Consider the following 71,487-nt stretch of genomic DNA (forward strand, 5'->3'; position numbering starts at 1 on the left):
TCAGAGCTAGGTCTATGCGTAGATTCTATGCACGAGTAGAACACAAAGTAGTTGTGGGCGATGATTTGTTCAATTTGCTTGCCGTTACTAGTCTTATCTTGATTCGGTGGCATTGTGGGATGAAGCGGCACGGACCGACCTTACAGGTACACTTATGTGAGACTGGTTCCACCGACTGACATGCACTTGATGCATAAGGTGGCTGGCGGGTGTCTGTCTCTCCCACTTTAGTCGGATCGGATTCGATGAAAACGGTCCTTATGAAGGGTAAATAGCAATTGGCATATCACCGTTGTGGTTTTGCGTAGGTAAGAAACGTTCTTGCTAGAAACCCATAGCAACCATGTAAAACATGCAACAACAATTAGAGGACGTCTAACTTGTTTTTGCAGGGTATGCTATGTGATGTGATATGGCCAAAAGGATGTGATGAATGATATATGTGATGTATGAGATTGATCATGTTCTTGTAATAGGAATCACGACTTGCATGTCGATGAGTATGACAATCGGCAGGAGCCATAGGAGTTGTCTTAATTTATTTATGACCTACATGTCAATGAAAACGCCATGTAATTACTTTACTTTATTGCTAACTGTTAGCCATAGTAGTAGAAGTAATAGTTGGCGAGGCAACTTCATGAAGACACGATGATGGAGATCATGGTGTCATGCCGGTGACAACGATGATCATGGAGCCCCGAAGATGGAGATCAAAGGTGCAAGATGATATTGGCCATATCATGTCACTTTATGATTTGCATGTGATGTTTGTCATGTTTACATCTTATTTGCTTAGAATGACGGTAGCATAAATAAGATGATCCCTCGCAATAATTTCAAGAAAGTGTTCCCCCTAACTGTGCACCGTTGCTAAAGTCCGTTGTTCCGAAGCACCACGTGATGATCGGGTGTGATAGGTTCTAACGTTCGCAAACAACGGGTGTAAGCCAGATTTACACACGCAATACACTTAGGTTAACTTGACGAGCCTAGCATGTACAGACTGTTGGAAATATGCCCTAGAGGCAATAATAAAATGGTTATTATTATATTTCCTTGTTCATGATAATTGTCTATTGTTCATGCTATAATTGTGTTATCCGGAAATCGTAATACATGTGTGAATACATAGACCACAACACGTCCCTAGTGAGCCTCTAGTTGACTAGCTCGTTGATCAAAAGATAGTCATGGTTTCTTGACTATGGACATTAGATGTCATTGATAACGGGATCACATCATTAGGAGAATGATGTGATGGACAAGACCCAATCCTAAGCATAGCACAAGATCGTGTAGTTTGTTTGTTAGAGCTTTTCCGAATGTCAAGTATCATTTCCTTAGACCATGAGATTGTGCAACTCCCGGATACCGTAGGAGTGCTTTGGGTGTGCCAAACGTCACAACGTAACTGGGTGACTATAAAGGTGCTCTACGGGTATCTCCGAAAGTGTCTGTTGGGTTGGCACGAATCGAGACTGGGATTTGTCACTCCGTATGACGGAGAGGTATCTCTGGGCCCACTTGGTAATGCATCATCATAATGAGCTCAATGTGACCAAGTGGTTGATCACGGGATCATGCATTACGGTATGAGTAAAGTGACTTGCCGGTAATGACACTGAACGAGGTATTGGGATACCGACGATCGAGTCTCGGGCGAGTAACGTACCGATTGACAAAGGGAATTGTATACGGGATTGATTGAATCCTCGACATCGTGGTTCATCCGATGAGATCATCATGGAACATGTGGGAGCCAACATGGGTATCCAGATCCCGCTGTTGGTTATTGATCGGAGAGTCGTCTTGGTCATGTCTGCATGTCTCCCGAACCCGTAGGGTCTACACACTTAAGGTTCGGTGACGCTAGGGTTGTAGAGATATTAGTATGCGGTAACCCGAAAGTTGTTCAGAGTCCCGGATGAGATCCCGGACGTCACGAGGAGTTCCGGAATGGTCCGGAGGTGAAGATTTATATATAGGAAGTCAAGTTTCGGCCATCGGGAAGGTTTCGAGGGTAATCGGTATTGTATCGGGACCACCGGAAGGGTCCCGGGGGTCCACCGGGTGGGGCCACCTATCCCGGAGGGCCCCATGTGCTGAAGTGGGAGGGGGAACCAGCCCCTGGTGGGCTGGTGCGCCCCCCATGGGCCTCCCCCTACGCCTATGGTTGGAAACCCTAGGGGTGGGGGCGCCCCACTTGGCTTGGGGGCAAGCCCCCCTTTGGCCGCCGCCCCCCCTTGGAGATCCCATCTCCTAGGGCCGGCACCCCCCTAGGGGCCCTATATATAGTGGGGGGAGGGAGGGCAGACGCACCAAGTCCCTGGCCCCTCCCTCTCCCCTCGTAACACCTCTCTCTCTCTCTCTCTCGTTGGAGCTTGGCAAAGCCCTGCCGAGATCACCGCTGCTTCCACCACCACGCCGTCGTGCTACTGGATCTCCATCAACCTCTCCTTCCCCTTGCTGGATCAAGAAGGAGGAGACGTCTTCCCAACCGTACGTGTGTTGAACGTGGAGGTGCCGTCCGTTCAGCGCTAGGTCATCGGTGATTTGGATCACGACGAGTACGACTCCATCAACCCCGTTCTCTTGAACGCTTCCGCTCGCGATCTACAAGGCTGTGTAGATGCACTCCCCTCTCCCTCATTTCTAGATGACTCCATAGATTGATCTTGGTGATGCATAGAAAATTTTAAAATTCTGCTACGTTCCCCAACACAGACATGGCCTCGGAACACGGAAGACTGAAAGGTCGAACATGAGTCATATAGAAGATACGATCAACATGAAGATGTTCACCGATGATGACTAGTCCGTCTCACGTGATGATCGGACACGGCCTAGTTGACTCGGATCATGGATCACTTAGATGACTAGAGGGATGTCTATCTAAGTGGGAGTTCATTGAATAATTTGATTACATGAACTTAATTATCATGAACATAGTCAAAAGGTCTTTGCAAATTATGTCATAGCTCACGCTTTGGTTCTACTGTTTTAGATATGTTCCTAGAGAAAATTTAGTTGAGAGTTGACAGTAGCAATTATGCGGACTAGGTCCATGAACTGAGGATTGTCCTCGTTGCTGCACAGAAGGGCTATGTCCTTAATGCACCGCTCAGTGCGATTGAACCTTGAGCGTCGTCTGTAGATGTTGGGAAACATCTGACATACACGTTTTGATGACTACGTGATAGTTCAGTGTGTAATACTAACGGTTTAGAATTGTGGCACCAAAGATGTTTTTTGAAACATCGCAGAACATATGAGATGTTCCAAAGACTGAAATTGGGATTTCAGACTAGTGCCCACGTCAAGAGGTATGAGACCTCTGACAAGTTTCTTAAGCCTGCAAACTAAGGGAGAAAAGCTCAATCGTTGAGCATATGCTCAGATTGTCTGAGTACTACAATTGCTTGAATCGAGTGGGAGTTAATCTTCCAAATGAGATAGTGATAGTTCTCCATAGTCACTGCCACCAAGCTATTAGAGCTTAGTGATGAACTATAACATATCAGGGATAGACATGATGATCTTTGAGCAATTCGTGATGTTTGACACCGTGAAAGTAGAAATCAAGTAGGAGCATCAATTTTTGATGGTTAGTAAAACCACTAGTTTCAAGAAGGGCAAGGGAAAGAAGGGATACTTCATGAGACGGCAAATCAGTTGCTGCTCTAGTGAAGAAACCCAAGGTTGAACCCAAACCCGAGACTAAGTGCTTCTGTAATGAGGGGAACGGTCACTGAAGCAGAACTACCCTAGATACTTGGTAAATGAGAAGGCTGGCAAGGTCGATAGAAGTATTTTGAATATACATTATATTATTGTGTACTTTACTAGTACTCCTACTAGCACCAGGGTAATAAATACCGGTTCGGTTACTAAGTGTTAGTAACTCGAAATAAAAGGCTACGGAGACTAGCTAAAGGTGAGATGACGATATGTTGGAAGTGTTTACAAGGTTGATGTGATCAAACATCGCACGCTCCCTCTACCATCGGGATTGGTGTTAAACCGAAATAATTGTTATTTGGTGTTTGCGTGGAGCATAGACATGGTTGGATTACGTTTATCGCCACACGGTTATTCATTTAAGGAGAATAATGGTTATTTTGTTTATTTGAATAATACCTTCAATGGTCTTGCACCTAAAATGAATGGTTTATTGAATCTCGGTCGTAGTGATACACATGTTCATGCCAAAAGATATTAATGATAGTACCACGTACTTGTGGCACTGCCATTTGAGTCATGTTGGTGTAAAACGCATGAAGAAGCTCCATGTTGATGGATCTTTGGACTCACTCATTTTTGAAAAGATTGAGACATGTGAACCATGTCTATTGGTAGATATGCACGAAGAAACTCCATACAGATGGATCGTTTGGACTCACTTGATTTTGAATCACTTGAGACATGCAAATCATACCACATGGGCAAGATGACTGAAAGACCTCGTTTTCAATAAGATGGAACAAGAAAGCAACTTGTTGGAAGTAATACATTTTGATGTGTGCAGTCCAATGAGTGCTGAGGCACGAAGTGGATATCGTTATGTTCTTACTTCATAGATGATTTGAGTAGATGCTGAGTATATTTACTTGATGAAACACAAGTCTGAATTATTGAAAGGTTCAAGTAATTTCATAGTGAAGTTGAAGATCGTCGTGACAAGATGATAAAATGTCTATGATATGATCATAGAGATGAATATCTGAGTTACGAGTTTGGCACACAATTAAGACATTGTGGAAATTGTTTCACAACTAATACCGCCTGGAACACCATAGTGTGATGGTGTGTCCGAACATCATAACTGCACCCTATTGGATATGGTGCATACCATGATGTCTCTTATCGAATTACCACTATCGTTTATGGGTTAGGCATTAGAGACAACCGCATTCACTTTAAATAGGGCACCACACAATTCCGTTGAGACGACACCGTATGAACTATGGTTTAGAGAAACCTGAGCTATCGTTTCTTAAAAGTTTGGGGCTGCGATGCTTATGTGAAAAGTTTCAGGCTGATAAGCTCGAACCCAAAGCGGATAAATGCATCTTCCCAAAAATAGTTGGGTATACCTCCTATTTCAGATCCGGAAGCAAAAGTGATTGTTTCTAGAAACGGTTCCTTTCTCGAGGAAAAGTTTCTCTCGAAAGAATTGAGTGGGAGGATGGTGGAGACTTGATGAGGTTATTGAACCGTCACTTCAACTAGTGTGTAGCAGGGCACAGGAAGTTGTTCCTGTGGCACCTACACCAATTGAAGTGGAAGCTTATGATAGTGATCATGAAACTTCGGATCAAGTCACTACCAAACCTCATAGGTCGACAAAGATGCGTACTACTTCAGAGAGGTACGTAATCCTATCTTGGAAGTCATGTTTCTAGACAACAATGAACCTATGAGCTATGGAGAAGCGATGGTGGGCCCGGATTCCGACGAATGGCTCGTGGCCATAAAATCCAAGAGAGGATCCATGTATAAAACAAAGTATAGACTTTGAAAGAACTACTTGATGGTCGTAAAGCTATTAGGTGCAGATGGATTTTAAAAGGAAGACAGACAATGATGGTAAGTGTCACCATTAAGAAAGCTCGACTTGTCATTAAGATGTTTCCCGACAAGTTCAAGGAGTTGACTACGATGAGACTTTCTCACTCGTAGCGATGCTAAGAGTCTGTTGGAATTACGTTAGCAGTTACTGCATTATTTATGAAATCTTGCACATAGGATGTTAAAACATTGTTTCCTCGACGTTTTTCTTGAGGAAAGCTTGTATGTGATACAACCAGAAGGTTTTGTCAATCCTGAAAGATTCTAACAAGTATGCAAAGCTCCAGCAATCCTTCTAAGGACTGGAGTAAGCATCTAGGAATTGGAATGTACGCTTTGATGAGATGATCAAAGATTTTGGGTTTATACAAAGTTTATGAGAAACTTGTATTTCCAAAGGAGTGGGTGGGAGCACTATAGGATTTTTGATGAGTATATGTTGTTAACATATTGTTGATCAAAAATGATGTAGAATTTCTGGAAAGCATGCAGGGTTATTTGAAAAGTGTTTTTCGATGGAAAACCTGAATTAAGCTACTTGAACATTGAGCATCAAGATCTATAAGGATAGATCAAAAATGCTTAATAGTACTTTCAAATGAATACATACCGTGACAAGATTTTGAAGGAGTTTAAAATAGGTCGGCAAAGAAGGAGTTCTTGGCTGTGTTACAAGGTGTGAGCATTGAGTAAGACTCAAGACCTGACCACGGCAAAAGAGAGAGAAAGGACGAAGGTCGTCCCCTATGCTTTAGACGTAGGCTCTATAGTATGCTATGCTGTGTACCGCACCTGAAGTGTGCCTTGCCATGAGTCAGTCAAGGGGTACAAGAGTGATCCAGGAATGGATCGCATGACAGCGGTCAAACTTATCCTTAGTAACTAGTGGACTAAGGAATTTTCTCGATTATGGAGGTGGTAAAAGAGTTCGTCGTAAAGGGTTACGCCGATGCAATCTTTGACACTAATCTGGATGATTCTGAGTAGTAAACCAGATTCGTATAGTAGAACAGTTATTTGGAATAGCTCCAAGTAGCGCGTGGAAGCTGCATCTACAAGATGACATAGAGATTTGTAAAGCACACATGGATCTGAAAGGTTCAGACCCTTTGATTAATAAACCTCTTTCGCAAGCGAGATATGAACAAACCCCATGGGTGTTGGATTCATTACAATCACATAGTGATGTGAACTAGATTATTGACTCTAGTGCAAGTGGGAGACTGTTGGAAATATGCCCTAGAGGCAATAATAAATTAGTTATTATTATATTTCCTTGTTCATGATAATTGTTTATTATCCATGCTAGAATTGTATTGATAGGAAACTCAGATACATGTATGGATACATAGACAACACCATGTCCCTAGTAAGCCTCTAGTTGACTAGCTCGTTGATCAATAGATGGTTATGGTTTCCTGACCATGGACATTGTATGTCGTTGATAACGGGATCACATCATTAGGAGAATGATGTGATGGAAAAGACCCAATCCTAAGCCTAGCACAAGATCGTGTAGTTCGTATGCTAAAACTTTTCTAATGTCAAGTATCATTTCCTTAGACCATGCGAAAGAAGGGCATCAACCGCCTTACGAGGTGGCCACGAGGGTCAGGGGCGCGCCTGCCCCTCTAGGGCACGCCCCCCTGCCTCGTGGCCCCCTCGGGCATCGTCTCGCGTGGATTTTTCTTCCCAAAAATCATATATATTCCAAAAAAAATCCCCATCAGTTTTTATCCCGTTTGGACTCCGTTTGATATGGATATTCTGCGAAACAAAAAACATGCAACAAACAGGAACTGGCACTGGGCACTGGATCAATATGTTAGTCCCAAAAATAGTATAAAAAGTTGCCAAAAGCATATGAAAATTGTAGAATATTGGCATGGAACAATCAAAAATTATAGATACGACGGAGACGTATCAATCATATGCATTCTATTGAAACCATCGAATGTCTTCTGTGCGGCCTTGTCAGCAGAAGATACAGAGACAAACATTAAATCTGTTGTAAATGCTCAATCCTTATTGCCTGAAACCCGGAGAAGCCGGAACGACCACCTGACAATCCAGGTGTGCGTGGGAACATGGAACAACTTCCAATGTGTTGCATGTTCGCCACGTGTCCCTCAGATGTGAGCCGCTAGGGGCACCTGCGTAATAACGATGTGCCGTCCCTGTCCTTATAAATACACACCACACCCCATGTTGGAAATGTGCCCTAGAGGCAATAATAAATTAGTTATTATTATATTTCCTTGTTCATGATAATCGTTTATTATCCATGCTAGAATTGTGTTGATAGGAAACTCGGATACATGTATGGATACATAGACAACACCATGTCCCTAGTAAGCCTCTAGTTGACTAGCTCGTTGATCAATAGATGGTTATGGTTTCCTGACCATGGACATTGTATGTCGTTGATAACGGGATCACATCATTAGGAGAATGATGTGATGGAAAAGACCCAATCCTAAGCCTAGCACAATATCGTGTAGTTCGTATGCTAAAGCTTTTCTAATGTCAAGTATCATTTCCTTAGACCATGAGATTGTGCAACTCCCGGATACCGTAGGAATGCTTTGGGTGTACCAAACTTCACAACGTAACTGGGTGGCTATAAAGGTGCACTGCGGGTATCTCCGAAAGTGTCTGTTGGGTTGGCACGAATCGAGACTGGGATTTGTCACTCCGTGTAACGGAGAGGTATCTCTGGGCCCACTCGGTAGGACATCATCATAATGTGCACAATGTGACCAAGGAGTTGATCATGGGATGATGTGTTACAGAACGAGTAAAGAGACTTGCCGGTAACGAGATTGAACGAGGTATCGGGATACCGACGATCGAATCTCGGGCAAGTATCGTACCGATGGACAAAGGGAATTGTATACGGGATTGATTGAATCCTTGATATCGTGGTTCATCCGATAAGATCATCGTGGAGCATGTGGGAGCCAACATGGGTATCCAGATCCCGTTGTTGGTTATTGACCAGAGAGTTGTCTCGGCCATGTCTGCATGACTCCCGAGCCCGTAGGGTCTACACACTTAAGGTTCAATGACGCTAGGGTTATCGGGAAAGTATGTACGCGGTTATCGAATGTTGTTCGGAGTCCCGGATGAGATCCCGGATGTCACGAGGAGTTCCGGAATGGTCCGGAGGTAAAGATTTATATATGGGAAGTCCCGTTTTGTGTTGGGGAACGTAGCAATTTCAAGAGTTTCCTACGCACACGCAAGATCATGGTGATGCACAGCAACGAGAGGGGAGAGTGTTGTCCACGTACCCTTGTAGACCGAAAGCGGAAGCGTTATAACAACGCGGTTGATGTAGTCGTGCGTCTTCACGATCCGACCGATCAAGTACCGAACGTACGGCACCTTCGAGTTCAGCACACGTTCAGCCCGATGACGTCCCTCGAACTCCGATCCAGCCGAGTGTTGAGGGAGAGTTTCGTCAGCACGACGGTGTGGTGACGATGTTGATGTTCTACCGACGCAGGGCTTCGCCTAAGCACCGCTACAGTATTATCGAGTTGGACTATGGTGGAGGGGGGCACCGCACACGGCTAAGAGACGATCAACTTGATCAACTTGTGTGTCTAGAGGTGCCCCCCTACCCCTGTATATAAAGGAGCAAGGGGAGAGGTGGCCGGCCTAGGAGGAGGTCGCGCCAAGGGGGGAGTCCTACTCCCACCGGGAGTAGGACTCCTCCTTTCCTTGTTGGAGTAGGAGAGAAGGAAAGAGGAGGAGAGGAAGAAGGAAAAGGGGGCTGCACCCCTTGTCCAATTCGGACCAGAGGGGGGCCGCGCGCCTCCTTCCTTTTGGCCTCTCTCCTCTATTCCCGTATGGCCCAATAAGGCCCATATACTCCCCGGCGAATTCTCGTAACTCTCCGGTACTCCGATAAATACCCGAATCACTCGAAACCTTTCCGATGTCCGAATATAGTCGTCCAATATATTGATCTTTACGTCTCGACCATTTAGAGACTCCTCGTCATGTCCCCGATCTCATCCGGGACTCCGAACTCCTTCGGTACATCAAAACTCATAAACTCATAATATAACTGTCATCGAAACTTTAAGCATGCGGACCCTACGGGTTCGAGAACAATGTAGACATGACCGAGACACGTCTCCGGTCAATAACCAATAGCGGAACCTGGATGCTCATATTGGCTCCCACATATTCTACGAAGATTTTTATCGGTCAAACCGCATAACAACATACATTGTTCCCTTTTTCATTGGTATGTTACTTGCCCGAGATTCGATCGTCGGTATCTCAATACCTAGTTCAATCTCGTTACCGGCAAGTCTCTTTACTCGTTCTGTAATACATCATCCCGCAACTAACTCATTAGTTGCAATGCTTGCAAGGCTTATAGTGATGTGCATTACCGAGTGGGCCCAGAGATACCTCTCCGACAATCGGAGTGACAAATCCTAATCTCGAAATACGCCAACCCAACAAGTACCTTCGGAGACACCTGTAGAGCACCTTTATAATCACCCAGTTACCTTGTGATGTTTGGTAGCATACAAAGTGTTCCTCCGGTAAACGGGAGTTGCATAATCTCATAGTCATAGGAACATGTATAAGTCATGAAGAAAGCAATAGCAATAAACTAAACGATCAAGTGCTATGCTAACGAAATGGGTCAAGTCAATCACATCATTCTCCTAATGATGTGATCCCGTTAGTCAAATGACAACTCATGTCTATGGTTAGGAAACATAACCATATTTGATCAACGAGCTAGTCAAGTAGAGGCATACTAGTGACACTCTGTTTGTCTATGTATTCACACATGTATTACGTTTCCGGTTAATACAATTCTAGCATGAATAATAAACATTTATCATGATATAAGGAAATAAATAATAACTTTATTATTGTCTCTAGGGCATATTTCCTTCAGTCTCCCACTTGCACTAGAGTCAATAATCTAGTTCACATCGCCATGTGATTTAACACCAATAGTTCACATCACCATGTGATTAACACCCATAGTTCACATCGTCATGTGACCAACACCCAAAGGGTTTACTAGTCAACAATCTAGTTCACATCACTATGTGATTAACACCCAAAGAGTACTAAGGTGTGATCATGTTTTGCTTGTGAGAGAAGTTTAGTCTACGGGTCTGCCACATTCAAATCCGTATGTCTTTTGCAAATTTCTATGTCAACAATGCTCTGCACGGAGCTACTCTAGCTAATTGCTCCCACTTTCAAAATGTATCCAGATTAAGACTTAGAGTCATCTGGATTAGTGTCAAAATTTTGCATCGACGTAACCCTTTACAACGAACATTTTTGTCACCTCCATAATCGAGAAACATATCCTTATTCCACTAAGGATAATTTGACCGCTGTCCAGTGATCTACTCCTAGATCACTATTGTACTCCCTTGTCAAAAACAGTGTAGGGTATACAATAGATCTGGTACACAGCATGGCATATTTTATAGAACCTATGGCCAAGGCATAGGGAATGACTTTCATTCTCTCTCTATCTTCTGCCGTGGTCGGGTTTTGAGTCTTACTCAACTTCACACCTTGTAACACAGACAAGAACTCTTTCCTTGACTGTTCCATTTTGAACTACTTCAAAATCTTGTCAAGGTATGTACTCATTGAAAAACTTATCAAGCGTCTTGATCTATCTCTATAGATCTTGATGCTCAATATGTAAGCAGCTTTACCGAGGTCTTTCTTTGAAAAACTCCTTTCAAACACTCCTTTATGCTTTGCAGAATAATTCTACATTATCTCCGATCAACAATATGTCATTCACATATACTTATTAGAAATGATGTAGTGCTCCCACTCACTTTCTTGTAAATACAGGCTTCACTCCAAGTCTGTATAAAACTATATGCTTTGATCAACTTATCAAAGCGTATATTCCAACTCCGAGATGCTTGCACCAGTCCATAGATGGATCGCTGGAGCTTGCATATTTTGTTAGCACCTTTAGGATTGACAAAACTTTCTTGTTGCATCATATACAACTCTTCTTTAATAAATCCATTAAGGAATGTAGTTTTGTTATTCATTTGCCAGATTTCATAAAATGTGGCAATTGCTAACATGATTCGGACAGACTTAAGCATAGATACAAGTGAGAAACTCTCATCGTAGTCAACACCTTGAACTTGTCGAAAACCTTTTGCGACAATTCTAGCTTTGTAGATAGTAACACTACTATCAGCATCCGTCTTCCTCTTGAAGATCCATTTAATCTTAATGGCTCGCCGATCAATGGGCAAGTCAATCAAAGTCCATACTTTGTTCTCATACATGGATCTCATCTCAGATTTCATGGCCTCAAGCCATTTCGCGGAATCTGGGCTCATCATCGCTTCCTCATAGTTCGCAAGTTCGTCATGGTCTAGTAACATGACTTCCAGAACAGGATTACCGTACCACTCTGGTGCAGATCTCACTCTGGTTTACCTACGAGGTTCGGTAGTAACTTGATCTGGAGTTACATGATCATCATCATTAGCTTCCTCACTAATTGGTGTAGTAGTCACAGGAACAGATTTCTGTGATGAACTACTTTCCAATAAGGGAGTAGGTACAGTTACCTCATCAAGTTCTACTTTCCTCCCACTCACTTCTTTCGAGAGAAACTCCTTCTCTAGAAAGGATCCATTCTCAGCAATGAATATCTTGCCTTCGGATCTGTGATAGAAGGTGTGCCCAACATTTTATTTTGGGTATCCTATGAAGATTTACTTCTCCGATTTGGGTTCGAGCTTATCAAGTTGAAACTTTTTCACATAAGCATCGCAGTCCCAAACTTTAAGAAACGACAGCTTAGGTTTCTCGCCAAACCACAGTTCATACGGCGTCGTCTCAACGGATTTAGATGGTGCCCTATTTAACATGAATGTAGCTGTTTCTAATGCATAACCCCAAAACGATAGTGGTAATCGGTAAGAGACATCATAGATCGCATCATATCTAATAAAGCACGGTTACGACGTTTGGACACACCATTATACTGTGGTGTTCCAGGTGGCGTGAGTAGTGAAACTATTTCACATTGTTTTAACTGAAGGCCAAACTCGTAACTCAAATATTTTACTTCTGCGATCATATCGTAGAAATTTTTATTTTTGTTACGATGATTCTCCACTTCACTCTGAAATTCTTTGAACTTTTCAAATATTTCAGACTTGTGTTTCATCAAGTAGATATACTCATATCTGCTCAAATCATCTGTGAAGATCAAAAAATAATGATACCTGTCGCGAGCCTCAATATTCATTGGACCACATACATCAGTATGTATGATTTCCAACAAATCTGTTGCTCGCTCCATTGTTCCGGAGAACGGAGTCTTAGTCATCTTGCCCATGAGGCATGGTTCGCAAGCATCAACTGATTCATAATCAAGTGATTCCAAAAGCCCATCAGCATGGATTTTCTTCATGCGCTTTACACCAATATGACCTAAACGGCAGTGCCACAAATAAGTTGCACTATCATTATTAACTTTGCATCTTTTGGCTTCAATATTATGAAAATGTGTATTACCACGATCGAGATCCAACAAACCATTTTCATTGGGTGTATGACCATAGAAGGTTTTATTCATGTAAACAGAACAACAATTATTCTCTAACTTACATGAATAACTGTATTGCAATAAACATGATCCAATCATATTTATGCTTAACGCAAACACCAAATAACATTTATTTAGGTTCAACACTAATCCCGAACGTATAGGGAGTGTGCGATGATGATCATATCAATCTTGGAACCACTTCCAACACACATCATCACTTCACCCTTAACTAGTCTCTGTTTATTTTGCAACTCCCATTCCGAGTTACTACTCTTAGCAACTGAACCAGTATCAAATACCGAGGGGTTGCTATAAACACTAGTAAAGTACACATCAATAACATGTATATCAAATATACCTATGTTCACTTTGCCATCCTTCTTATCCGCCAATTACTTGGGGCAGTTCCGCTTCCAATGACCAGTCCCTTTGCAGTAGAAGCACTCAGTTTCAGGCTTAGGTCCAGACTTGGGTTTTTTCACTTGAGCAGCAACTTGTTTGTCGTTCTTCTTGAAGTTCCCCTTTCTTCCCTTTGTCCTTTTCTTGAAACTAGTGGTCTTGTCAACCATCAACACTTGATGCTTTTCTTGATTTCTACCTTCGTCGATTTCAGCATCACGAAGAGCTTGGGAATTGTTTTCGTCATCCCTTGCATACTATAGTTCATCACGAAGTTCTACTAACTTGGTGATGGTGACTAGAGAATTCTGTCAATCACTATTTTATCTGGAAGATTAACTTCCACTTGATTCAAGCGATTGTAGTACCCAGACAATCTGAGCACATGCTCACTGCTTGAGCTATTCTCCTCCATCTTTTAGCTATAGAACTTGTTGGACACTTCATATCTCTCAACTCGGGTATTTGCTTGAAATATTAACTTCAACTCCTGGAACATCTCATATGGTCCATGATGTTCAAAACGTCTTTGAAGTCCCGATTCTAAGCCGTTTAAGCATGGTGCACTAAACTATCAAGTAGTCATCATATTGAGCTAGCCAAACATTCATAACATCTGCATCTGCTCCTGCAATAGATTTTTCACCTAGCGGTGCATCAAGGACATAATTCTTCTGTCCAGCAATGAGGATAAACCTCAGATCACGGATCCAATCCGCGTCATTGCTACTAACACCTTTCAACTTAGTTTTCGCTAGGAACATATCAAAAATAAAACAGGGGAGCTAAACGCGAGCTATTGTTCTACAACATAGATATGCTAATAATACCAGGACTAAGTTCATGATAAATGTAAGTTCAATTAATCATATTACTTAAGAACTCCCACTTAGATAGACATCCCTCTAATCCTCTAAGTGATCACGTGATCCAAATCAACTAAACCATAACCGATCATCACGTGAAATGGAGTAGCTTTCAATGGTGAATGAAAGTGCGTTATATCGACTAGAGGGAGGGTGAATAGGCGATTTTTATGAAAGTCTTCAAAACGTGTAAGTTATGAAGACAAACAATAGAAATAAACCTATTACCCTGCAGCAGAAGGTAGACTACACTAGGCAAGCCATAGTCAAGTATTCAATAGAGTGAAAGCACAATGACTAATAGCAGCAATGTAGTAAGGATCGGGTAGGAAGATATTGTGAAGCCACACAGAACACGCAGTCACTCAGTGAAGACAAAAGATAGTGCGAACATACAATGACTTCACAAGGAGTAACAGTAAGTAAAGGGAAGGGAAGATGAAACCAGTGACTCACTGAAGACAATGATTTGTTGGACCAGTTCCAGTTGCTGTGACAACTGTACGTCTGGTTAGGGCGGCTAGGTATTTAAACCTTAGGACACACAGTCCCGGACACCCAGTCCTGAACACGCAGCTCAGGACACCCAGTCCTCACCGTATTCCCCTTGAGCTAAGGTCACACAGACCTCGCCCAATCACTCTGGTAAGTCTTCAAGGTAGACTCCCAAACCTTCACAGACTTCGTTCACCGGCAATCCACAATGTCTCTTGGATGCTCAGAACGCGACGCCTAACCGGCTGGAGGATGCACAGTCCTCAAGTGTAATAAGTCTTCAGATCACACAGACAAGAAGACTTAAGTGATGCCTAATTCTCTTTGGCTCTGGGTGGTTAGGGCTTTATCCTCGCAAGGAATTCTCTCTCAAAGGCTTCGAGGTGGGTTGCTCTCAAACGACAAAAGCCGTACTCTGAATCTGAGCAGCCAACCGTTTATGGTTGTAGGGGGTGGGCTATTTATAGCCACTTGGCAACCCGACCTGATTTGTCCGAAATGACCCTGGGTCACTAAGGAACTGACACGTGTTCCAACGGTCAGATTTCAAACTCACACGGCAACTTTACTTGGGCTTCAAGCAAAGCTGACTTGCCCGACTCTGGACAAGATTCGCTCTCAAAGTCTTCACTCGAAGACATAGGTTTTGTTTAAGCATCACTTCAGTCATTCTGACTGGTTCTCTTGGACCCCACTTAACAGTACAGTGGTTCCTATGACTCAACACAGAAGAAAGAGAACTACGAAAGATCTAAGTCTTCGAGCTCCATAGGCTTCATGTGGTGTCTTCTCTTGTCATAGTCTTCAATGTGAATATCTTCATATACCACCTTTGACTTCAATGTCTTCATACATTTTTAGGGGTCATCTCTGGTAGGAAAACCGAATCAATGAGGGACTTCTACCTGTGTTATCCTGCAATTCTCACAAACACATTAGTCCCTCAACTAGGTTTGTCGTCAATACTCCAAAACCAACTAGGGGTGGCACTAGATGCACTTACAGTGAACATCACTTATGTTGATCATATCTACGATATGATTCATGCTCGACCTTTCGGTCTCAGTGTTCCGAGGCCATATCTGCATATGCTAGGCTTGTCAAGTTTAACCTGAGTATTCTGAGTGTGCAAAACTGGCTTGCACCCGTTGTAGATGGACGTAGAGCTTATCACACCCGATCATCACGTGGTGTCTGGGCACGACGAACTTTGGCAACGATGCATACTCAGGGAGAACACTTTTATCTTGAAATTTAGTGAGAGATCATCTTATAATGCTACCGTCAATCAAAGCAAGATAAGATGCATAAAAGATAAACATCACATGCAATCAATATAAGTGATATGATATGGCCATCATCATCTTGTACTTGTGATCTCCATCTCTGAAGTACCGTCATGATCACCATCGTCACCGCACGACACCTTGATCTCCATCGTAGCATCGTTGTCGTCTCACCAATCTTATGCTTCCACGACTATCGCTACCACTTAGTGATAAAGTAAAGCATTACAGCGCGATTGCATTGCATACAATAAAGCGACAACCATATGGCTCCTGCCAGTTGCCGATAACTCGGTTACAAAACATGATCATCTCATACAATAAAATTTAGCATCATGTCTTGACCATATCACATCACAACATGCCCTGCAAAAACAAGTTAGACGTCCTCTACTTTGTTGTTGCAAGTTTTACGTGGCTGCTACGGGCTTAGCAAGAACCGTTCTTACCTACGCATCAAAACCACAACGATAGTTTGTCAAGTTGGTGTTGTTTTAACCTTCGCAAGGACCGGGCGTAGCCACACTCGATTCAACTAAAGTTGGAGAAACTGACACCCGCCAGCCACCTGTGTGCAAAGCACGTTGGTAGAACCAGTCTCGCGTAAGCGTACGCGTAATGTCGGTCCGGGCCGCTTCATCCAACAATACCTCCGAACCAAAGTATGACATGCTAGTAAGCAGTATGACTTATATCTCCCACAACTCACTTGTGTTCTACTCGTGCATATAACATCAACGCATAAAACCTGGCTCGGATGCCACTGTTGGGGGACGTAGCAATTTCAAAAATTTCCTACGCACATGCAAGATCATGGTGATGCACAGCAACGAGAGGGGAGAGTGTTGTCCACGTACCCTCGTAGACCGAAAGCGAAAGCGTTATAGCAACGCGGTTGATGTAGTCGTACGTCTTCACGATCCGACCGATCAAGTACCGAACGTACGGCACTTCTGAGTTCAGCACACGTTCAGCCCGATGACATCCCTCGAACTCCGATCCAGCCGAGTGTTGAGGGAGAGTTTCGTCAACACGACGGCGTGGTGACGATGTTGATGTTCTACCGACGCAGGGCTTCGCCTAAGCACCGCTACAGTATTATCAAGTTGGACTATGGTGGAGGGGGGCACTGCACACGGCTAAGAGACGATCAACTTGATCAACTTGTGTGTCTAGAGGTGCCCCCCTGCCCCTGTATATAAAGGAGCAAGGGGAGAGGTGGTCGGCCTAGGAGGAGGGCGCGCCAAGGGGGAGTCCTACTCCCACCGGGAGTAGGACTCCTCCTTTCCTTGTTGGAGTAGGCGAGAAGGAAAGAGGAGAGGAAGAAGGAAAAGGGGGCTGCACCCCTTGTCCAATTCGGACCAGAGGGGGGTCGCGCGCCTCCTTCCTTTTGGCCTCTCTCCTCTATTCCCGTATGGCCCAATAAGGCCCATATACTCCCCGGCGAATTCCCGTAACTCTCCGGTACTCTGATAAATACCCGTATCACTCGGAACCTTTCCGATGTCTGAATATAGTCGTCCAATATATCGATCTTTACGTCTCGACCATTTCGAGACTCCTCGTCATGTCCCCGATCTCATCCGGGACTCCGAACTCCTTCGGTACATCAAAACTCATAATATAACTGTCATCGAAACTTTAAGCATGCGGACCCTACGGGTTCGAGAACAATGTAGACATGACCGAGACACGTCTCCGGTCAATAACCAATAGCGGAACCTGGATGCTCATATTGGCTCCCACATATTCTACGAAGATTTTTATCTGTCAAACCGCATAACAACATACGTTGTTCCCTTTGTCATCGGTATGTTACTTGCCCGAGATTCGATCGTCGGTATCTCAATACCTAGTTCAATCTAGTTACCGGCAAGTCTCTTTACTCGTTCTGTAATACATCATCCTGCAACTAACTCATTAGTTGCAATGCTTGCAAGGCTTATAGTGATGTGCATTACCGAGTGGGCCCAAAGATACCTCTCCGACAATCGGAGTGACAAATCCTAATCTCGAAATACGCCAACCCAACAAGTACCTTCGGAGACACCTGTAGAGCACCTTTATAATCACCCAGTTACGTTGTGACATTTGGTAGCACATAAAGTGTTCCTCCGGTAAACGGGAGTTGCATAATCTCATAGTCATAGGAACATGTATAAGTCATGAAGAAAGCAATAGCAATAAACTAAACAATCAAGTGCTATGCTAACGGAATGGGTCAAGTCAATCACATCATTCTCCTAATGATGTGATCCCGTTAATCAAATGACAACTCATGTCTATGGTTAGGAAACATAATCATATTTGATCAACGAGCTAGTCAAGTAGAGGCATACTAGTGACACTATGTTTGTCTATGTATTCACACATGTATTATGTTTCCGGTTAATACAATTCTAGCATGAATAATAAACATTTATCATGATATAAGGAAATAAATAATAACTTTATTATTGCCTCTAGGGCATATTTCCTTCATTTTGGTCACCGGAAAAGTTTCGGGTGCTATCGGTAACGTATCGGGACCACCGGGAGGGTCCCGGGGTCCACCAGGTGGGGCCACCAGCCCCAGAAGGCTGCGTGGGCCAAGTGTGGGAGGGGACCAGCCCCAGGTAGGCTGGTGCGCCCCCCCCCCCACCAAGGCCCAAGGCGCAGGGAGAGTGGGAGGGGGCAAGCCCTAGGTCCAGATGGGCCTTAAGGCCCACCCTAGGGCGCCCCCCTCTCTTCCTCTCCCCTCTGGCCGCCACCCTAGATGGGATCTAGGGCTGCCGCCCCCCTTGGGGAGGGAACCCTAGAGGGGGCGCAGCCCCTCCCCTTCCCCTATATATACTTGAGGTATGGCGCTACCCAACACATGTGATTTGATCTCTCTCTTGGCGCAGCCCTACCCCTCTCCCTCCTCGTCTCTCGTAGTGCTTGGCGAAGCCCTACTGGAGTACCGCGCTCCTCCACCATCACCACGCCGCTGTGCTGCTGCTGGACGGAGTCTTCCCCAACCTCTCCCTCTCTCCTTGCTGGATCAAGGCGTGAGAGACGTCATCGGGCTGTACGTGTGTTGAACGCGGAGGCGCCATTGTTCGGCGCTTAGATCGGAATCGACCGCGATCTGAATCGCTGCATGTACGACTCCACCAACCGCGTTCTTGTAACGCTTCCGCATTGCGATCTTCAAGGGTATGAAGATGCACTCCTCTCTCTCGTTGCTAGTCTCTCCATAGATTGATCTTGGTGACACGTAGGAAATTTTTTGAATTTCTGCTACGATCCCCAACACCCCAGTCATTATCTTTTCTTCCACCTCTCCACAAACCCTAGCGCCACCGCTAGCTCTCGACGACGCCGGCGACGAAGCACTTAGCTGCCGCGACCTCACCAACGCCGTCCTCACGCCGGTCGCGGACCTCATCTATCCGCCGTCACCGTAGGTGTCCTCCGTCGCCAAGTTAGGGCACAGAAGATCGAACTGCTCGGCTTCCTCTCTACTCCGTCTAGCAGTTCTTCGTGTGGTAAATAAAACCTCCTTTTTACTATCTTTTTGATTCGATAGATCCATCCTTTTCAATCACAAGTGGTTTCTGTCCCTACAAATTTGGATATATCCTGTTCTGCATCTCATAACATGCCTAGTATATTCACTTATGCTTCACACACAGTTAGATTCCTCACTTGTACTTATTCTTGGATTCCTACAAATCTGGAACCAACTCTCATCATATAAGTGAATGTCTTCGTGCTATGAGGTCAATGTCTTCTAAACTGATTTATCTTCAAAATCTTCTGAGAATGCATATGACCTCTTCCCCTTCCCTCGCATCTCTAATTCTGTCACAGGTACATGTCCGTGGGAGAATCCCTTGGTTCTCATAGTCTGCATTCATTTGCAGAGTTCTTACAACGTCACATCAACTCTCCCGAAGCCAGTTCCTGCCTAACCAGCAGACGGAAGCCTTTGCAAGTTCTGAAGCCATTCAGTCTGAACTTCATGGCGACAGAGAAATCAGTCAGGAAGGGCGGCAGACAGCGTCGTGGGAACACAACCAAGGACCTGCCACCAGATCTGTATGAACTATACAAGTCAGATCCCGAAGAGACCTATGGGGAACGCAAGAACCGAGTCCAATGGATTCGAAGACATTGGGCAGAGGAATGGTTCAAGTACAAATTTGTCACTGACGAATATGTTGAAAAGAATGCCATCAAGGGCCCCTAGGGAGATATTGTATACAAAGGTCTTCAGCCCAAGTCTAAGTCCGAAGCCATTGCTCAAGGCTTCTACCCTTGCATGGTCCATGGACCTCAGCCTGCTAATGCCGACCCATCCAGTATGCTATGGTGTCGTGAAGACAATCTCTTCAAGCGCAACTTTCAGTTTGCAAAGGAGTCTTCCAAGAAAAACAAGAATGACCTTGGACACGACTTCAACCCTGGTCCATCTGCTCCTCGGGCTGATGGCACTCGTGATGCCGAACCCAATATCATCGGGCCTTTCTACAACCTCGATGGTCTCCTCACTCACATTGCTGTTCAGGGGGCCGTCGTGGAGCACTCAGCAGATAACGCTGAATCTGATGAAGCGCATGCTCCTCCCAAGCCTCAGAAGCAGAAGAAACCAAAGGCTTCAAAACCCTCCACTGCACCAAAAGCTTCGCGTGCGAAGCCTCTATCCACTACACCTCCTGAAGCCAGTGTGCAGTCTAAAGATCTCTCTCGCATCTCCAAGACTGAGAAGAAGAAGAAGCCCATCCAGATTTCTGGTCAAGCACTGACCCCAGCTGTCGTTCTGAGGAACGAACATGAAGCCATTGATCTGTCAAGTGACAACGATCTTGGCGATGATGCTCCTGAGATGTTGATAAAGATCAAGGAAGAGGCGGAGATCTTTAATGATCTACCCCTGTTTGATGTGGATATCTTGAACAACTTCATTGATGAGTGGTTTGAAAACCCCAGCATCAACCTCGATGACCTTGAGCTTCCAATTGGCATCAGTGTCTCTTTCCACAGTGCCATTGCTACTGAGCTGGCTCTGGCTCAAAAGATTGTTGAACTAAAGAACAATATTGATTATGAGAAGGCTCAGTTCAAGAACAATATGGCTAACCTCAGTGTGGCTGATGTTCAAAGCTTCAAGCAGACGCCGCATGAGCTCAAGGAGAAGTTCCACCAGAAACGCCGGGAAGCAAAAGGTTCAAGAGAGAGAATGAAGTACTTTGCTGAGAAAAGTGTTCAAGCTCACAATGAAGCAGAAAAGCGCAAGGCTCTGGGGCGCCCTGGCATCGACCCCAGAATGGCTGCCAAGAAGAAGAAGAAGTCTGTTATGGCCCAAGCTGAAGCATCAAGGCAGGAAGAACCTCGCATTGTCTTCCCTGCTAGTATGACAGGCTCGAAGCTTAAGGTCCCCACAGCTGCTTCAGAACTCAAGAAAACAAGGGCAGCTGAAGCCGAAGCCCGAAAGCGCAAGACCAAGAACACCACTAACGATGCTCCACTGACCAAGAAGAGGAAGACAAAGAAGAAAGATCGGGCTGCTCCCACAGAGCCCCTTGTCGTCGAGCCAATCTTAGTTGCTCGTCCTGCGTCCGAACACCAAGAGTGTTAGTTAATAGTTCATGAGCCTGCTTCCACAGAGGCTCTTGAAGCTGAAGACATTCCGGCTCCTGAAGCTGAAGACATTGGTCATCACGACAATGTAGAAGATGATGAAGTCCTTCCTCAGATTGAGCACCAAATGGCATCATCGCCTGTTCTGACGAACAGCAAGCTCATCAGCATTGGTCGTCCTTTGACGCCAATCGCTCAGGATGATTCCTGGGCTGATCACCCTCAAGTCTCCCCCCGTCAAGAAGAATCACCACGTACTCCCCCAACTCAAGTCACCACTCCGGTGCTAGATGATGAAGACTTTGTGGCCCAAACAACTCCCTCTCCAAATGTGTCGCCCGCACTCCGCAGGCTTCGCAAAGGACCAAGGCCACAAGTCACTCTATCGAGCGTTCCATAAGGAGAAGAGCAACATAACTCAGTGGCACGACAAGTGTTCCCTGACGCCACTCCGACTGTGGATGTCTCTGAGTCCGAAGCAAAAGCTGCTGAAGACATTCCGGCTGCATCAGCCGATGATCAACAAGAACAACCAGAACCCTGTCAAGCAGAAGAGCGAGTTGCCACACCCCCTCCCAACCAAGAAACTGTTCTCGAGGAGAACGAGTTTGTGCTAGACCCTCCAGCTACTCAAGTGGAGGTTGAAAATAATGAAGCGGCCACAAACAACAACACTGAAGCCAATGACATTGTCATGACTGAAGCAAATGTGGCGCTTGAAGTTAATGTGGCGCCTGAAGTTAATGTGGCGCCAGAAATGAATGTGAATCCTGAAGCCAATATTGCACCTGAAGCCATTGTGTAGCTCGAAGCCGATGTCAATGCCTCTGCTCCTGTACCACCTCCAAGGCCTCACACCATTGAGCAAGCATTCTATCAAGGTCAACTTACCACCGTCCGTTGGCCCATTCTGGTTCCTCCGCCCGCTCCTGGACCATAGTTTGACTATCATGTGGAGCGCCGGCCTCAGGTCCAGAAGCCAAAGCCAAGGCTGCCAAGGTTTCCAGGTACTACAACTTCACCAGGATCGTTTAATGTGAATGGCTTCGTAGCACACAACACCTTCTTTGATAGCGCCAAGAACCCATATTCCAAGCCAAGAATATCATCTGATAGGTTCTGGAGTTATCAGCATCGCAGTTACTACTCCTACATACTATACAATCAGGGGCGCATTTTTCCTCATATGCGTCTAGACTGCGAAGCCATTGCTGGACTGCCTTGTTTGGAAGAAGCTCTTGACTGCTTCAGAGATGCTGACCTCCTACAGTTTGTGACCGATAAAGAGCATTGGAATGAAGAGTTTCTACTGCAATTCTATGCAACTCTCCACTTTCACAGCTACTACAGGGATCCGAAGACTTGGGTCCTTGAGTGGATGACAGGCGATGTACACCATGAAGCCCAAGCCCAAGACATCATTGAGCTTACTGCCCTGCCCACTCCTGGTGAAAACTATGAACCAGGTTGTCAGCTGCACCAAAATGCTTTGGAGAGCATCTTTCAGAAGCCAGAGCCAAACATGAGCCAAATGCTGAGCATGATGAAGCCACTGCCACAAGACGCTGACTATCCTAAGGAGTTCTTTGTTGAAGACCTAGAGTATCTGCCCCGCACTATTTATCATATTATCAGGCGAACTCTCTGGCCTGTCAAAGGACATTCTCCTGCAGCGAAGTTTGAAGGAGCAATGGAGACATTGGTTTTCTATATCTTCAATGGAATCAGCTTCAATGCTCAAGACTTCTTCATCAAGCAATTGGCTGCATCTGGCTCCGATATATTTGGTCTGAAGTTCTATGCTCCATGGGTAATGCGCCTCATCAAGCTTCACTCTGCTATCAACTATCAACCTTCTGCATGCAATCATCTCATCTTCTTGCCAAAGGTTGATCTATCTGTCGAAGCCATATACCCAGAGCCTGCCAAGGAGCCAATTTATCTTCACAACATCGATCGTCAAAGTTTCACTCAACCCATTGAAGGAGTTCTTGTTGCAACTCGTGTTTATCCTTTGGCTGGAAATACACGTACCCCTCGTGCCCATACTGAAGCCATTGAAAGCACAATTGCTCAAAGGCCTCGGAAGCGATCTCGTGTTCTTAATGACGAGAGCTTCTCGTCGCCCTGCATCAAAAACAGGATAAGCATCATGACTGGCTCAAGCGTCAGATGCATAGTCTCTTGGTGGATGTCAATCGCATTCGCAACCTTGCCACCAAGAATGCATTTGTCACTCATGAAACCTGTCACCGATCGTGGAAGAGTCTGACATTGCTGAGCTCTGAAGATGGTCTCCAACAAGATGGCTTCGCCGAGAGATTCAAGTTTGATTCCGCTCCTCCCAGGAATGCTCACCTGCATTGGACTCCCTCACTTGAAGACTCTGACTACTCATCCTCAGCTGCAACTGTCAATGCCAGAGTTATTGATGACGAAGATGATGCTACTTCCCCAACCTCAACTTCGCCTCAAATCGACACTGCACCAAGTTCTTCTGCACCACCAGACCTCAACATCGACCCTGCTGCTTCGCCTACTCCTCATGGGAACGAGTAGAAAGCTCTATGTCTTCAAACCTTTTTGGTCCTCACTGACAAAAAGGGGAGAAGCATATGGGTTGATAGTCTTCAAGTGGGTCCATAAGGGTGGTTTCTATACTTTTGCCAAGTGCTTACAACTCTCGCTTTCGATACATTTGGTTCTTTTGAGTTGTAACACTTAAACTTGATGGTCGTCTGCTACCTTTTCTGTCAACTATGTGATGCGATGATAAATTCCGCATGTGCGACGATAAATCCCGCATGAAGTCATATTGTAGACGTCCATTTTTCATTATGCATGTCATTATCTTTGTTATATCTTATCATGCATGATGAATTGCCTTCATAAGTTGAAGAGGATCTCCACAAGTACAACCTGCCATGTGCATTTGCATTCCAAAGGCAAAATACATATATGCACATCTTCAGGGGGAGCCTTTTGCTACTTATGAAGACAATACCTTAATCCTTTACAATTTCACATACTCTTATCCCCGTTGAAAACTTCAACCAGTTTGTCATCAATCACAAAAAAGGGGGAGATTGTAAGTGCATCTAGTGCCACCCCTAGTTGGTTTTGGAGTATTGACGACAAACCTGGTTGAGGGACTAATGTGTTTGTGAGAATTGCAGGATAACACAGGTAGTAGTCCCTCATTGATTTGGTTTACCTACCGGAGATGACCCCTAAAAATGTGTGAAGACATTGAAGACAATGGTGGTCTGTGAAGAGTTTCACATTGAAGAGTATGACATGAGAAGACATCGTATGAAGACCATGGATTGCGAAGACATAGTTGTTTCGTAGTTTCCTTTTCTTCTTTGTTGAGTCATAGGAACCACCGTACTGTTAAGTGGGGTCCAAGTGAACAAAGTCAGAGTGACTGAAGTGATGCTCAACCAAATCATAAGTCTTTGAGCGAAGACAATGAGAGAAAATCTTATCCAGAGTTGGATGAGTCAGTTTTACTTGTAGCCCAAGTCAAGCTGCCGTGTGTGTTTGAAATCGGACCGTTGGAACACGTGTCAGTTCCTTAGTGACTCAGGGTCATTTCGGACAAATCAGGTCGGGTTGCCTAGTGGCTATAAATAGCCCACCCCCTACACCATAAATTGGTGGCTGCTCAGAGTTAGTGCACGACTTTTGTCGTTTGAGAGCAACCCACCTCGAAGCCTTTGAGAGAGAAATCCTTGCGAGGACAAAGCCCTAAACACCCAGAGCCAAAGAGTGTTAGGCATCACTGAAATCTTTCTGTCTGCGTGATCTGAAGACTTGTTACACTTGAGGACTGTGAATCCTCCAGCCGGTTAGGCGTCACGTTCTGAGCATCCAAGAGTCATTGTGGATCGCCGGTGAACGAAGTCTGTGAAGGTTTGGAAGTCTACCTTGAAGACTTACCAGAGTGATTGGGCGAGGACTGTATGTCCTTAGCTCAAGGGGAATAAGGTGAAGACGCGGTCTTCTGAGTTGAATCTCAGCCTCCCTAACCAGACGTACAATTGTCACAACAACTGGAACTGGTCCAACAAATACATGTCTTCACCAAGCAACTGGTTCTATCCTTACCTTCTCTTTACTTACAGTTGTCTTCGTGAAGTCATTGCCTGCTTGCATTATCTGTTTGACTTCACTGTGTGACTACTTGTTCTGATTAGCTTCATACTATCTTCCATCCTAATCCATACTGCCTAGCCGCTAATAGTCTTCATGCTTTCACTTCATTGAATACTTGACTATGGCTTGCCTAGTGTAGTCTACCTTCCGTTGTATGTTAATAGGTTCATTTCGATCGTTTTTCTTCGAAACTTCCATGTTTTGATGACTTTCATAAAAGTCGCCTATTCACCCCCCCCCCCTCTAGTCGATAACTAGCACTTTCAGCTTCAACGGTACCACTTGGAGGTGCATTCTGGACTTGTTGCAAGCATGCAGCCCAACGGCTACAAATCGGCTTGATCATGTCCCAACGACCTTGAAGAGACCGAAAGGTGTGTGGCGCCCGGTTGGGATACTTTGCCATCATGCGGAGGTATTGATCCTCGATCCTTTGCCCATACCACTTGGCAGTTTGGTCGGTGCCAGTGCACGGATCAAGAGACGTCGATTCCCAAGCCTTGATCAAGACTTTATCTTTCAATGGCGTGCAGTTCTTCAATCTTGTGTGTGACTTTGCTTGCGCTTCATCGAACACCCCCCTCGTCAACCTCCTCCACATCATCTTCTTCCCCGTCGTGCCCATGCACACCACCATCCATCTCATTGTAATCGTAATCACGGATTGGGGCTTGATCGATGTCGACGGTGTTGTCGTCCAACATTTGCACAAAGTCGGTCGTCGCATCATGCAAACCGGCGCTGCAATTTCGATCGACAAGTCACGAACACGCGCAATGGGAAAAAGTGAAAGAATTGCAAGCAATCGAAGCATCATACCTCGAGGCCATTCCGTCGAACACCTCGGGGGCGGCGGAAGCAGCGCCATCGGCGGTCATCCTCGGGGCAGCTCTTGCCGGAGCTATCAGGGGAGGTGTTGGCAGGGTCGCTCTTGTGGTGGTCTTCTTACGCTTCACACCGGCAGCCTTCCCTTTCTTCGCCGGCGCAGAACACACTGATTCGCAGCGGCAGGGACAGCGGGCGCGCATGCCTTCCAGGCGGGGCCTGCGGGAGCACCGTCTTGAACGACTACGTTGCCGTGACGTTTGCAGGGCGACGCGAGGAGCCTTGAACGACGAAGGGTGCTACATCGTCGGTGACGAGATCTGTCGACGGGAATGGCTCGTGGATGGCATCCACGGTGACGGCCGACGGCTGTGAGGCTTTCATGGTGGCGGAGGGAAGCCGGGGAACGTGCCTCGAAGCGGGCGGAGGGAGGTGGTTGGCGACGGAAGGGGGGAGGCGGGAACTGCCGCGCGGAAATGTCTCTCCCGCCAAATCTCGCAGCCGATAGGGGTCAAGCTCGGATCGGCCTCCCACCCCGTGAATCTGAAGGTTGAGGACGAAGTTTTTTCGTGCCCTGCAAAAAAAATTACATGTCGCAGACCGATATGGTGTCTGATCGGATCATTTTTTTCGCATAGAGTACACCAGATATAAGCTCATAGGCTCATAGCTGAGGCGACCAATGTTTTTTTCTAAATCACACATTTCACACTGCCCCCAGCCCCCACAGCCCGTCTCCACTCTCCAAGATCCCAACCCAATCCGTAGACGGCGAACATGGGCCGCCGCCGCCGCCAGCCCTCCTCGCCGTCGCCGGCGGCAGAGCATCCGCTGGAAGACGACGACCTACTGCGCGAGATCCTCCTCCGCCTACCCCCACAGCCGCCCTACCTCCTGCGCGCCTCCCTCGTCGCCAAGCGCTGGCGACACATCGCCATCGACCCCAAGTTCCTCCACCGCTTCCGCACCGACCACGGGAAGCCTCCCCTCCTTGGGGACTTCTCCCTACAAATCAACGGAAAACTCTCGTTCAGATCCACCCTGGACCTGCCCTACCGCATCCCTCCCGACCACTTCTCCCTACAAGTCAACGGCCGCGAGCCATGGAGGTTGGTCGACTGCCGCCACGGACGCGTGCTCCTCATCAACAGCGAGATGCGTCAGGTCATTGTGTGGGACCCCTTGACTGGCGACCGCTCCCTCTTGTCCGCTCCGCCGGCGTTTGACGACATGCACACTGCGGCGGTGCTCTGCGCTGCCGGCGAGCAGGCCACGCTCATGGTGCCTGCCACTCGAGCCCATTTAAAGTGGTCGTGGTAGACAGCTGCGAGCACGGGGATGAAACCGTCGTCTTCGTGAGTGTTTACTCATCAGAGACTGGCGTATGGAGTGATCTCCTCTCAACACCGCTTGCATCTATGGGTATTGCTGTTGGTAATCGCAGCACACTTGTTGGTAACACCTTTCACTGGTTGCTTCTGATGAGTAACAACATACTTGAGTTTGATTTGGATAGACAGACGCTAGCTGTGATCAATAGGCCACCTGGTGTTCGTTCGGATGACAGTGCTTGGATCATCCAGGCAGATGATGGCGGTGTTGGCTTCTCTGCTTTGTCGTGCGCCCACTGCCAGTATGTCTACTGCTACCACCAACCCTGTTTCCAAATGTGGGATAGGAAGGCCAATTACTATGGTGTTGCCGTATGGGTGTTGAGGAAATCCATTGGACTGCAGAAGCTACTTGGGTTGGGGTTTAAGATTGAGAGGAACTGGTCACATATAGTGCGTTATGCTGAGCATGTTCATGCTTTATTTTTATGGGTGCACTCATCTCTCTTCATCGTTCAGCTTGAGTCAATGCAGCCCAAGGAGCTTTTTAAAAGTGATCCTATGTACACCTATTATCCTTTCACAAGTTTCTATGATGAAGGTAACTGTTGGGATTCAATTTATTTTCCATATATGTTTGATGAAATAACTTTACTGACTCTACTTCTGAAGTGTTCGAAATCTCCCAGTGAACTTATAGCCATGTTCTTTTCTATGTTAGCGACTTGAGCATTAGCTCTCTGCGAAACTACCATGGTAGTGTACTGTTGTTCTTTTATACCGCTACATGTGAATTGCCGAGTCAGGAAACAAGGCATCTTATAGGAGATGGAATGATACTTCTGTCGTTAGTTTCTTGTACAACATTTTTGTTATTAGCTGGACCCTGCAATTTTATATGTCTGATTTCCTTGATGCTTTGGTTTTCTTTTCCTGTACTTGTGTACAGTACAATCACGTCATATCTGGCTATAAAAGAGAGAAATTAGTTAGATAATATAGGACCAATTGATTTCTGCACCGGCTTGAGGCCTTTCTCACTTGCTAAAGTAGCATTTACATTTGAACTCTATTAACTCTATAGTTTCCTTGTTTGACAGATCAATTCACTTTGACATTACCAATGTTATTTTTGTGTGGCCATGAATTCTGTGGTTGCCTCCAGATTTAATAAACTACTCAATGCCTAATAGATGTAAAATGGTGATGATCATACTGGGGAGTTTCAGTCAGCAATAATACAAGAAAAGTTGCTTTTGTCCTCCACGTAATTATTCTATGGTAGATTGGTAGTTTCTATGTGTATACAACTACATTACTGATCTTATAGCATTCTTAGGTTGAAGCATGATATGTCCAATTTGTAATGGGCAACATGATACACTGAATACTTAGGTTGAAGCATGATATGGCCAATTTGTAACCTGACTAGTCCATTCAAGCTTAAAACGAGTCACACGGTTGCATCTAAAGAATCTACGTTGTTTTCAAGATAGTTTTGTATTTCAGGTAGATCATGTGTTGGTACTCACCTTCCTCTTTCATGCTTGTTTTCCATTTTCTAGTTGTAATTTACCTTGCAATGGTGAAATGATCTGGTTTGAAATATTTGCAAGTTACACAAGTCTGAAGTTAATACTGTTGATTTAACTAATGAGCTGGATTTGTCCTCTATGCACAGGTATCAGTGGTTTGAAGCAGAAGTAGTTTACTGGTGTACTGCAACATGGAATGCCGACTCTTGCGGAGTGACTATGACCATCTATGGTACTCCCTCGTGTAAAAAACACTCTTATATTATGGGATGGAGGGAGTAGTTGTCAGCTTGCTTAACTTGTAGTAGAAACTATCTAGTGCTGGTGTGTTATTTTCAGCTATCCTATATGCAGTCGTCAAATGAACTCTGAAATGCCTAGATCTATTCGGCAGTGTTGAGTATTGATTTTTTCAGTAGATTGGAATCTCTTCCAGTTTGATATGCAAATATTTTGGTTTGAGCCTCATTCATGTAGAGAGAGAATTGCCTTGTTCTGAAACCGTCCTAATGATCGCTTGCTCACCTGTGACGGCCCGCCGGTTGGAGCACGGAGGCTCGAAAGACGGGTGTGCAGGGGCGCATCAGCCTGCCCTTATATCTCGGTTTAACTTATTTTTGCCAGAATGACAATGCTTCTTTCTGCAATATACTAGTACTATACACCTGTGTTTGTGACTTATATCTCGTGCTGTTTAACCAAGTTGGTTATTTCTATTAATCTCCAATATCTTTGACAAAAGTTATTCCATGAAACAACTTTTCTTTAGAAGATAATAATGGGAAACCACGTCTTTACAATACCAGTTGCTAAAGGAGCCTCTACATCTGTATTACGTACAATTTACAAGACAAACTTGCAGTAGATGTAGACTACAAATTGCTAAAACAAACCATCGAGGTCTTGCATTGCACGATCGACAATGTCCAGGCCGGCTTCGAGGTGTGCGAGCACGCGTTTGTCGGCGAGCAGCTCCGGCGTGAACAGCTTCTTCCAGCCGGTGCACCACGCGGTGGCCTCCCCAAACGAGGGCTTCGCCGCCCCTGCCCGCAACCAGTGTTGCAGCGCGCCTTCCCATTTATCAAAAAACTTCTCGGCTTCCAAGATCGACACCACGTCTTGAGCGTGCACGAGAGGCGCCCACAGCATCACGGCCCGGAACGAGGAGTCGGTCTGCTTGGGTGGCGTGATCCTCATCCCCCGGACTAACCGTGTCAGCTCCGGCAGGATGTGACGCTCGCTGAAGGTGTCCCATTGCGCCGGGCTAAGGTACTCCTTCCATGGCGAGACGACCTCGTAGTCGCCGCCGCCGATCTTGCTCTCCACGGCGTCGTAGAGGCTCTCCGGCAGGTGGCCGATGAGGGGGATCAGCGGGCGTAGCCAGTCGTGGCAGTCCGGGTCCCATGATGGGATCCACTCTCGCACATCGACGGCCATCCTCGGCGTGATCACCCGCTCAATTATGTAGCGCGTGGCGGAGGAAGGCAGCCGGGATTTCAGCGTCCCTGGCATGCGCTTCCCATGGCGCCCCTTCTTCCTGGACCCGACGACGGCCGCCAGCGCGTCCGCCGTCTCCGCGTTGCTGTCGGCCTCTTGAAGCCTCGTGTCACGTAGCAGCACGAGGATCTTCTCGCGGCACTCCGCTTCAAGTCGGAGAGCCCGTAGAGCATCCTCCAACTCACGACACTCTTCCACGGGGGGCGGCGGCGGCACGTCGAGGCCATTGTCGTAGGGCTTCTCGCGGTAGCCGAGCCCGGCCTTTGGACGGCGGCGCACCCGCCCGCCGCCGGCTTGTATGGGCACGACGATCCCTTGCCCGTGCGCACCGAGACCTGAGCCTTCCCGGTAGTTCCACCGCCGCATCATGTTCGCCACCGCCCGGCTGGGGAACACGAAGCCGCCGGACAGATCGGATGGCCTGTTTTCGCCGGAGTCGCTCCCGTCGAGCAGCAGCGTAGGGAGGTGGATGGTGGACTCTAGCATCGCCATGCACACTGCCGAGCAAGCGGAAGGAAAGCGCATGGTGCAGCCACCGAAGAACATGGTGCGTGCGGGTCAATATATGGCCTGGACGCGCGCCTGGTGGAGCCCAGAATCCGAGTCGGACAGGGACAGAAGGCGAACCTAAGCTAGTCCTGTTTTGTTTCGAAAGCGGTTCGAGCCGAACTCCTAATGAAATCCGAAGTTGCTCTACGTACGATCAAATTGCATATGATCTTCGAACGAACTTATCCCAACCCCGGTGAACCCAGCGGAACTACTGCGCGTACGACTCTGGTGCTGCGATTTGGGTACGACGGCTGATCGGACGGTGTGCTGCGTCTTGCATGGAATCAAACGGTTAGATCTGCTCTGTCGTGTTAAAATTGTACAGAGTTCATCGTACGCATAGCAGCGCAAGCCTCGTATGCGTATCGTACATAAATCATGTATATGTGTAGCAGCACTTTAATCAAACCGATTCCATGTTCGAGGAGGCCTCTCGTCGTGGGAAAAATAGTTTCGGAAATGCTAACTGGAGAGCGTCAACTCGGGAGGGGGGGAGGATTTCGCATCGAACACCCTCGCTGCCGTCACATCAATCTCGGAGCATAACCAACGCCACGTAGGATCCCTGGGGTGGTTCGATGTGCAGCTGCTTCTGGCAATCAGATGTATTATTTTTTTGAAAAAAATCCTGAGGTGAGGTTTTTTTTTTTGCGCACATCACCACTGCCCTGGGAGCATAGTTTAAAAAACCGAACCAAAAATTGAACCGAAAAGGTTGTCGGTTCAGGTTTTTACCGGTCGGACCGCCGGTTCACCGGTTCGATTGTTGGTTTTTTAAGAAATAAAATAATATATATTAATTAATATATGTGCTAGTATAGAGTGAAACAATGGTCAAATAAAATTATAACCATGTAGTGAACAACAAAGTAGCACAACCAAGTTGGTTATTGGGCCATGGGCAGGCCCGCCTACTGCTCACATGCCATTGGATCGAATACCACTTTCCCAATTTCTATTAAAACTTTTTTCCTGGTTTTTCCCGGTTCAATTACCCGTTTTTTTCACCGGTTTTCCAGAAAACCGGCCGGTTTGATCGGGTTTTTTTCCGGTTTGATTGCATATCGGTCTTATTAGCTTAAAAACCTGATGAGGCTGCCGGTTCCGGTTTTTTCCGGTTCGACCGCCGGTCTGGTCCAATTTTTTAAACTATGCCTGGGAGGCCCTTTTATGAATCTTTTGGTTTAAACTGCCACATATATTTTTCAATCCTGAAAATTTGATGGCAGTTTTTTTCTTTTTGCAGCATGGCATTTTCTAAGGGGATGGCACGTTTAAATTCGAGAGATGGCATTTATTAATTTCAATTGCATGGAAGTTTTAATTACTAGGTGCACGACATTTTTTTCTTAAAATAGTATGGGATTTTTATTATAAGAGATGTCATTTTTATAAAGTGGATGGCATTTTTTATTTTGAGATATGTCATTTTTTATACTCTTAGTGGCATAGCAATTTTGTTTTCTGTAGAATGGCGTTTTTATAAGAGCATGGCATTTTTTATTTTGAGATATGGAATTTTTTTATTTTTTTAATGGCATGGCAGTTTTATCACTAAGCGCATGGCATTTTTATATTAACAATATGTTGGCATTTTATTATAAGAGATGCATTTTTTATAAAGAGGATGACATTTTCTATAAATATGATGGTATTTTTATTATAAGAGCATGCCATTTTTTATAAAGAGGATGGCATTTTCTATAAAGATTATGGCATTTTTATTAGAGAATGGCATTTTTTATTACAAGAAGATGGCATTTTTTATCATGGCATTTGTTTATCGTGGTATTTTTTATAAATCAATCATGCATAAGATGGCATTTTTTTTTCCTTTTATCATGCATGTTTTCTTTTCGATATGTGGTAGTTTATATGTATAAGATGGCATTTTTTCTATGTAATGGGCTGCCAGGCCTAGTAAAACAGGTTGCCTGTATTGGGTTGGTGTCGGTGCTAAAACCGGCAGATCTCGGATAGGGGGTCCCAAGCTTGGTGATCTGAGCTAGATGGTAACAGGAGACAATAGGCACACGGTGGTTACCCAGGTTCTGCCCTGTTGATGAGGTAAACCCTATGTCCTGCTTCTGTTATATTGATTGTGATGGGGTACAGTGTACAGATTGATCTACCTCGAGATCATATGAAAGGGTTCTAAGCTCTAGACCTTGTATTTGCGTCTCTATAGACTAAACCCTACAGCTTATATAGGCACCAGGGTATCTAGGGTTTACACATGGTCGGTCACAATCTAGGGATAAGCATGCCATTTGTTCAAATATGCTTGAAGTGTACGTACGCCAAGTCTTCAGGAGATCTTCATCTTGATTATTCCGAGGGCCAAGGCTCGTGTGGCCCATTCATCAGTCTTTGGTGGGTCCTCGACCCTGCCCGTACAGGGCGGACCTACGTGGCAATTCCCCCTAATCTAGGACACCCATAGCAGCCCCTGAACTAGTATTCAAGCTGAGGACATTGGGCACCCTCAAGTCTTCGGCTTCGTAGGCGAGTTCCATCCTCCACGTCGGCTCCCTATTCCAAGGAAATGCTCTGCTCCGAGGTCTTTTTGGCCTTCCCGATCACGACCACGTGTTCAAAAATAACTGGGAACATTATTTAATAAGCCCTTCACCTTATCAGCCTACTACAACCAACGGTGTCGAGGTATCTTTTTAACTTAGCCGCGAAGGTTGGCCACGGGAGGTTTGACCATGTCCAACCCTAACAGCTTTTTCAGTTGAGAACCGAAGCATATCTCTCGAGGCAGAGTCAAATCGTCTTGTCAATAGTCATTATTGAGAGCATTGTGGCCCAAGATCGTTTCCATTGGCACGTCCTATCAAAAAAGAGATCGTGCTGCCAGTTTTCTAGTAGTGCCATCAAAGCCCCAGCCTTAATGTCTATGAGCACATACTACACGAAGCATTGGGAAATGGTGATCCGTTCCTTGTGGCGAAGCGGACCCAGACCGTTAACTGCCCTATAAAAGAGGGAAACTAGTAAATTATCAATCCTGCCTACCTTCACATCCCTTTGCTCCGGTGCCAAGAATTCATCGCGTCCATGGCCGCGGCCAACCCCTACTTCGTCGCGGAGCAGCGTGCGATCTATAAGGTCGTCCGCGCTCAAGCCGTCGCTCGATAGAAAGCGGCCTCCGCGGAGGCGCGGCTGCAGGCGACCGCGTGCGAGAGCAACGCAAGTTGCGCCTCCTACACGTCGCTGCCGAACTATCGGGCGGGCCGGTTCGATGACGACAGTGTCGACGCCACCATTTTTATCGTGGACCTCACGTCCACCGGAGACGGACAGGTTGCTGACTCCTCCGAGGACGAGTAGGGCATGGGAGGCGGCGGGGCCTTGTGTCCATGTGGGCCGGTCCATGTCCGATGTTCTACTCTTCCTCGCCGAAGATGACACCTTCACTTCACGGGTCTTACCGCCGCAGTTCATGGAGACGGCAGGTGGAGAAGGTGGTCGCCGATGCAGAATAGAAAGAAGTTGGACGACGGTCGGCCACCGCGTAGGATAGGTTTAAGGTAGGGTTTTTTTGTTTATTCTAAATGTGATGAAAATCCGACTTGTTTGGATGAATGTCGTCTGATTTATATGAAAATCTGTCGTGTTTGCACGAATTTCGCTAAAATGTATGCAGGCGGTGTTGGATGACGGCTTTCCGCATCCGTGTCCGTGGACGGATGCGGAAGAAAATTTAGCAAAAATTTACAAATCGCCATTGGAGATGCCCTTAGCCAACGAAGTAAGGTTAAAACAATGAATATCGAATCTCTTTCTTTTTCTTCGGTGTAGTAGAAAATAGACACCTTTTGTCTGAAAAGAATGTACGTAACATTATACACAAGATATAAGCTCATAGGCTCATAGCTGAGGCGACCAATGTTTTTTCTAAACCACACATTTCACACTCCCCCCACAGCCCGTCTCCACTCTCCGAAACCCCACCCCAATCCGTAGACGGCGAACATGGATCGCCGCCGCCGCCGACCCTCCTCGCCATCGCCGGCGGCGGAGCATCCGCTGGAAGACGACGACCTACTGCGGGAGATCCTGCTCCGCCTACCCTCGCAGCCGCCCTACCTCCTGCGCGCCTCCCTCGTCGCCAAGCGCTGGCGACACATCGCCATCGACCCCAAGTTCCTCCGCCGCTTCCGCGTCCACCACCGGAAGCCTCCCCTCCTCGGGGACTTCTCGTATGAGTACGGGAGACTCGTCCAGATCCACCCTGGACCTGCCCTACCGCATCCCTCCCGGCCACTTCTCCCTACAACTACAAGTCCACGGCCGCGATCCATGGAGGTTGGTCGACTGCCGCCACGGACGCGTGCTCCTCCTCAACAGGGAGGGGCGTCAGGTCATTGTGTGGGACCCCGTGACTGGCGACCGCTCCCTCTTGTCGGTTCCGCCGGAGTTTGAAGACATGCATACCGCGGCGGTGCTCTGCGCTGCCGGCGAGCAGGGCCACGCGCATGGGGCCTGCCACTCGAGCTCGGGCCTCTTTGATTCATAGGATTGCAAAAACACAGGAATAGGAAAAACGTAGGATTGAAATGGCATGTCCATTGGATCCCTATAGGATTTGAGTTTGTTTGATTGTGGCATGGGGAAAGCAAAGGATTTCTTCCAAGAGGTTGGAGTGGATGTTAGAATTCCTGTGAAATGCAGTACACATAAATCCTTAGGAAAAAATCCTACAAGATTCAATCCTACGAATCAAACGACCAACGTAGGAAAAATTCCTAAGGATTCCAATCCTTCAAAAATCCTATAAAGTTCCTTTGAATCAAAGAGACCCTTAAAGTGGTCGTGGTGGACGGCTACGAGGACGACGATGAAGCCGTGGTCTCGTGAGTGTTTACTCATCAGAGACTGGCGTATGGAGTGATCTCCTCTCAACAACGCTTGCATCTGGGGGTATTGCTGTTGGTAATCGCAGCACACTTGTTGGTAACACCCTTCACTGGTTGCTTCTGATGAGTAACAACATACTTGAGTTTGATTTGGATAGGCAGACCCTAGCTGTGATCAATAGGCCACCTGGTGTTCGTTCGGATGACAGTGCTTGGATCATCCAGGAAGACGATGGCGGTGTTGGCTTCTCTGCTTTGTGCGCCCACTGCCAGTCTGTCTACTGCCACCACCAACCATGTTTCCGAATGTGGGATAGGAAGGTCGATTGCAATGGTGTTGCCGTATGGGTGTTGAGGAAATCCATTGAACTGCAGAAGCTACTTGGGTTGGGGTTTAAGATTGACAAGGCGAGGGCGCGTATAGTGCGTTATGCTGAGGATGTTCATGCATTATTTTTATGGGTGCACTTATCTCTCTTCATGGTTCAGCTTGAGTCAATGCAGCCCAAGAAGCTTTTCAAAAGCGATAACATGTACTCCTATTATCCTTTCACAAGTTTCTATGATGAAGGTAACTGTTGGAATTCAATTTATTTCAATGTATGGTTGATGGAATACATTACTGTAGTTCTGAAGTGTTCAAAATCTCCCAATTAACTTATAGCCATGTTCTTTTCCGTGTTAGCGATTTGAGCATTAGCTCTCTTCGAAACTACCATGGTAGTGTGCTATTGTTCTTTTATACTGCTACATGTGAATTGCTGAGTCAGGAAACAAGACATCTTATAGGAGATGGAATAGTATTTTTGTTGTTAGCTGGACGCTGCAATTTCATATGCTTGATTTTCTTTGATGTTCTGCTTTTCTTTTCATGTACTTGTGTAGTACAATACTGTCAGGTCATATCAGACTTTTAAGGGAGAAACTAGTAAGATAATATAGATCAAGTGATTTCTGCACCGGCTTGAGGGCTTTCTTACTTGCTAAAATAGCATTTACATTTAAACTGTATAATTCCTTGTTTGACAGATCGATACACTTTGACACTAGCAATGTTATTTTTTGTGTGGCCTTTAATTTCATGGTTGCCGACAGATTTAGTAAACTAATTAGTGTATACTAGATATAAAATGGTGATGATCTTATAGCATGGGCCAAGTTTGAAACTGACAACAGATACACTGGAAACTTAAAGCTGAAGCATGATATGTCCATTTATAATTTGACAAGCTTAAAATTATTGTTTTGTATTTCAGGTAGATCATGTGTTAATATTTACCTGTAGACTATTTTTCCTTTAGTGGGGATGTTGGATAAAAAATATGTTAATATTTACCTTCCTCTTTCATGCTCATTTCACATTTTCTAATTACAGTTTTCCTAGTGATGCTGAAATGGTCTGTTTTAAATTTTTACAAGTTTCATAAATCTGAAGTTAATATTGTTGATTTAACGAGTGAGCTGCTTCGTGCTTTGTGCACAGGTATCAGTAGTTTGAAGGAGAAGTAGCTTACTGGTATACTGCAACATGGAATGCTGACTCTTGCAGGAGTGACTATGACCGTCGATCATAGTTGTCAACTTGCTCGACTTGTAGAAACTATGTAATGCTCTGGTACTATTTTCAGCAATCCTATATGTAATCTGTCAACTGCACTCTGAAATACCTGGATCCATTCAGCAGTATTGAGTGATGATTTTTCTGTTTTCAATCGGTTGGAACCCCTTCCAGTTTGATGCCAAATTTCGGTTTGAGCCATATTCATGTTGAAATATCCTCTCACGGTGGCATAGAGCAAGAAAATTTTGTATTGTTGCATCTGGCTGCTGCCGTGGGCATAGCTGACGATATGCCCTTTGCTGAACACCAGACGCTCGTTTGGTCTGGCCATATGCGCCCTCTGCAGCATGGCGGTGAGCCATGGCAGCAATCAGCTGAGGCCCTGGGCTTCTACCACCATGAATGCGAGTTGTGCAAAGGGACTGGTGGTGTTTTATGTACCAGTTAAATTGTGTCATTAGCTTATTTGACAAGAACCAATCAAAAGTCCTGTAATGGCTTGTTTTTTGTAGACAATTCCTTCGTATAAGTAGGGATTTTAGAGGGCAATTCCTATGTTTTTTGGATAGACAATTCCTATATACCACCAGTATAGGCATGTCGTGCTATTCAAAGTTCAATGGCTAAAACAGAGTACGTACTTTATTCAAAGTTCAGGCCTCCTTTGGTTCATAGCCTCCTTTGGTTCATAGGATAGAAATGTTGTAGGAATAGGAAAATCATAGAAAGTGAGATGACATGCATCTCAATTCCTATAGAGAAAGAGATGTCATTTGATGCATAGGATAGGAATTTTCCCATCGAGTCTTAGGCCTTCTTTGGTTTGTAGGATTTTTATAGGATAGGATTTGTAAAGGAAAAAATTCCTTTGAAGCCCTTTGGTTTGTAGGAATGGATTCCTATTCCTATGTAGGATAGGAATCAATCTTTCACGTTTTGGAGAAAAAAAACATTAGCCTGGACTCAATGGAAAAAATCCTATCCTATGCATCAAATGATATCTCTTTCTCTATAGGAATTGACATGCATATCATCTCACTTCCTATGATTTTCCTATTCCTATAAAATTCGTATCCTATGAACCAAAGAAGGCCTTAGCTAATGTTTTTTCCTCCAAAATGTGATGGATTGATTCCTATCCTATATAGGAATAGGAATCCATTCCTACAAACCAAAGGGCCTCAAAGGAAATTTTTCTATGCAAATCCTATCCTATAGAAATCCTATGACATTCCTACAAACCAAAGGAAGCCTCAAACTGACAGCACGAACCTCATACACTTATATAGGCTGACAAAACAGTCTGGATCAATTGTCATCGGAATCCCTGAATTACAGCTAGTATGCAAGACAGCAAAGGGAAACAAACCAATTTGCAGCAATAAAAAGAAAGCCATCACATTCAACAGAAGCAAATCGACCAAAGAAGAAACTGAACTGCAAACCGCGCATACCACAGAAACTCAGGAACATGTCGCCACACAATGTCAGGCCAACACGGTTAGAGCAGAAGCACTATAAATCATCACAATCACATAGACAAAACGAAGCAAAATCTTAATCAGCCAGGCATGGCGCCACTGCAAAGTCTCGATTCCGCAGACGCATCTTGCTACATTATTCATTCAAGCAGAGTAGTGTATGATGCGAGTTCCCAACATCCAACAGCGCATGTGTTGTGGTTTCAGTACTAGTGCTTCATTCAGAGCAAGTCAGGCCTGCTGCGACTTGTCGGCGGCGGCGGCCGGCTCCGGCTGGGGCTTGGGCTGGGCCTGCGCGGGGGTGAGCGCCTTGATGGAGACGGCGTGGATCTCGGCCATGAGCGGCGCCAGCGCGGTGTTGACCATCCGGTGGCGCTCCAGCAGCCGCTTCCCCTCGAACTTGCCCGACACCACCTCGATCTCGTAGCTCGCGCCGCACCTTCGCACCAATCACAATCCCATCAATCAATCAAGACCACCAATCGAACGAACAAGCTTACAGGGGAGGAAAAGAGTAGTAGAAGTTTCGGGAGATCGCGTGGGCTGCTTACCCGCCGGATGTATCGGTGACCACCTGAAATCGGAGGAAAAACACACGGGTTAGGTTAGGGTTTAAGGCGGAGACGGGCCATGGGCGGGCTGGCGGGAGGGGTTTGGAGAGAGAGGGGAGGGAGGCTTACGAGGTGGGTGGGGCTGACCGCGGCGGCGACGGCGGCCTCCACGTCCTCCTTGGTCACGCCCATGGCTGCTCTGTTCGCGATTGCCTCCTCTTCGCCCTCTCTTCTCGGTCTCTCTGTTCCGGCGGAGCCAAGGCAAACAAGGAAGACTTCCCGATTGCCCGTGTCTTCCTCCTATCAACTTATCCCACTTGCCCAGGAGAATATTTCGGATGCTGTGGTCTCGGAGTCACGAATTTGCCCGTCACGATGTTCTTCCTCAAGTCGTAGTGGGCCGGGAATCGAATATTTGGTGGGTTTTCTTTCCTATATATGACAAGGGGATTCTATTTCTCCGTTCCTATTTAACATCGCAGCTGAATATTTGTCCAAAATGGTGCGTCAAGCACAGAAACATGGACTGATTACTGGGCTAGCCCCTGAATTAGTGGAAAATGGCGTGGCTATATTACAATATGCTGATGATACGGTGATTTGCATCAAGCATGACCCTGAGAAAGCCCTAAATATGAAAATACTGCTCTATATGTTTGAGCTAATGTCAGGATTGAAAATCAACTTCCAGAAAAGTGAATTTTGTGTGTTGGAGGGGACGATCTTTTTTTTAAGACACAATTGTTTTTTATGCCTTTTTTAGAATTATTTTTTTATACCTAGGAGCACGTGTACAGACGGGCTCTTGCAGAGCCCACTCCTTGACTTTGTCAATGTCTCTCTCTCCTCCACATAAGGAGTACTACTTGTTATGCATGCATGCGGCGGGCAGCTGGCGTCTTGAGGGGCCAGGGCGGTGAGAGCGGGCTCCGGAAGCGGTCCAGACTCCAGCATGACCCACCTCACATTATCATCATATATTTCTTGGAGTCCGTGCGCGGCGGGCGGATGTGAGTCCGGTTTAGGGAGCAATGCTTCCTCTGGAGATAGACTAACCCTGCTCAATGCTAATATCTCAAGCATTGCTTTTTACTACATGTCCATGTTTTTGCTTTCAAAGACCACGATTGCGAGACTGGATAAACACAGAAAGAGATTTTTTCAAGTCACTAAAAACAAAAAAAATACTATTTGGTCAAATGGACCAGGATATGTCGATCTAAAAACAAAGGGGGGTTGGGAGTTAAAGACTTGCATAAACAGAACTTGAGTTTGCTCACCAAATGGTGGTGGAAACTGGAGACCAAAAGTGGTTTATGGCAGGATATTATTAAGGCTAGATATCTTTGTAGAGATACTATTGCCTCGGTTAAAGGGAAAATCAGTGACTCCCCATGCCGGAAGGCGATAATGAAAGTGAAAGATCTTTATATGGCAGGTAGGCGTGTGGTGATCCATTCTGGCAATATTGCTAGGCTTTGGATGGATCCTGTTGGGGATCAATTGCCATTTCGTGAACAATTCCCCAGATTGTTCTCTATATGCAATTTATCCTGACTGTACTGTCAACTCTTGCTTAGCGGCTGATCCCCTGTCGTTCTTCTGAGGAAGACTAAATCATGAAATGGGGGAGCAGTGGCATCAGATGGTGGATGCAGTTAGTAAATCTTGCACTTCTAGTGAAGGTGACAAAATCAAATGGGGGTTGGGTTCTAAAACCTACTTCACTACTCGATCGGTTTATACTATTCTGGAGAGACATTTTTCGGGTTGTGACTATAACTGGATTTGGAAAGCGAGTATACCTCTGAAGATCCAAATCTTTATGTGACAATTGTCGCAAAATGCAATCTTAACCAGAGATGTGATGAAGCACAGGGGGTGGCAAAAAGACCCTAAATGCTCCTTTTGTGCTGCAAAAGAAACATCTCAACATCTCTTTTTTACCTGCCCAGTGGCCAGGGTAACTTGGAGAGCGGTGGCTTGTATGTTTGGGACTGATCTATGCCTAAACAGCCTGTGGCAAACATATTTGTGGTGTTATTCTTTCTTCCCAAAAGGGGAAATATTCTATACAGTGGGCATTGCTGCCATATGCTAGGCGATCTGGACGTGTCGCAACAGAGCTACTTTTGAGTTTATTCCTCTCATAAACCCATTTGAATGCACTTTCTCTACTTGTGCTTTTCTTTGTTACTGGGCAAGGCTGATGAAACAGAAAAAAATGCGGAGGACCTGGGGACTGGAGCGAACATGCTGAAGAGCAATGCCTCAAGATTGATGCAGATCTGTGCCGCGGCGCACTAGGAGGATGGGGCTTACTGAAGATCAATCCAAGGAGTGAAGTCTGCTGCTATGTAGGAAGGGATGCCGCTTTGCTGGTTGTGTGTGGGTTTTGTGCCTAAGCCTTTTGTCCTTGGCTCTTAATACTATACTGTTTGTTGGTTTTTGGTTGATGATGTGATGTGGGTGTTGTCAGGTTTTCGCCCCATAGTGAGTTATCTCGATGACGCTTTCCCCTTTCCTGCCCTTTCTCTGGACATTTGATGTATTTCCGTTATGTCGCACTAATGAAAAGGGGTAATGCCCGGTTTAAAAAAAAAAGGCTTCACCGACTCAAAAAAGCATTCAGGCAACACCGTGCTTGGCGCAGTGGAGAAGATTTTACAAACCTCTGCACCAAATCTATTTTCTTCCGATAATAATGTTACAAACCTCTGCACCAAGTCTATTTTCTTCCGATAATAATGTTACGCATACACGCTTGTTGGGGATAGGATTCGGAGCAGAACATAATTGCACGAGACCACATATTAATCAAAAACAATATTAGTCTGACATGACATAGAAGAAACTGGCACCTCAGTAGATGACTCCAAACACAAGGGAGTTGTTACACAAATTGTATCATCTCAGGCTAAAACCCTACAGTCCAACAGTGATACTGCAGCAGATGACAGACAGACCAATGCCATCTGCTGACCAAACGCGCGCCACTCATAGTCTACCATCAGCAGGATCCCCTTCCAACTTCATGGTTCACGCCGTTCGCAGAGGCGGAGAGACCAATATGACACCATCGCCTCGGACAAAAAGGAAGGGGATGGTACGCCTGGTTGTCTGCAAAAGGTTCAATGTTTAAAAGGGTTAGTATATCAACATCGTCATGATGCATTTCGAAGATAAGCTTTTCTTGTAGAATTAGATTTCTCCAGAAACAAGTCATTATGTTCTTGCAGAACCAAATGTTGAAAGTAACATCACACTAGATCAGAATCATAAAGCTCCCACAATAAGAAATGATTCAAATAGGTCTATCCTCTTATGATGATTTTTTTTTTAATCAAAGGGTTTCCCCCCTGCCTCAACTTTTTATTAAAAAGCAACAGTTTACAAACTCCTCTTATGATGATCAAATGGATAAGAATGCCAGAAATACATGACATACTGACAATCCATGAGAAAAATGGGTGAAACGATGTTTTAGCGTGTGTTAGGTAGTCATCCCCTCACTGCCCAAGGGACTCCATACATTCCCAAAACACACACATATTGAACAAGATAATACTCAAGTTTTTCATTAGAATGCAGCAATTAACATGTTTCATCAATGGTAAACTGTGTTGGAAACAATCACAGCATACCTCCGAAAATGTTGGTTTACGAGTATACATCGACATGGAGAGCATAAGGTCAAACAACTTACTCGCACAATTTCTTCATATGTTTCATCGTCGATCTCAACAGTTGTTACAATCTCCTCAACATCTCCAAGGATCATGTTTAAATGCTGATCATATGCCTGTGTACAAGGAAAACATCTCAGGCCTCAGCGACAACCATCCCAGCATGATTAACATGTTATGATATATATGGACCTCCGCAATCCACATGAGCAGACTGTGTGTAATTGCACTGCAGGCTAAAAACAAGCCATTGCAGCACATCATGCCATTGTGGTTTATCAATAATATGGACCTTCACAAGTCCCATGATTAGAATGTGGATACAAACGTTATAATAATTGTAGTGCAGACTGAAAACAAGTCACTACAGCATGGACAGCATGAAAAGGCGCATCATAACATTGAAGTTTATTGGTAATGTTCTCCATATAAACTAGTAAATTAAAGAACATATCACGTTCCCAGGTCATAGTTGTAAGCAGATACACCAGAAATTCATCCCATACTACCAACGAACCTGTTAGATAGCATCAAAGTTTAATGTTATTGAGATGCTTCCTTATCTTTGTCGAATCGAAAGGCATTTTTCTATTATTGCACATGAACACATTAACCTCCTAGACCGCATTGAACATGAACACATATAACCCTGGTCGCTTCGGGACGAAGCACAGCGAGCACATTTAAGTGGAAAAGGTGGGATACGACCTAACCAACAAAAATAATCTGACTAAATTGGGGGCCTAAAAGCTCCTCTCATCTCACCGGGCATACCAAATCGTCGCAGGCCAATGTTAACCAGGAATTCGTTCGGCATACATCCAACCACGGACAGCGTACAGACCACAGCAAAAAGATCGAAAGGGGATCCCGAGCGCTTACATGGAGCTTGCCGCGGAGCTCGCGGTCGGACCGGAGCTTGACGTAGATGCGCTCGTCGAGGCTGAGCCTAATCAGATCCAGCGGCTCCTTCACCGCGATCTCCTCGTCGGCCGACGCCATCGCCTCCGCCTACCGCTGCCGCTGCCGCTCCGCCGACTAAACCCTAGCTTCCGCCTACCCAATCGAACTCGCCAAGCCGCGGTAAGCGTCGGCACCGGAGAGATGCTCGCGGTTTTGGGTGGGTGGTGGATGCCGTGCTGGCCTGCTGGATCTCTGGTTTGCCGGGCCTTCCAGGGCTAGAGAAGGGGCCACGGCGCAGATATTATTACCTGGGCCTAGTAGGATTATTTGAAGCCCAAATGTTATCGCATTGGCGGCCCATTCTGGTTCTGAGCCCCTTTTATTTTTCCTTTTATTTTCGTTTACCTTTTTCATTTTCTGTTTCTTTGATTCCTGTCTTTTCCCCTGGTTTTCTGTATACGTAAATATTTTGTAAAAATTATTTTATAACACATGAACTTTTCCCCGATTACCCGAGCATTTTCTTCAAAAATAAATACTTTTAAAGCATGTGAACATTTATTTATTATTGACCATTTTAAAACATGTGATTATTTTTTTACTGATATATATGGACACTGTTTCCATGGTTTTTATTTTTAATAAATTTCTTTTGTTTTTTAATCTATTAAATATAAAACATTAGCAAAGCTTATTGGGCCGGCCTGTGTTGAAACCATGTGGGTATCAGGGAAAACAGTGGAACAAGGCGTACAATAGGAGCTCCGCACTTTTTTAGTAAAGGAGAAAAGGGTCCCAAAGGACCCCAAAACTGCATTAAACATAGAGCGGAGTTGTGTAGCAGTTTACAACATGACCCAAAAGAAAAGAAAAATAAACACAAACTAGTCCCTAACTTTATGAGTAAGACCCCGGACAGAGAAAGGGAAACACAAATGCGTCCAAATCAGCTCCCGCACAATTCCAATCTCGTCATTGTTGGGGATGAGTGCATTTTGGCGCGGGGATCTTCACGGCTCTGCCTCTAGCAACCAAGCACACAATAAGAAGAATTCATCAACACCAAACAGAAGGTGTACTACCTCTTCTCTAGCATTCGCGCGCGGGGGCAGGGGGGTGGTTCACAAGTTGGCCAGAAGAGTCGAAGGTGGACCAATGGAGGTCCACAACCAAACCGTTGCAACATGTGTTGTAGCTTCACCACAAGCACCCTTGATTAAAACCCGCAAAAAATCACCCTTGATTAAAACCCAGCAAAAGAGCACCCTTGATTAATGCACTATTTACGGCCTATGATCTTTTTTTATAAGATCTTGATCATGATATATAGTGTATATTTGGACTTGGGAAACTTGGTGGAAATTCGCAACCAAATACGTCCTTTATAGTTAGTATCGTTTGTCCATAATTTATTTGACGCTTATGATATATTTTGTTCTTTTAAAATGTTGGTTATCGTATTTCGTGTGAATTGGGCTTGCAATTTGGTAAATTTTTACAATCAAATGTGTCTTGTATGAAGAATATTGGGTTTAAGTCTTTTCAAGCTCATGTCACCACCCACTCCAACAACAACAAAAACCTTATCACGAATTACACACGCCCTTCTCTTCCCCGTTGACCATTCAAATAAAATTACTATGAAGTGCCATCCATAATCGCCTTGTCCAGGCCACATGCACACTTAGCGGTGAGCTAGTGACATCGGATAATTTTGAAGTGGAATGCATTGCATGTGAACTTTATATTTTCTTTCTTGGACTATTTGGTGCAATGCCTATTATATAAGGCATATGATTTATTTATTTATCTATAAGATCATGATCATGACATATCATGTATACTTGGACTTGGGCAATTTGGTGAAAAATGAAGATCAAATACGTCTTGCACCAACAATATATATATTTCTTTCAAGTCTTTTCAAGTCCATATCACCACCCGCTCCAACAACAAAGCAAGGAAAACCATATCACCGATTACACACGTCCTTCTCTTCCACGTCCACCATTCAAATTACTAAATAGTATGATATTTGATCTGTTCTTGAGGTGTCCTAATTATATACTTCCCACAGAAGAAAACAACCTGTCAGGCCGATCTTTGCTCCATTTTGCCACCCATCTTCGTCTCCTCTCCGTGTCGCTTCCCTCGTGTCTCGTAGCACCTTGCTTCTCGACCCTTCAAAAGTGTATTGAAAATTGAACTGCCGCTGTCCACCGGAGTTGTTTTATGCGCGCATGTAACGTCTCGAATAGACGGAATAGCCAAAGCCATGTTGACGATCCATCCACCACGATCACATCCACACGGCCTTTCTATAAGCAAACAATCACTGCAGGCACAGACGTCCTCAGCCGGAGCAGTTAGCTGCACCTCATCGACAAGCGACAGATATATATACAGATATATATGATGTAATTTGCCCCCGCCCGTTGACAATCCACTCCACTAAATTTCCATGCGTTTCCTCCAAACGACCCGTTCCTCTCATCTTCTCACCCGAAAGTTTTAAGCTTTTTATCAGCCCTCTCGCCTTCGTGATCCACTGATGCATGCCGACGTTTCGGTTAGCACTCGATGCCGCCGTTGAACGGGGCGGAAAGATGGTGGCCAGCAGCGCCGGTTGCGTCAAATCCGCCCGTCGAGTCTCGACACGAACGACAAGAACGGACGAACGTATCACTGCAAAGGCGGAGGAGTGGCGCAAAGAAACGGCTCGCAGAGCAGAGCAGGCAGGATGAGACCAACGCGTCTGTCTTTCGCTCTGACTGACGAACGGCGAGATTTGACGCGACGAGGTAAAGGTCGAGATCGAGCAAACCATATGCCCGTTCAAAAACAAGCGGCCGTTTTAGCAAGACGTCTGGTGATTTCTGACATTTTCCGCTCGATCTCTAGCTGATGACGGTCGAGGGCGTGGACTATTATGCGGGAGCGGCAGCGCCATGGTTTCATCGCCTGCGCCAGCGGTTAGTTAGGTCACGCATGGTTCGTGCGTAAGGACGACCTGGGCCGGGTTTATATTACTAGCTATCTAGCTAGTCACGTATAGTACGTAGGCAGGCGGCAGAAAATGTGTTTTAGATGGTGTAGTGGTTGGGGATGATAACGCTAATGATATCACGTGTGTCCTTGCTGGTGCTTAATCCGTCTGCCGCCAAATGCTAGCCGCTGCGCGAGCAGAGCCTATGCCATTATCTCTCACAAGTCATATCAAAACACAGACACGTAGTACGAGTTTATGTCAGGAGGAGCTCGAGTACTCAGCCGTGATCTGGCCTTGTTTATGCAATCATTTGCAGGTCACTGACAGGAACTCATCACCAAATGTATATGATGGATAGCTTCCATTATAGCCCGCCCGTGCTCCGTGGCGGCAGCCGAGCCTGATAAAGTATAGTACTACTAGTAGTGCTGCCGCTAATAATGAGAGAAAACACGAGCGAGAATGCGAGATTAATTAAGGAAAGGTGATTGGGGGTTGGCTGCTGATGGAATAAATGCGTTCGGTACTTCCTGATGACCTGAAGTGCAGTGTGGTAGTACTTCCTGATGACTTGGCTACCGAACGGAATGAACGGATTTGGGGAACAATTTTTTGAAATAAAACGAACGAATCCCGCCCGCGCGCGCGTGCGGACAAACATGGCCGGGCTGGCCGGTCGGCGTGGCCCGCCGTGACGTCGCCGGAACCTTCGCGGTGGCCGTGACACCGACGGCGACGGCGACGGCGACGGAGCCCGTGCCCCCGCCGGATTAACTGACGGCACGGGAGCGCCTGGCCGCACCGACCGGGGCGCGCGACCACCCTAGTAGCTACCGGCCTATGCTAGCTAGCTAGCCTAGCCTGCTCCCAGGCAATGCTATGTCAGGCGGCTAGGCACCTGCTTCCTGTCTGCCGCCGTTACGAGGTTCAGAATATTTGTACAGTGCGTCTCTCTCTCTCTCTCTCGTCTTGTTCTGTCACTGGCTGGAAAGCCAAAAGTTTTTCTCTTCTTTTCTGTTTTTTTACTGATCACTTCTTCTTTTGAAAGCCTTTTTTTTTCTGCCGCGTTTGATTGAAGCGGCCTCTTTTACGCTTTTGCAGCGCTTTGTCCGTGCTTCGCCTCTGCACGCTAGGCATTTTAACTGATGATGAATGACCTCGCCGGCCGGAGAACGGAACGTGAGCGCACGTGATCCGGACGGCAGGGTCAAGCTGAGAGCGTGAGACGTTTTCACCGTTTCCTCTTCGCTCCCGATGCGATCTTGGCCAATGAGGCGTGTGTGTGCAACGCGATCTTGGTTGGTTGGTGAAACGCTCGCCCCGCCGTGCTCTCTGGATCAGCCTTTAGGAGGTGCTCATAAGGTAAAGTGTATGTATGTGTTTACATAGGTGAGTGTATACGCGTGTATATGAGCGTTTTCGTGTGTAAAAAGAAGCTTCGCTTTGAGTTCCATGCGCGTCTCTGAGCTCCCTGTTCTTTTTATACATAAAAATGGGAACTTAGAAAGAAAGAATCTGGTAGGCATGGTTTCGAAATGATCACAAATAGAATCTGCGAGACGTAGTTTGGAAATAATTACGGGCAGAATCGCATAGGCATGGTTTCGAAATAATTACAAACCAGAATCTGATATCCACCGTTCATTCTGCATTCCACGACGGGTGGTAGTACTGCTTCGGTCAAAGCACCATTGAGTGTCGTGGTACTCCTGCTAGGATAGGATAATGGTAGGGCACAGGGCAATCGATTGACCCAAGACCGCACTTGGTTAGTGTGAGCGCCGGTTTTTGGCGTCAGGGTACCCTATGGTATGGTTGGCCCAAAAAGGAAAAACAAAACAAGTACGTACTATACGCCTCATACCTCCATGATCTGACCTGTAATAATGTACTCGTATATAGGAGTAGAAGTACTTGGTTCCCCACTAGTAGAACTCACATATACTGCTACCTATCCAAAGTTTCACCTTCACGTAATGTTTTGTAAAGTCCACCTCCGTGGACATGGTTTTTCCAGAATGACGGTGGTGCATTATTTGCAGAATGTGCTAGAGTATAACGAATGTGTTGCATGCACTTATCTATAGGTAAAGTTCTTTTAATGACACAACAAATGTAGATAGAAATTTTTTTTTAGTCAGGAGCTCTTTTATAGTACCCATGACCATGAATTATTGAACCGGACGATGTTTTGGAGCCTTAAAAAAACAAAAAACAACTACTAAAGTCAAAAATGGGGAGAAAAAACACATGCACATATGGATGTATTGTAAATACTCCCCCGTCCCATGATATAAGAACGTTTTTGACACTACACTAGTGTGAAAAGTGTTCTTATATTATGGAACAGAGGGAGTATGTCTAAATGGATGTATTATAGATTTGTATAAAAGTTGCGTGATCCACATCTTCGCTAAACTAGCGAGCAAAGCCCAGGGATGGCGTCGAGGTTGGGATCCTTGTGGAGTTGAACAAGAAGGAAATATGCCCTAGAGGCAATAATAAAGTTATTATTTATTTCCTTATATCATGATAAATGTTTATTATTCATGCTAGAATTGTATTAACCGAAAACATAATACTTGTGTGAATACATAGACAAACAAAGTGTCACTAGTATGCCTCTACTTGACTAGCTCGTTAATCGAAGATGGTTATGTTTTCTAGCCATAAACAAAAGAGTTGTTATTTGATTAACGGGATCACATCATTAGGAGAATGATGTGATTGACATGACCCATTCCATTAGCTTAGCACCCGATCGTTTAGTATGTTGCTATTGCTTTCTTCATGACTTATACATGTTCCTATGACTATGAGATTATGCAACTCCCGTTTGCTAGAGGAACACTTTGTGTGCTACCAAACGTCACAACGTAACTAGGTGATTATAAAGGAGCTCTACAGGTGTCTCCAAAGGTACATGTTGGGTTGGCGTATTTCGAGATTAGGATTTGTCACTCCGATTGTCGGAGAGGTATCTCTGGGCCCTCTCGGTAATGCACATCACTTAAGCCTTGCAAGCATTGCAACTAATGAGTTAGTTGCGGGATGATGTATGACAGAACGAGTAAAGAGACTTGCCGGTAACGAGATTGAACTAGGTATTGAGATACCGACGATCGAATCTCGGGCAAGTAACATACCGATGACAAAGGGAACGACGTATGTTGTTATGCGGTCTGACCGATAAAGATCTTCGTAGAATATGTAGGAGCCAATATGAGCATCCAGGTTCCGCTATTGGTTATTGACCGGAGACGTGTCTCGGTCATGTCTACATTGTTCTCGAACCCGTAGGGTCCGCACGCTTAACGTTTCGATGATAGTTATATTATGAGTTTATGAGTTTTGATGTACCGAAGTTAGTTCGGAGTCCCGGATGTGATCACGGACATGATGAGGAGTCTCGAAATGGTCGAGACATAAAGATTGATATATTGGACGGCTATATTCGAACACCGGAAGTGTTCCGGGTGATTTCGGAGAAAACCGGAGAGCCGGAGGGTTACCGGAACCCCCCCCCCCCCGGAGAAGTAATGGGCCATATGGGCCTTAGTGGAGAGATAGAGGGGCAGCCAAAGGTGGGCCGCGCGCCTCCTCCCCCCTGGTCCGAATTGGACTAGGAGAGGGGGGGCGGCGCCCCCTTTTCCCTCTCCCTCCCCACTTCCTTCCCCCTCCTAGTAGGAGTCCTACTCCTACTAGGAGGAGGACTCCTTGGCGCGCCTATAGGGCCGGCCGGCCTCCTCCCCTTGCTCCTTTATATACGGGGGCAGGGGGCACCCCTAGACACACAAGTTGATCCACGTGATCATATTCTTAGCCGTGTGCGGTGCCCCCTTCCACCATAGTCCTCGATAATATTGTAGCGGTGCTTAGGCGAAGCCCTGCGACGGTAGTACATCAAGATCGTCACCACGCCATCGTGCTGACGGAACTCTTCCCCGACACTTTGCTGGATCGGAGTCCGGGGATCGTCATCGAGCTGAACGTGTGCTAAAACTCGGAGGTGCCGTAGTTTCGGTGCTTGATCGGTCGGGCCGTGAAGACGTACGACTACATCAACCGCGTTGTGCTAATGCTTCCGCTGTCGGTCTAAAAGGGTACGTAGATCACACTCTCCCCTCTCGTTGCTATGCATCACCATGATCTTGCGTGTGCGTAGGAATTTTTTTGAAATTACTATGTTCCCCAACAGAACCAACACGTGTTCACGAAGAAGCGCTGCATCCATGATAACTTCATGATGGTGCCGCATACGGCTAGGTACCTTCACATGCCCAATGAACCCCACTTGATGCTTAAGTTGGACATCATGCACGCCATGACTGGCGCACCTTTTCGAGGTGCTCCGCTTTGGTAGGGTTCAGCCTGCATTTCCGCATTGGGCCGCCATATATCGACGAGCAGCACATGAGTGTTATTGAATGGGGCTGGGACCCGGTGGCATGGTATCAAAGGCCTTGGGCAAGTCGACCCATCAATACCCATGTCTTTGTGTTGGTAATCGACACGCTGAACCAGCTCTTAGCTCAGGCAAGCTGACGGTGTCCTAGACCAGGTGGTACTAACCTAGTCGGCCCGTGGTCCTCGGGTTGGGCCAGTCGGCCACATTCCCATTAAGGTGGACTCCAGAAGCTACACGCGAGGAACATAATCAAGACTACATCTGCCGAAGACTTGACATACACTCCAAGATATCTCCTGCCGCCTCCTTATGCGTCCTAGATACCGACCATGTAACCCTAGATGCCCCCTACTTGGTGTGTATATAAGCCAAAGGGTTTAGCCCGTAGAGGAAACCGAATCACAATTACATTCACCTAGCCCTAGGGTTAGAACACAACTTACGATCCCGAGGTAGATCAAGTTTGTACTCGATACATCTCCGTCAATATAAACAAGAGCAGGGCATAGGGTTTTACCTCCATCAAGAGAGCCCGAACCTGGGTAAATATTATCTCCCTTGTTCCTGTTACCATCTGTCCGAGATCCACAGCTCGGGACCCTCTACCCCGAGGTCTGCCGGTTTTCACACCGACACAAGCGAGCTCAGGGTGTTGTAGCGCGTGACCGCATGGACTTGTTGGGTAGTGTCTCGCTTTACACGGATGACACCGTCCTATTTTGCGACCTAAATAGTGGGTATACATGCAATCCACGGCCTTATTGCATTATTCGTCAGGTATTGCTAAGTGCTTGGTGACTCCCATCGGTTGCTCATGAGATGATAATGGTTATGGGCTGCCACCTTGCTTCCTTCCCAATCCTTCTCACCGCATGAAAGTCGTCCCGCGAGGCCCTCTAGTTCCTCGTCAATCGGATCCCAAACCGACTTCCTACTTGGAAGGCGTCCATGATGACTGAGGTTGACTCTTGTCAAGTTGGTCGTCCAACGTTGGTGGTCATGTGCGCCAAGAAATGGGCCATGAAGCAAATTGATAAGATCCTTTGAAGGTTCCTCTAGATGATCAGAGCACCTACTGAAAGAACATGCGGTGCCCCCATGTTTGGTTTTGGTAATTGATGACAATCTCGATGGACTAATGGTTGCCTTGAGTTATATTTGAAGGTTTTGTCCATAGGCTTTTCTTGGAGTACATGTGTTGGTTTCAAGGAGAGTTTGTGTCGACCAAGGTGTTATTCAAGGAATTATCCAAAGATTGGTCATGTGAGAGTTGAGCTTATTGCAAGCATGTCTTGAAGAAGAAGATTGTGTGATCATTCATGTCTACCTTCAAGACATCATCCAAATGAATAGAATTGGAAAGGTTCAAGGCTGATCAAGACTAAGTCAAGAGTGAATCAAGTTGATCAACTCACAAAGCACAGAAGATGTACCGAGAGGGATCAAGTGATCCCATTGTATGGTAAGCATTGTCAATTATGCTTTGTGTACTAACCCATGGTCTGTTGGAAATATGCCCTAGAGGCAATAATAAAAGGATTATTATTATATTTCCTTGTTCATGATAATTGTCTTTTATTCATGCTATAATTGTGTTATCCGGAAATCGTAATACATGTGTGAATACATAGACACCAACATGTCCCTAGTAAGCCTCTAGTTAACTAGCTCGTTGATCAACAGATAGTCATGGTTTCCTGACTATGGACATTGGATGTCATTGATGATGAGATCACATCATTAGGAGAATGATGTGATGGACAAGACCCAATCCTAAACATAGCACAAGATCGTATAGTTCGTTTGCTAGAGTTTTTCCAATGTCAAGTATCTTTTCCTTAGACCATGAGATCGTGTAACTCCCGGATACCGTAGGAGTGCTTTGGGTGTACCAAACGTCACAACGTAACTGGGTGACTATAAAGGTATACTACGGGTATCTCCGAAAGTGTCTGTTGGGTTGACACGGATCAAGACTGGGATTTGTCACTCCATATGACGGAGAGGTATCTCTGGGCCCACTCGGTAATGCATCATCATAATGAGCTCAAAGTGACCAAGTGTCTGGTCACGGGATCATGCATTACGGTACGAGTAAAGTGACTTGCCGGTAACGAGATTGAACGAGGTATTGGGATACCGATGATCGAATCTCGCGCAAGTAACGTACCGATTGACAAAGGGAATTGTATACGGGGTTGCTTGAATCCTCGACATCGTGGTTCATCCGATGAGATCATCGAGGAGCATGTGGGAGCCAACATGGGTATCCAGATCCCGTTGTTGGTTATTGACTGGAGAGTCGTCTCGGTCATGTCTACATGTCTCCCGAACCCGTAGGGTCTACACACTTAAGGTTCGGTGACGCTAGGGTTGTAGAGATATGAGTATGCAGTAACCCGAAAGTTGTTAGGAGTCCCGGATGAGATCCCGGACGTCACGAGGAGTTCCGAAATGGTCCGGAGGTGAAGAATTATATATAGGAAGTGCAGTTTCGGCCACCAGGAGAGTTTCGGGGGTCAACGGTATTGTACCGGGACCATCGGAAGGGTCCCGGGGGTCCACCGGGTGGGGCCACCCATCCCGGAGGGCCCCATGGGCTGAAGTGGGGAGGGAACCAGCCCATAGTGGGCTGGTGCGCCCCCCCTTGGGCCCCCATGCGCCTAGGGTTGGGAACCCTAGGGGAGGGGGCGCCTCCACTTGCCTTGGGGGGCACTCCACCCCCTTGGCCGCCGCCCCCTAGGAGATCCCATCTCCTAGGGCCGGCGCACCCCCTAGGGGGCCTATATAAAGGGGAGGGGGAAGGGAGGGCAGCCGCACCCTGAAGCCTTGGCGCCTCCCTCTCCCCTGCTACACCTCTCCCTCTCGCAGAAGCTCGGCGAAGCCCTGCTGCGGTGACTGCTGCATCCACCACCACGCCGTCGTGCTGCTGGATCTTCATCAACCTCTCCTTCCCCCTTGCTGGATCAAGAAGGAGGAGACATCACGCTGACCGTACATGTGTTGAACGCGGAGGTGCCGTCCGTTCGGCGCTAGGATCTCCGGTGATTTGGATCACGACGAGTACGACTCCCTCATCCCCGTTCTTTGAACGCTTCCGCTCGCGATATACAAAGGTATGTAGATGCATCCGATCACTCGTTGCTAGATGAACTCATAGATGGATCTTGGTGAAAACGTAGGAAATTTTTTTGTTTTCTGCAACGTTCCCCAACAGTGGCATCATGAGCTAGGTCTATGCGTAGTTCTCTTTGCACGAGTAGAACACAATTTGTTGTGGGCGTAGATGTTGTCAACTTTCTTGCCGCTACTAGTCTTATTTTGCTTCAGCGGTATTGTGGGATGAAGCGGCCCGGACCAACCTTACACGTATGCTTACGTGAGACCGGTTCCACCGACTGACATGCACTAGTTGCATAAGGTGGCTGGCGGGTGTCTGTCTCTCCCACTTTAGTTGGAGCGGATTCGACGAAAAGGGTCCTTATGAAGGGTAAATAGAAGTTGACAAATCACGTTGTGGCTTTAACATAGGTAAGAAAACGTTCTTGCTAGAACCCTCTTGCAGCCACGTAAAACTTGCAACAACAATTAGAGGACGTCTAACTTGTTTTTGCAGCAAGTGTTTTGTGATGTGATATGGCCAAAGTTGTGATGAATGATGAATGATATATGTGATGTATGAGATCATGTTCTTGTAATAGGAATCACGACTTGCATGTCGATGAGTATGAAAACCAGCAGGAGCCATAGGAGTTGTCTTTTTTTGTATGACCTGCGTGTCATTGAGAAACGCCATGTAAATTACTTTACTTTATTGCTAAACGTGTTAGCCATAGTAGTAGAAGTAATAGTTGGCGAGCAACTTCATGGAGACACGATGATGGAGATCATGATGATGGAGATCATGGTGTCATGCCGGTGACAAGATGATCATGGAGCCCCAAGATGGAGATCACAGGAGCTATATGATATTGGCCATATCATGTCACTATTATTCGATTGCATGAGTTGTTTATCATGTTTTTGCATCTTGTTTACTTAGAACGACGGTAGTAAATAAGATGATCCCTCATAGTAATTTCAAGAAAGTGTTTCCCCTAACTGTGCGCCGTTGCGACAGTTCGTTGTTTCGAAGCACCACGTGATGATCGGGTGTGATAGATTCCAACGTTCACATACAACGGGTGTAAGACAGATTTACACATGCAAACACTTAGGTTGACTTGACGAGCCTAGCATGTACAGACATGGCCTCGGAACACAGAAGACCGAAAGGTCGAGCATGAGTCGTATAGAAGATACGATCAACATGAAGATGTTCACCGATGTTGACTAGTCCGTCTCACGTGATGATCGGACACGGCCTAGTTAACTCGGATCATGTTATACTTAGATGACTGGAGGGATGTCTATCTGAGTGGGAGTTCATTGAATAATTTGATTTAGATGAACTTGATTATCATGAACTTAGTCTAAAATCTTTACAACATGTATTGTAGATCAAATGGCCAACATTGTCCTCAATTTCAATGCGTTCCTAGAGAAAACCAAGCTGAAAGACGATGGCAGCAACTATACGGACTGGGTCCGGAACCTGAGGATCATCCTCATAGCTGCCAAGAAAGATTATGTCCTACAAGCACCGCTAGGTGAAGCACCTGCTCTCCCTGCAGAACAAGACGTTATGAACGCTTGGCAGACACGTACCGATGATTACTTCCTCGTTCAGTGCGGCATGCTTTACAGCTTAGAGCCGGGGCTCCAAAAGCGTTTTGAGAGACACGGAGCATATGAGATGTTCGAAGAGCTGAAAATGGTTTTTCAAGCTCATGCCCGGGTCGAGAGATACGAAGTCTCCAACAAGTTCTTCAGCTGTAAGATGGAGGAAAACAGTTCTGTCAGTGAGCACATACTCACTATGTCTGGGTTACATAACCGCTTGACTCAGCTGTGAGTTAATCTCCCGAATGACGCGGTCATTGACAGAATCCTTCAGTCGCTTCCACCGAGCTACAAGAGCTTTGTGATGAACTTCAATATGCAGGGGATGGAAAAGACCATTCCTGAAGTATTTGCAATGCTGAAATCAGTAGAGGTAGAAGTCAAAAAGGAACATCAAGTGTTGATGGTGACTAAACCACTAAGTTCAAGAAAGGCAAGGGTAAGAAGAACTTCAAGAAGGACGGCAAGGGAGTTGCCGCGCCCGGCAAGCAAACTGCCGGGAAGAAGCCAAAGAATGGACCCAAGCCCGAGACTGAGTGTTTTTATTGCAAGGGAAGTGGTCACTGGAAGCGGAACTGCCCCAAATACTTAGCGGACAAGAAGGCCGGCATCACGAAAGGTATATGTGATATACATGTAATTGATGTGTACCTTACCAGTACTCGTAGTAGCTCCTGGGTATTTGATACCGGTGCGGTTGCTCACATTTGTAACTCAAAGCAGGAGCTACGGAATAAGCGGAGACTGGCGAAGGATGAGGTGACGATGCGCGTTGGGAATGGTTCCAAGGTCGATGTGATCGCCGTCGGCACGCTACCTCTACATTTACCTACGGGATTAGTTTTAAACCTCAATAATTGTTATTTAGTGCCAGCTTTGAGCATGAACATTGTATCAGGATCTCGTTTAATATGAGATGGCTACTCATTTAAATCCGAGAATATGGTTGTTCTATTTATATGAGAGATATGTTTTATGGTCATGCTCCGATGGTGAATGGTTTATTCTTAATGAATCTCGAGCGTAATGCTAGACATATTCATAGTGTGAATACCAAAAGATGTAGGGTTGATAATGATAGTCCCACATACTTGTGGCACTGCCGCCTTGGTCACATAGGTGTCAAACGCATGAAGAAGCTCCATGCAGATGGACTTTTAGAGTCTCTTGATTACGAATCATTTGACACGTGCGAACCATGCCTCATGGGTAAAATGACCAAGACTCCGTTCTCAGGAACAATGGAGCGAGCAACCAACTTATTGGAAATCATACATACTGATGTGTGCGGTCCAATGAGTGTTGAGGCTCGTGGTGGTTATCGTTATGTTCTCACCCTCACTGATGACTTGAGTAGATATGGGTATGTCTACTTAATGAAACACAAGTCTGAGACCTTTGAAAGGTTCAAGGAATTTCAGAGTGAGGTTGAGAATCAACGTGACAGGAAAATCAAGTTCCTGCGATCAGATCATGGAGGAGAATACTTGAGTCACGAATTTCGCACACACTTAAGAAAATGTGGAATAGTTTCACAACTCACGCCGCCTGGAACACCTCAGCGTAATGGTGTGTCCGAACGTCGTAATCGCACTCTATTAGATATGGTGCGATCTATGATGTCTCTTACCGATTTACCGCTATCATTTTGGGGCTATGCTTTAGAGACTGCCGCATTCACTTTAAATAGGGCTCCGTCGAAATCCGTTGAGACGACACCGTATGAATTATGGTTTGGGAAGAAACCTAAGCTGTCGTTTCTAAAAGTTTGGGGATGCGATGCTTATGTCAAGAAACTTCAACCTGAAAAGCTCGAACCCAAGTCGGAAAAATGCGTCTTCATAGGATACCCTAAAGAAACTATTGGGTATACCTTCTACCTCAGATCCGAAGGCAAGATCTTTGTTGCCAAGAATGGATCCTTTCTAGATAAAGAGTTTCTCTCGAAAGAAGTAAGTGGGAGGAAAGTAGAACTTGATGAAGTATTACCTCTTGAACCAGAAAATGGCGCAATTTAAGAAAATGTTCCTGAGGTGCCTGCACCGACTAGAGAGGAAGTTAATGATGATGATCATGAAACTTCAGATCAAGTTGCTACTGAACTTCGTAGGTCCACAAGGACACGTTCCGCACCAGAGTGGTACGGCAACCCTGTCTTGGAAATCATGTTGTTAGACAACGGTGAACCTTCGAACTATGAAGAAGCGATGGCGGGCCCGGATTCCGACAAATGGCTGGAAGCCATGAAATCCGAGATAGGATCCATGTATGAAAACGAAGTATGGACTTTGACTGACTTGCCCGTTGAGCGGCGAGCCATAGAAAATAAATGGATCTTTAAGAAGAAGACATACGCAGATGGTAATGTTACCATCTATAAAGCTCGACTTGTCGCTAAGGGTTATCGGGAAGTTCAAGGGGTTGACTACGATGAGACTTTCTCACCGGTAGCGAAGCTGAAGTCCGTCCGAATCATGTTAGCAATTGCCGCATTCTATGATTATGAGATATGGCAAATGGACGTCAAAACGGCATTCCTTAATGGTTTCCTTAAGGAAGAATTGTATATGATGCAGCCGGAAGGTTTTGTCGATCCTAAGAATGCTGACAAGGTGTGCAAGCTCCAACGCTCGATTTATGGGCTGGTGCAAGCATCTCGGAGTTGAAACATTTGCTTTGATGAGATGATCAAAGCGTTTGGGTTTATGTAGACTTATGGAGAAGCCTGCGTTTACAAGAAAGTGAGTGGGAGCTCTGTAGCATTTCTCATATTATATGTAGATGACATACTTTTGATGGGAAATGATATAGAGCTTTTGGACAGCATTAAGGCCTACTTGAATAAGAGTTTTTCAATGAAGGACCTTGGAGAAGCTGCTTATATATTAGGCATCAAGATCTATAGAGATAGATCAAGACGCCTCATAGGTCTTTCACAAAGCACATACCTTGATAAGATATTGAAGAAGTTCAATATGGATCAGTCTAAGAAGGGGTTCTTGCCTGTGTTGCAAGGTGTGAAATTGAGCTCAGCTCAATGTCCGACCACGGCAGAAGATATAGAAGAGATGAGTGTCATCCCCTATGCCTCAGCCATAGGGTCTATTATGTATGCCATGTTGTGTACCAGACCTGATGTAAACCTTGCCGTAAGTTTGGTAGGTAGGTACCAAAGTAATCCCGGCAAGGAACACTGGACAGCGGTCAAGAATATCCTGAAGTACCTGAAAAGGACTAAGGAAATGTTTCTCGTTTATGGAGGTGACGAAGAGCTCGTCGTAAAGGGTTACGTCGACGCTAGCTTCGACACAGATTTGGATGACTCTAAGTCACAAACCGGATACGTGTATATTTTGAATGGTGGGGCAGTAAGCTGGTGCAATTGCAAGCAGAGCGTTGTGGCGGGATCTACACGTTCCCCAACACCATGCGCCTAGGGTTGGGAACCCTAGGGGAGGGGGCGCCTCCACTTGCCTTGGGGGGCACTCCACCCCCTTGGCCGCCGCCCCCCCTAGGAGATCCCATCTCCTAGGGCTGGCGCACCCCCTAGGGGGCCTATATAAAGGGGGGAAGGGAGGGCAGCCGCACCCTGAAGCCTTGGCGCCTCCCTCTCCCCTGCTACACCTCTCCCTCTCGCAGAAGCTCGGCGAAGCCCTGCTGCGGTGACTGCTGCATCCACCACCACGCCGTCGTGCTGCTGGATCTTCATCAACCTCTCCTTCCCCCTTGCTGTATCAAGAAGGAGGAGACGTCCAGCTGACCGTACGTGTGTTGAACGCGGAGGTGTCGTCCGTTTGGCGCTAGGATCTCCGATGATTTGGATCACGATGAGTACGACTCCCTCATCCCCGTTCTTTGAACGCTTCCGCTCGCGATCTACAAAGGTATGTAGATGCATCCGATCACTCGTTGCTAGATGAACTCATAGATGGATCTTGGTGAAAACGTAGGATTTTTTTTGTTTTCTGCAACGTTCCCCAACATGGTCTTCGTGAGAGTTCTGTGTGGGGTTAGGTTGTCGTGTGCAAGTTCAAGTGATGCATCACAAAGAGATCAAGTGCTTAAAGCTTGCCGTCCATTGTGGTGACAATGGACTTGTGAAGATGTGCAGAAGAGTTGCTCACCCATAGTGGAGTATGGGGGAGCAATCTACTAGTCTTCACCAAGCCAACGCAATCAAGAAAGGTGGTCCAACTTGAGGAAGTCAAGATCGACATCATCTAGCTCAAGTGGACTATGTGCAAGACAAATGTTTGCCCTTGATAGGTTTTCTACTTTACCGGTCTCATAGTGGTAGTTGGAAGACCGGGTTATAGGATCGATTGCCGTACTATCAAGGGGGGCTCTCGATGAGTAGCTTGATCGTATCATTCGTAGAGAGCTCAAACCATTGCGTCCTTGCATCATCTTTATTGGTTCTTGTTTGGTTCTTCTCTTTGTGAGTTTTGGAGCTTATGGTCATCTTGGTGACAAGCTCGAGTTCATCGAAAACGGAGTTCACTCGCATCTTCTATGATGTTTTCGATGTTGGAGGTTTTGCCGGTTCTTCTCGGTTGGAGGTTTCACTCCTCTTTTTGTTAGGCATACCTCCCCTGCCTCTCGCTGTTTTGATGCTACTCGTCGTCTTGTATCCAACAAGTTTGAGTTTTCTCAATTCGGAGCTCTTATGAAGAAGTTATGGCAGTTCTGGTTTTTCTCCCTACGGTAGTACCGCGGTCGGCAGCAGTAGTACCGCTTATAGCGTCAAGCGGTAGTACCGCTCCAGTACCGCTCTACTACCGCCTCGATTTTGGGTCCTGCTCTTTTCGTATCGGTTTTAGCAGTAGTTGCACGGCAGTAAGGCACGGTAGTTCCGCCTAAGCGGTAGTACCGCTCCGGTCAGGCGGTAGTACCACTACTGCATTACTGCCGTCGTACTCTGCTCTGCCCTGCCTCTTTTGGTCCCATGTTCTGCTCCTCCAGCGGTAGTACCGCCCCAAGGTTCATGTTTTGTTGCTCCATTTCCCTATTTCTTCCGCCCGAGCGGTAGTACCGCTCGTGGAGCGGCAGTACCGCTCGTGTGCGGACTGAGCACATAACGGTTGGATTTTTCCCCTCCTATAAAAGGGGGTCTTCTTCCCCAATGAACCTTATCCTTTGAGCTCGTGTTCTTCCCCCATTGTTGACCTTCTTCGAGCTTGTTAACTCTCAATCCCTCCATGGAATCTTGCTAGTTTTTGAGGGAAAAGAGAGAGGAGATCTAGATCCACATTTCCACCAATCACTTTCTCCTCTATGTGAGGGGAACCCCTTGGATCTAAATCTTGGAGTTCTTTGTGTTCTCTTTCTTGTTCTTCCTCTCATTTTCCTCCCTATCATTAGTTGCTTCGGTGGGATTTGAGAGAGAAGGACTTGGGCACTCCGTGTGCCCTTGCCATTGCATTTGGTGCATCGGTTTGAGTTCTCCACGGAGATACGTGGAAGTTACAAGTTGAGAAGCTTATTACTCTTGGGTTCTTGGTACCCTTGAGCTTGTTCCTCTTGGGTGCTTGGGCGCCCTAGACGGTTGGTGGTGTTCGGAGCTCAATCATTATGGTGAGCTCCGAGCAAGCGTCGGGGTCTCCAATTAGGTTGTGGAGATCGCCCCGAGCAATTTGACGGGTACCGTTGACCGCCCCCAAGGGTTGCCAAAGTGTACGGGTTCGGTGACCGCCCCCAAGGGTTGCCATTTGTACGGGTTCGGTGACCGCCCTCAAGGGTCCATTAGTGGAATCACGACATCTTGCATTGTGCGAGGGCGTGAGGAGATTACGGTGGCGCTAGTGGCTTCTTGGGGAGCATTGTGCCTCCACACCGCTCCAAACGGAGATTAGCATCCGCAAGGGTGTGAACTTCGGGATACATCGTCGTCTCCACGTGCCTCAGTTATCTCTTACCCGAGCCCTTTACTTATGCACTTTACTTTGTGATAGCCATATTGTTTTTGGTCATATATCTTGCTATCACATAGTTGCTTATCTTGCTTAGCATAAGTTGTTGGTGCACATAGGTGAGCCTAGTTGTTTTAGGTTTTGTGCTTGACAAATTAACCGCTAGGTTTATTCCGCATTTGTTCAAGCCTAAAACGTAATTATTTTAAAATGCCTATTCACCCCCTCTAGGCGACATCCACGATCTTTCACCTACTTTGGGCGACCACTGCCACAACTCTAAATGGGCAGGGCGCCTATATGGGGCGACCGTTGCCACATCAATTGGTCGAGTGTTTGTCGCCCTCTTAAGCTTGGTGTGCCTCCCGACCTCGCGAAAACTACAGTGCGTCTCGGGGTTTGGTGGCTTTAGATGATGCAGAATGACCCGTTGTGCCCTGGACAGGGCCTCAATAAGCAGTTCTCTAGAGATGAGTTGAGGGGTTTACCGATTCCACCAAGATGATGGTAGGTGATGGAACCTCTACCCTCTTCTGGGAGGACCGATGGATCAAGGGTAGGTGGATCTCTGAGATCGCGCCTGGGCTACTTCCCCTAGTCTCGAGGCATATTTGGAAGCGTCGTACCATCCACGAGGCTATCACTGATAGGTGGTGGACCATAGACACCCGTTGGCACACTTAAACCCCGTTGTGGCAGTGCATCCGAGTCTAGTGGGTCGATTGCCTTGTGCAGCACTCCGACTTGCGGGATGTTCTGTCTTGAAATTGAAGTGGCATGCACTTCTCCAAGTCATGCTATGACACCTTCTTTGTGGTTTCGACTTCATGGAATAATTGGGCACCCACGCTTGAAAATAATCCGGCTCGCCTGCTATGACAGATGTTGGATTACGAAGAGACTTGCCACGCGATGTCTTCCTCACCCCCTGCGCCGTGTGTAATGTGTGACTAGGAGGGTGAGTCGATGGCCCACCCGCTCACTCCTCCCAATGACCGTTTGGCACGAGGTCATTTCCTAGATCTAGTTTGATTGTGGATTGGTGGCACAAGGCTACTCACTCCCCCCCCCCCCCCCCCCCCCCGGCTACGAGCAAAGGCGTGTACACGATGATCATGCTGACGCCCTGATGGGTTTGGAAGCATCACAATGACATCGCCAACCTCCTCGACACGGTAGAGGTGGAGCCTACACAGTGGGTGCAAGCAGACACTACGGGGCTCGCATATCTATCACCTTAACACTTAGGGGCATGTCCTTCTCTCGATATAAGGTAAAGCTGTATTACGAGATAATTGAACATGTAAGCTAAATAGGTTGATTCAGTGAACGCTGCACGTTTCAAACCCACACGGTAGAGGTGGAGCCTACACTTAGGTGCGCCTGAACTGTGCTCGGCGTCTGTAAAGAAAAGTTGGTCATGCATGCAGTGGATACCGTCCCGTCTCCGGTGGCGTGGGCTCGGCGGTGCACGCTGCACGCACGCGCACACCAGAAACCAGACACCACCCTCCTCACCTGCACGCAGCGTGCCCTCCCTCCGCTTTTGGTGCCGTGGACGCCGGGGCAAGGCAAGGCAGCTAGCCACCTAGCTCAGCTCACCGGGCCCGACCCGACGCCGTTAGAATAGCATAGCATAGCAGGGACGGGGACGGCCCCCCGACGGAACGGAACGGAAAAGGCGCGGTCAACTCGACCCACCCCACCACCGCCACACCGGATAAACAACACCGGAGCAGACCGCCCGCCCCGCCCCGCTCCTCTTTCCTCATTCCTCTCTCTTCTCCCCCCTCCCATCTCTCCTCGCCTTCTTCACACAGCCCCCACCTCCCTCCTCCCCCCACAGCGCGCACGCGGCGCAGCCGAGAGAGCACGCGAGGAGGAGGAGGAACCCGGCGCTCGGAGCTCACAGGGCTCACCCGGCACCGTCGGGCGGCAGTGGCCTGGCCTGGCCCTGGCGCGTGCGCGCCCTGTGCGTCCGGGAGCTGTGGCGGCGCCGGCTCGGCTGAATGCGATGTGAGCTCCCCTCCTCTCTTCTCTCCCGGGCAGTGGCCTGGTTTCCGTGGGTTTTGGGGGGTTCTGTTTTTGCGCGGGTTGCGTTCCGTGAGTGTCGGCGCGGTGATGGCGTGGCCTCCGGACGGGGGCGGAGTCCTCGCCGGATCGGTAGATCGTACGCCCCGTAGATGTGCGCGTTCTTCGGGTCGAATTCTCGCGGCGGAGCGTGGACTTTCGGGCCGTCTCCCTCAGAATTTATTTGTTTTTCTTACATTGCAGGGGTTGAGCAGAGGAACCAGTTGTACTTCTATATTTTTCAAAACTGGGCTTGTTTATTACTATCTCTCCACAGTATAATATGCTGTAGGATACGTACATCCTAGTATTAAACTTGCTACTAGATTAGTACTAGCGTGAAGAAAAAACGAAGAGAGGTCTATGGTTTGGTTCTGCAAGGCACAATATTTCATTTCATCTTCAAAATGCATTAGAAATTGGCGGCAACTAATTGGGATTTGATGTTCTTGGTGCTACGTTCCCCCACAGCTTCCACGGGAAGTTAACTCCCACACAGAAAACATGTGACGTGCCCTCCGGTAGCCAAACTGTCATTTCTCAGCACTGTGCATGCATATGGAGGCAGTTTTCCGAAACTTCCAGCTGTCTTGCGCTTACAGTGACGTCTGGTTTATATGTATGTAACCAAAAAGTGTATTCTTGCGCCATGAGCAATTTGTGAGTTCAGGGCTTCCTCTTTGATTTCTAGTTAGGCCTACCTAGTTGTTACACAGTCGCTGTGAGCCTATCTCAATCAAATCCCTCAGTGTTAGCAATCCTGCCTTGTTTGCTCATGGACATTTTTTGTTCTCACAGGGACAGCTCCTAGTGGCTGCTTCAGTCATGCACTTTCTGGCGGTCTAATCTTTCCGAGGAGGTGCGGTAATCTACTTGTTCGTTCTTCTGTCGACTGGAGCAGCTAAAAGTTTGTTGGTAACCTTGTTTGTTTCCAATTGCAGGCAATATCGTATGCCTTATCATCTGGCATTGGCTTGCTTAGATGTCGTTTCGTAGCATAGCTCGTGATGTTAGGGATGGTTTCGGTAGCTTGTCGAGGCGGAGCTTTGATGTGACGATCGCAAGCCTTTATGGTCTTACTGGGCACCACAAGGGGAAGGCTCAGAGTTCATTGGATGACTTCCTCAACCCAGCTCCTGTAATTCAAGAGAGTCGGTGGGCAAGTCTTCCTCCTGAACTCCTCCAAGATATCATACGGAGACTGGAGGCTGATGAGAGCACCTGGCCATCCAGGAAGCATGTCGTCTGCTTCGCGGCTGTTTGTAAGACATGGAGGGAAATGTGCAAAGAGATTGTGCTGAGCCCTGAGTTCTCTGGGAAGCTTACGTTCCGAGTCTCTCTAAAGCAGGTAAAGGGAAAAAAGGAGATACCGACATCCTTTGCTGAAAGTACCTACTACTATTATACTAAAACCGTGAGTAGTGGACAACTTTCCTTGTGCTTCATACGCTACAACTTTTGTTTTCTTGACAGCCTGGCCCTCGAGATGGAATGATTCAATGTTTTATAAAGAGGAACAAATCAAAATCCACCTATCAGCTCTACCTGTGCCTTACCAATGGTATGTTATGCTTCCCCCATTTGTTCTAGCAATGCTCATCAGTTGTGCATTTTTTTCTGTGTATGCTGGTTTATTATCTCACTGAGATATAGCCGAGGATGAAAACGTAACCAAACTTAAATATTTCATCATGTTTGAGTGCTTAAATTGACTGTTTTGCCTCGTTTCATCTAAACCTCTCTAGTTCTAACTTGTGACATGGGAAATGTTTTTCTGTATGGAGTGATCAAATGCCTGAATTATCTCCTCCCACTTAATCAAATATGTTGAATCTTTTTCTTTTGAGCAGTTGTTACAGCGGAAACTGGGAAGTTCCTCCTATCTGCTAAACGGAACCGCAAGACATCTTGCACAGAGTATGCCATCTCAATGGACTCTGCCAACACCTCAAGATCCAACAGAACCTACATTGGAAAGCTGAGGTAATTACCACTTAGGTTTATTGAAGAAAAACTTTTGACATTCTGCTTGTTTGGGGGTGTGACACCAAGCTTACCATTTTTCCAGGTCAAACTTCCTCGGCACAAAGTTTTTAATCTACGACACGCAGCCCCCATACAACGGGGCCGTAGTGCCACCCGTTGGAAGGAGCAGCAGAAGGTTCAACTCAACAAGGGTCTCTCCCAAGGTGCCTGCCGTCAGTTACAACATAGCTCAGGTGACATACGAGCTGAATGTTCTTGGCACGAGAGGGCCTAGGCGGATGCGCTGCATCATGCACTCCATACCGGCCTCGTCGGTCGAGCCTGGCGGCGTCGTCCCCGGCCAGCCGGAGCAGATCGTGCCTCGGGCCCTGGGCGACTCGTTCCGCAGCATCACGTCCTTCTCGCAGTCGTTCCGCAGCAGCGCCACCTTCTCCAGGTCCATCATGGACCAGTCCATGGACTTCAACAGCGCCCGCTTCTCGGAGATCAGTGGCGGTGGGGTGACGGACGGCGACGGGGAGGGCGAGGTCAAGGAGAGGCCGCTGGTGCTCCGCAACAAGCCCCCGAGGTGGCACGAGCAGCTGCAGTGCTGGTGCCTCAACTTCCGCGGCCGGGTGACCATCGCCTCCGTGAAGAACTTCCAGCTCACCGCCGCGTCGAACCCGCCGCCCGCCGGCGCCCCGACCCCCTCGCAGCCCGGCCCGGTGGACCCCGAGAAGGTGATCCTGCAGTTTGGGAAGGTCGCGAGGGACATGTTCACCATGGACTACCGCTACCCTCTGTCGGCCTTCCAGGCGTTCGCCATCTGCCTCAGTAGCTTCGACACGAAACTGGCCTGTGAATAATTTGTGACACCAAAGACCAAAGCGAAAGCGAAGAAAGAGGTGCCGGCGCAGATGATCAGACGACGTCGCCCTGGTTCCTTAGGTTGTTGTAGATCGTGTTTGCGTTTCGCCGTCGTGTTTTTCCTTGTAATTGTGCTTGCTGCTGTAGTATTGAAGAACTGGACGTATCATACATGAAAAGCATGTGATTCTTGGCCTGCCCCGCCCTCTCGTACAATATGCACCCGGCCCACGCAGGCATCACCCTCACCCATCCATCTTCCATTGTGCAATGTAACATGCCCTGGCAGTGCCACACAATAATACAGCAAGAAGAAAGTTACGTAGTACCATTCAGGCATTGACCAACTGCCCTGTGCGCTTTTGTACATGATTTCTGTAACAACGCAGGAAACAAAAGCTGGCGTGGGCTCCCGTTCTGCGCCCGCTGCGTCGCCCGAATTGTGCGAGTCCCTGTCGCGCTCGCCGGCCCCGAGGCGGAAGGGGGAAGGCCCGGCATGGCGTGCCGCTTTTATTAGTGCTTGGCCATGGTCAGTCACGGAGGAGGAGCTATGCAAGTGCGGGTTAATCATTGCCTGCGCGATGTCGACGCCCCTTCCGATGGTCACACAGGACAAAACAGTGGCTGCCGTGCTGCGCGCCCGACGGGGGCAATGGCATCGTCTCACATGGGGCGCCGGCGCTGCCTGCCTGCCTTTTCCCGTCTCCTTGAGTGGGTGTGCATGCCGTGCCAACGTCTTTTAATTGGATTCGGGTTTCTTTCGTCAATCAGTGGCATGCACGCAGGGATGAGCGAGCTTAGGAGGCAGGATGAATAAAGGGGAAAAGATCGAAAGGGCGAGCGAACAGGGACCTACTCCGGCGAGAGGTGTGTCGCTGTTTCTTCGAGCTGGAACGCACGCAGACGCCGCGGCGCGTAGCACCTCGACCCGTCGCCTTTCTGGCTCGCTCGCTCTGTCGCCCGTAGTGCTCCACGAGCGCGCGGGTGCTGGTGCCGGTGCCGGTGGCGGTGCCGTGGCGTCGTTTCGCGTAGTACGTTTGGAATCCTGGACCAGGAGGACGACAGGAGAAGCGACGGCGACGGCGTGTGCGAGGACGGGGAGCACGCACGGCGGCACGCGCAACAGCGACGTTGCTTTCGAGAATGGCTGATGTGGGTACTTGGCGCCACTAATGCATTCAGTGATCGATCGATCGGTTGCACGATGGGTGAAGCAAGGCTTTTGACTTGGGCACCGGCGTGCTACGTGTCGCCTGTGCTTTAATATTGCGGTGGAGATGTGTGGTGTTGTGATGGGGATGTAGTAGTTTTCAGAGAACTGTTTTGGGCGTTCGACGTGAGGCTGCGGGAGTTGAACAGTGGAATGGGGATGGGGATTTAGGATAACCTTTTCGCGTACTGATAAAAGCAGCTCTAGCAGATCCCCTAAACTGGGTCATCCGCTAAAATAACTGTTGGTCTGCGGGATCCATCCCGTATCGCCGGCCCAAGCAGATCCGCCAAATCAGGCTGTCCAGAATTTTTTTGTGGGCCCTCTCGTTTCCTCCATATGTGTAGGAATCCCCTCGATTTTGCTGGATCCCATTTCGGTTAGCGCGAAGCACTTCCGCCGGCTTCCGTTTCCCGCTTCCACTCGCCGCCGCCGCCGCAAATCCCCGCCGCTAGGTGCCGCCCGAAAGCTCTGCCGCCCCGCGTCGCATCCATTCCACCAACTCTTGGCAGCGGGGGGGGGGGGGGGGGGGGGGGGGGGACCTTTTGCACCCGCGGCTCGCCGCCGGCACCTGCGCCATGGATCCGCACTGGAGCTCGGCGCTTAGGCTCTTTCCTTGCGGATCCAGGCATTTTTGCCTACTCTGACCAAGGCGCGTCGGGGGAAGAGGGCGGCGCGGCGGGAAGGAGAAAGGGGCGGCTTCGCGCCGGCCGGAGGTAGGATAAAGGGCAGTTCGACGCGGCTTGTTTCCGACGAGGTATGTTCGGGTGAAGCTCATTCCGGCTAGTGCTCGATTTTGGCCCAGATTGGGTTCGGGTGAAGCTCATTCCGGCTAGTGCTCAATTTTGGCCAGGATTGGGTTCGGGTGAAGCTCATTTCGGCTAGTGCTCAATTTTGGCCAGGATTGGGTTCGGGTGAAGCTCATTCCGGCTAGTGCTCGATTTTGGCCCGGATTGGGTTCGAGTGAAGCTCATTCTGGCAAGTGCTCGATTTTGGCCCGGATTGGTTTCGAGTGAAGCTCATTCCGGCTAGTGCTTGATTTTGGTCCGGATTGGGTTCGGGTGAAGCTCACTCCGGCTAGTGCTCGATTTTGGCCCGGATTGGGTTCGGGTGAAGCTCATTCCGGCTTGTGTGCACATTGTAGATGGATTGGAGTTCTTCCGATGATGAGAACCTAGTGTTGTTGCATCTCGTCGACGAATTTGAGGCAGGGCCGTCGAAAAAAGCGGCGCGGGTCCCCGCAGCCAAGCTTTCAGCGACAAAATGCTCATGAAGGACTACTTCGCTGAGGTACCGACATATTTGGTTCACCTCTTTCGTAGGCGATATTGAATGCATAGGTCACTTTTCGTCCGCATCGTCCAGGCTTGCGAGCAAAATTGTCGTTTCTTCACCGGCATAGGAATGCCTCCAGGTTGATTGGTTTTAGTGCATACCAAAAAACTTCGGCAGCGATGAGAGTGATTGCACATGTTGTTTCGACCGAGTATGCAGATGAATATCTTCGCATTGGCGAGAATACGACCATCAAAAGTGTCTGTTTCTTTGTGAAGACAATAATCCGAGTTTTTGGCCTGGAGTATTTTCGCGCTCCAAATGAAGATGACGTAAAGAAGCTCATGGTAATGAACGAAGCAAGGGGATGGTCGGGTGAAAGGGCATTTCCCTACTTTATGTTTTGGATGATGATGACAACCCTTTGTTGGTCTAATCTTGTGCTAAATGTTTCAGGTTCTCGATGCTTAGGCCGATGCTTAGGCCTACATCGGAAAAGCTATTCTCTCTCGTGGGAAAAGATCGAAGACGGAGTCCTCTATGCTTTTTATTTCTTTGGTCGTAGGGAACCCGTACTATCAAGAGGGAATCCTCATTGGAAAGAACTGGGGGAATCTATTCACGTACACCTTCCTCACCCCTCCTTTGTCTTTCTCAGGTGTGAGAGAGAGAGTTTCCCTTATCTTCTTCTGCTCACTGTTACTTCCCAGCGGTTGTACCGCTCTCTGGAGAGCGGTTGTACCGCTGGTTCTTGACGCTCACCAGTTTTGATCGAGCGGTTGTACCGCTACTACCGGGCGGTGGTACCGCCACCATGCTCTGCAAAAGCTAGGGCGGTGGTTCTGGCCATGCACCGCCCAAGTACCGCTCAAGGTTCTGGTTTGATGCGGTTCTCGGGCGTTAGTGGCCCGGTTGGTCTGGTCGTTCCTCGATGACCAGTACCACCGGTGGTCTGAGCGGTTCTTCCGCTCAGAACTTAGCCGCCCAAGAGCTCAAGGCCATGCGATTGTTCCGGCCATGCACCACCCAAGTACCGGTCAAGCTTCTGTTTTGATGCGGTAGTTGTGCGGTGGCTAGGCGGTTAGTCCGATTATTTTCTTAACCGGTACTACCGCCTACTGGCACGGTTGTACCGCCTGGTAGGGTTCTTCACATACACCGTGAGTCCCGGTTGTACTGCCGCAGTGCTAAAAATGCAGTAACGGCTGGAATTTAGGGTTGCTATATAAGGGTGCTTCTCCCACCTACCACTCTCACCTTTGACCTCTCTCACTCCACCATTAATGCACCTCAAGCTCTCTTGCCCGATCTC

General features: G+C 47.0%; 4 protein-coding genes, 1 non-coding gene and 1 pseudogene across 5 annotated transcripts; 3 read left to right on the plus strand and 3 right to left on the minus strand.

The window, feature by feature from the left end:
* The first annotated feature begins 27,473 nt into the window (after positions 1-27,473).
* Positions 27,474-30,132, plus strand: LOC125545372 (uncharacterized). Its single transcript, XR_015598667.1, has 2 exons — positions 27,474-28,730; positions 29,811-30,132. It is a non-coding gene; the product is annotated as an uncharacterized LOC125545372 (transcript).
* Position 30,133: 1 nt separating this feature from the next.
* On the minus strand, positions 30,134-31,678 carry LOC147980775 (septin and tuftelin-interacting protein 1 homolog 1-like). The gene has a single exon (XM_087513557.1). It carries the CDS (start codon positions 31,651-31,653, stop codon positions 30,547-30,549), a length of 1,107 nt encoding a protein of 368 aa, XP_087369683.1. The 5' UTR covers positions 31,654-31,678; the 3' UTR covers positions 30,134-30,546.
* A 3,927-nt stretch (positions 31,679-35,605) lies between these two features.
* On the plus strand, positions 35,606-38,290 carry LOC147980776 (uncharacterized; annotated as a pseudogene).
* Positions 38,291-39,675: 1,385 nt separating this feature from the next.
* Positions 39,676-40,555, minus strand: LOC125548860 (BolA-like family protein). Its single transcript, XM_048712388.2, has 3 exons — positions 40,301-40,555; positions 40,172-40,194; positions 39,676-40,059 (listed from the first exon to the last, which is right to left on the minus strand). Exons 1-3 carry the CDS (start codon positions 40,361-40,363, stop codon positions 39,852-39,854), a joined length of 294 nt encoding a protein of 97 aa, XP_048568345.1. The 5' UTR covers positions 40,364-40,555; the 3' UTR covers positions 39,676-39,851.
* A 2,412-nt stretch (positions 40,556-42,967) lies between these two features.
* Positions 42,968-45,013, minus strand: LOC125545374 (sm-like protein LSM3A). The gene is made up of 3 exons (XM_048709293.1): positions 44,740-45,013; positions 43,878-43,973; positions 42,968-43,291 (listed from the first exon to the last, which is right to left on the minus strand). Exons 1-3 carry the CDS (start codon positions 44,857-44,859, stop codon positions 43,211-43,213), a joined length of 297 nt encoding a protein of 98 aa, XP_048565250.1. The 5' UTR covers positions 44,860-45,013; the 3' UTR covers positions 42,968-43,210.
* A 19,512-nt stretch (positions 45,014-64,525) lies between these two features.
* LOC125545375 (tubby-like F-box protein 3) lies at positions 64,526-67,886 on the plus strand. Its single transcript, XM_048709294.2, has 6 exons — positions 64,526-64,804; positions 65,657-65,717; positions 65,800-66,206; positions 66,332-66,419; positions 66,709-66,841; positions 66,927-67,886. The coding sequence occupies exons 3-6, from the start codon at positions 65,841-65,843 to the stop codon at positions 67,687-67,689; spliced, it is 1,350 nt and encodes a 449-aa protein (XP_048565251.1). The 5' UTR covers positions 64,526-64,804; positions 65,657-65,717; positions 65,800-65,840; the 3' UTR covers positions 67,690-67,886.
* The last annotated feature ends 3,601 nt before the right edge of the window (positions 67,887-71,487 follow it).

This window comes from Triticum urartu, chromosome 3A (assembly GCF_056163025.1).
Source record: "Triticum urartu cultivar PI428250 chromosome 3A, HENAU_Tu73, whole genome shotgun sequence".
Classification (NCBI taxonomy): domain Eukaryota; kingdom Viridiplantae; phylum Streptophyta; class Magnoliopsida; order Poales; family Poaceae; genus Triticum; species Triticum urartu.

Coding starts and splice junctions, on each gene's coding strand:
- LOC125548860 (XM_048712388.2), bottom strand. CDS start 40,363: ATGGGCGTGACCAAGGAGGACGTGGAGGCCGCCGTCGCCGCCGCGGTC. Junction 40,195..40,300: donor CGGTCAGCCCCACCCACCTC/GTAAGCCTCCCT, acceptor CTCCGATTTCAG/GTGGTCACCGATACATCCGG. Junction 40,060..40,171: donor GTCACCGATACATCCGGCGG/GTAAGCAGCCCA, acceptor ATTGGTGCGAAG/GTGCGGCGCGAGCTACGAGA.
- LOC147980775 (XM_087513557.1), bottom strand. CDS start 31,653: ATGGCGATGCTAGAGTCCACCATCCACCTCCCTACGCTGCTGCTCGAC.
- LOC125545374 (XM_048709293.1), bottom strand. CDS start 44,859: ATGGCGTCGGCCGACGAGGAGATCGCGGTGAAGGAGCCGCTGGATCTG. Junction 43,974..44,739: donor AGCTCCGCGGCAAGCTCCAT/GTAAGCGCTCGG, acceptor CCTTGTACACAG/GCATATGATCAGCATTTAAA. Junction 43,292..43,877: donor CATATGAAGAAATTGTGCGA/GTAAGTTGTTTG, acceptor AACCTTTTGCAG/ACAACCAGGCGTACCATCCC.
- LOC125545375 (XM_048709294.2), top strand. CDS start 65,841: ATGTCGTTTCGTAGCATAGCTCGTGATGTTAGGGATGGTTTCGGTAGC. Junction 66,420..66,708: donor CTACCTGTGCCTTACCAATG/GTATGTTATGCT, acceptor TCTTTTGAGCAG/TTGTTACAGCGGAAACTGGG. Junction 66,842..66,926: donor ACCTACATTGGAAAGCTGAG/GTAATTACCACT, acceptor CCATTTTTCCAG/GTCAAACTTCCTCGGCACAA.